General features: G+C 35.4%; 2 protein-coding genes, 5 long non-coding RNA genes and 1 pseudogene across 8 annotated transcripts; 5 read left to right on the top strand and 3 right to left on the bottom strand.

Annotated features, from left to right (window-relative positions):
- Positions 1 to 361, bottom strand: part of LOC113323179 — a 3,441-nt pseudogene extending 3,080 nt beyond the window's left edge.
- A 21,314-nt stretch (positions 362 to 21,675) lies between these two features.
- Positions 21,676 to 25,486, bottom strand: LOC113323033 (mitochondrial phosphate carrier protein 3, mitochondrial-like). Of its 2 annotated transcripts, XM_026571267.1 has the most exons (7): positions 25,008 to 25,486; positions 23,748 to 24,109; positions 23,627 to 23,670; positions 22,515 to 22,729; positions 22,281 to 22,405; positions 22,028 to 22,121; positions 21,676 to 21,840 (listed from the first exon to the last, which is right to left on the bottom strand). In XM_026571267.1, the coding sequence occupies exons 1-6, from the start codon at positions 25,305 to 25,307 to the stop codon at positions 22,061 to 22,063; spliced, it is 1,107 nt and encodes a 368-aa protein (XP_026427052.1). In that variant the 5' UTR covers positions 25,308 to 25,486; the 3' UTR covers positions 21,676 to 21,840; positions 22,028 to 22,060. The 2 variants fall into 2 exon arrangements, with proteins under 2 accessions (XP_026427052.1, XP_026427051.1); XM_026571266.1 differs by having other exon boundaries at positions 21,709 to 22,121.
- Positions 25,487 to 37,942: 12,456 nt separating this feature from the next.
- Positions 37,943 to 39,021, top strand: LOC113320474. The gene is made up of 4 exons (XR_003346121.1): positions 37,943 to 38,049; positions 38,450 to 38,605; positions 38,754 to 38,831; positions 38,996 to 39,021. It is a non-coding gene; the product is annotated as an uncharacterized LOC113320474 (long non-coding RNA).
- Positions 39,022 to 39,040: 19 nt separating this feature from the next.
- On the top strand, positions 39,041 to 39,448 carry LOC113320473. The gene is made up of 3 exons (XR_003346120.1): positions 39,041 to 39,061; positions 39,166 to 39,298; positions 39,396 to 39,448. It is a non-coding gene; the product is annotated as an uncharacterized LOC113320473 (long non-coding RNA).
- A 3,949-nt stretch (positions 39,449 to 43,397) lies between these two features.
- Positions 43,398 to 44,205, bottom strand: LOC113323987. Its single transcript, XM_026572333.1, has 2 exons — positions 43,835 to 44,205; positions 43,398 to 43,782 (listed from the first exon to the last, which is right to left on the bottom strand). The coding sequence occupies exons 1-2, from the start codon at positions 44,203 to 44,205 to the stop codon at positions 43,398 to 43,400; spliced, it is 756 nt and encodes a 251-aa protein (XP_026428118.1).
- Positions 44,206 to 47,452: 3,247 nt separating this feature from the next.
- On the top strand, positions 47,453 to 48,961 carry LOC113320874. The gene is made up of 6 exons (XR_003346331.1): positions 47,453 to 47,559; positions 47,963 to 48,118; positions 48,266 to 48,343; positions 48,508 to 48,575; positions 48,680 to 48,812; positions 48,909 to 48,961. It is a non-coding gene; the product is annotated as an uncharacterized LOC113320874 (long non-coding RNA).
- A 154-nt stretch (positions 48,962 to 49,115) lies between these two features.
- Positions 49,116 to 50,292, top strand: LOC113320873. Its single transcript, XR_003346330.1, has 3 exons — positions 49,116 to 49,221; positions 49,493 to 49,557; positions 50,235 to 50,292. It is a non-coding gene; the product is annotated as an uncharacterized LOC113320873 (long non-coding RNA).
- Positions 50,293 to 56,972: 6,680 nt separating this feature from the next.
- LOC113320478 lies at positions 56,973 to 60,532 on the top strand. Its single transcript, XR_003346122.1, has 9 exons — positions 56,973 to 57,079; positions 57,481 to 57,636; positions 57,783 to 57,860; positions 58,025 to 58,092; positions 58,197 to 58,329; positions 58,427 to 58,526; positions 58,628 to 58,740; positions 59,012 to 59,076; positions 59,750 to 60,532. It is a non-coding gene; the product is annotated as an uncharacterized LOC113320478 (long non-coding RNA).
- Positions 60,533 to 72,089: the final 11,557 nt, after the last annotated feature.

The following is a 72,089-nucleotide window of genomic DNA, read 5'->3' as shown; positions in this document are numbered from 1 at the left end:
ACTTCCACCAACAGTACATGCAGCATAGTAAGATGGTGAATACATCTCTATCTTTCTTCCAGGTTCATTTGGTGAAGCAGCAACAACAGAATGCGGCACTGTTGCTGCTGCTGTTGATGAAGAAGGGAAAGTTCGATTTCCATTCGAATACTTTTCCAAATCAAACGAATTCTTTGTAGATGTTGCGTATAGATAATTTGGAATCAGAGCTTGACGTGATGAGTTTTCTGTCATCTTTTTGATTTCTAGGGTTTTCAGGGGGTTTGGATTTGAATGGAGGTTTGAAGATTGCTGAAGAGGATTTAAATAGTCTAATCATCATGTGATTACTTGATTGAAATTTTGAGTTTGAAATTGGATGAATCAGTCAAGATTCAAACAGTACTAAAGAAGATGTAGTGTTCTTTAAACTTTGGCCGTGCTGGATTTATCGTGCTTTGTCGCGCAATTACGTATGGTCATTATTTTTTTATCATTTAAGTAAGTATGATCAGTTGGTCACTCTTTTACCATTTACGTACTTCGTCATAACAAGCATATTCTAATTGTGTTTTCAATATAGTGAGGTCGGTACGAGTTTATATATAAACCAAAAAGAAAATTAACACGGAGAAAAATTGCTTTTGGTGTGGTTTTGTTATATTGGAGTATTCAGTTGGAAGATAATATGGTGTATGAGAAGTTGGAGAAAATTGTAAACCATTGGTACATAGTAGGTATTTGTCTGTTCGAGTTGGTTTGATCGCAAAGGGGATATAAATATTATGTTCCTTTGTTCACCATTTTATAGGAAAATGTATTTAGCTTCTCTTATTATTGTGAACCCATGTTGTTTTAGTCACTAAAAATTCTAGCTAATCATTGATAATTCACGTCCTCATATCTAACGGACAGTCAGAATTTAATCTCCATTGAAAACCTTAATTATCATTATTTTGATGCAAATAAAAACCTTAATTATCTTAGCTTAGTTAATCATCCCCATAGTTTTCTTCTTTTGGTCTTTTAAACTTTTTTTTTCCGAATTATTTTTGTCACCAATATAATGATACGTAAATTAGACTTAGGATAATTACCTCACCAAATCTAAATATGATACGTAAATTCCACTTTGGGTAATTTCCTCACCAAATCTAAATACCAAAAATGTACCAAAATTTTCCAAAGCTTAAACTTTTGAAGTTGCAACAGCTTGAAGCTGTTGCGACCGAAACTTTGCACCGATAATGTAACCGTTACGAAAAAATGCACATCGACTTTAGTAACACGGCAGAACTGTTACGATCTCACTTTGCAACTGTCATCTACCGTTGATAATCACTAAATTTGGGGTAGTGATTAATCAACCTATTTGGAAGACTGAATTCCTCACATGTTTACATATATTGTTATCCTCCACGACTCTTGATAAATTCTTAAATACTCCTTACAGAAACCAAAGGATTTAAGAAATAGACGACATAACTAAACAAGAACAAACAAAAAACAGAGTCTCATTCCCCAACTTGTAACTAATATTCATCTACAAAGATTTTTAAATCAGTATGTAGCTTAATAAACTAAGTATCAGAGATGATAAAAAAATAAAGACATACATGTTACTCGATTACTTGATCCTCAATTACAGTAATTCATAGCCACCGCATTTCCTCACTTTCACCACCACCACTAACTAGCAAACACCGTTATCAATTTCTCTATTAATTGGTATTAATTAAAATTGGAATTGGAAAATTTGTTGTTAATATCAATTCATACGTTTCTATTTCAATTCATACCAATTTAGTTTTTGTATTCGATTCCAACAGTAGAGACATCATTGATCTAGTGTAGACCTAGAAAAAACTCTAACTTTACCCAATTAGCATCATAACAAAAAAAAAAATCAAACAAATCAAACCCATACATCACCTTTTTGGGTTTGTTCTTGAGAGTGAGAGAAAATAACAATGTCTCTCTCGCATTATAAGATAATAAACAATATTTTTGTCAACTCTCCTGATAATAAAAAAAATAAAATATCGGATGGATATTATAAAAAAAATATCTTGGAGATACTTGGATGTTGGAACCAGTGCCATATTTTGCTTGTCTTCTGTACCCAGGAATTCAAATCCAAGGGTTAAATACATATATGTGATGTTCTTTTCCCACAAGACAATTTTCATCTTTGACATAAACATGAAGCACAATTATTCGATTATAGGGTGTTTCCACTCAGAAACAGAAAATGCGGATGCTTCTTAACAAGTAAAATTTAACTTTTAAAATTCAAAAGTTAAAATGAAAAAAAAGACTTAATTGCTTCCTACAAGTTTATTTTTTGTTTTTGAAAGTCAAAGTTGCGTTGCTAAACTAACTTCCGCATGTTTAACCTAATTAAGTCGAAAATTTACTTCTTCGATATTGAGTTATCAAGAAATTATGAATATGTTGTTCCGTCATTTTGGGAACTCACTGCTTTTGGTTAGTATTCGTGATTTTACTCAGAGCGTGTTCGAATAAATGAGAGCCATATAAAGTTCTGGTTTCGTTTTTTCATGCACTTGCAATTTTGTATGATCACTCTTCTACCATTTCTGAATTCTTATTATTGTATAATATTTTTCTATTATATTGCTCGATTGTGTATATATCAGGTACCTATAAACCATCACCACATGAAACTAGGCTTGTTTATCCACTCTTCAAGAATATATTTGTTAGTATAATGTTTGTTTATGGATATTTTCGAGAAGTTAGAGAAAACCATAATCCATGTGTTATATATCAGTAACAAGAAAAAAGAAATATATAAGAATATACAATAACAATTCTAACTAGTTGTAACTTTTATTTCTTATGTCCAATTTGAATAAATTGGATTGCCATCAGCTTAGGAGGGTTTATGTGGAATGAAATTAACCGAGGAGTATCCTAGTTTAAAAAGTGTATGTGATGGATATAATACCTTATACAACCAAAATTTTATTCATTAACGAGGTGTTATTATAACTTATATTATTATGAGCCGAAAACGAAAATTTAATAAAAGAAAACAAGATCATGTTTACCGAAGTGAATAACCTTTGAAAGAATACATCATGATAAATACAAGTCAAATATTTACATTTATCACACAATAACATTCCAAATCGCTTAAGACCACACTTAAAGCAACTCCCTCAGGAGCGAAGGGAACCCCATGCAAGGATTTTACACCCCTTCGATTTTCAAAATCTATGTTAGGGACTTTTAAGAGCCATGACACGGTAAATGGCACCATATTGCAACTAATGGTGTACAATTGAAGGGGTGAACGTTTCTGATACCATGTCAAAATCTTGGTTTTTAAATCTTCCAAACGCAAAATCTGATTTACCCGTGACACCACAAAAAAAAATCCATCATTGCGAAATATGAACTCTGAAGAAGTTAACATCCGTATAAGTGAATCATTTGGTTCTTTAATATGTTCTTTGATATCTTGGGATGGGTGGGTGGAGGGGGGTGGGGTGGAGCTAATAAAGGTGTTCTTGAAAAGTGCTATTTTTGGAGCTTATATGAAATTTGGTACACTTCAAAGTAAATTTGTAAGCCTATTAGCAATCTTACATTCTTGTGATTCTTGTTCTTTTGATAATAAAGTTTCCGTGTTTTTATGGTGCAAATTTGTATGATCACTTCTATTAAATTTTGTCACGCAAGTTTTATGAGTGTTATTACCTGTATTAACTCTACTCCAGAAGATAAAAATTCTCCTTAAAATAATTACCCACCCGGACATTCCTCTTGTGTACGAACCAGTCAGAAAAACATAAAGAAGAATTTGATTCCTTCAACTAATTAATGGGGTGTTTTTACCTTAACATTTTGTCTGTGAGATGTTGAAGAAAACTATAGAATTTGATACACAAAAATGGCACAACAAATATATGTATGAAAACTGAATAAACATATATTCACCAGTTGAAAACGAAGACAGTCTTTCGGCTGGGTTTCATAATGGAAAACACGATTTGTGGTATGGAGACTCCAATACTGCACAGTGTACATATTTTAGTCCCCTAGCGTTTCTAAAATATGAAATGTATTCACACTCAGATTAAAATGGTTACATAAGCATTCATTGAATATCAAATAGTTTATATTCGAAAAGAAAATTAGGAATCACGAAAACTAGATAAGATTATTGTCAGTTTGATGTTTATTTTTCCTACTTTACTTTTCTTTCCTTATACGATTTGGACACACTTTGAAAAGTTACATTTTGACTTAAGTCGAAAAGGCAGAAAGTTGGTTATGCAATTTCAAATTTGACTTGTGAAAGAAAAATTGAAGTTAAATCTTTTTGTTTCAGACCTCTGGGGATAGGCTTCTACTTTAGTATTCACACATACCACAACGGATTGAAGAAAACAATAAATTACATGACATGCAACTCAAAAAATAATATTTTGATTCGGAACATATCTGAATTTCTTCTTTAAGAGGTATGAGAAAATTGTAAACATGATCGATACAACAACGTATAAAAAAGCCTTAGTCTATTATCGAGGATCTGTCAAAAGCTAGAAGACAATTTTTATTTGAAAGATGATTTATCATTTTAGTTTTGAGAGCACCTTAGTAATGAATTATTTTTACTATATAAATAACATTTGGGCTCTACTTGTTTGATAAAATCAAATCCATGGAGGTTGTTGCATTTTGGTATTACAAATGCAAAAATATTTTACAAATGGATAATAAGTGGGGGTAAAGGAGATTAGACTTTCTTCGTCACCTTGGGTCCTAGATTCACGTCATCGTTTAAATGAGATCTTGGGATTGAAGATGAACTTTAGGTAAAATGTATTATCTTTATTTATTTGCTCTAAGTACGAGTATATCTCTTCGAAAATTCTAAACATACCATCCTCTAGGACAATCTAAAGATCGGCCACTCATAGGGTTGGACACCACAAAACCAGCGCCCCTTATAATTCCTTTATGAAGGGGCCCACTCACACCCGTTCCTGTAAGTAGGTATATCGTCCAAAAATATGGTCTAGTTGGAAGCACTCATATTTATTTTCTCGTGGTTATGGATAGATATATCATATATGTTGTTTTGTATTCCCTTGGGAATCACGTTGGGAAGTTCCACTCGGAGGACAAGAAATAGATTATGTGTTTTGAAATTAACATAGAAGACTTATGAGTCACGACTTACTGTTAGAAGTTGTCGATGTTTTAGGAAGGTTCTAGAATTTTCTATAACCATCTAGGTGTTTCCTTATTTTGGTATAGTTAGAGGCTTCTTGTTTTAGTTAAACTCAAGGATTCCTTTCTTAATTAGCTATGTTTAGGTTTCCTAGTATAACTCATATACTTGGAAGACAATTTTATAACCTATATAAATAGGTGTACAAGTCCTAAGAAAATACACACGGCACAATTTAGAGAAGAGTTCTCATAACTAGAGAATTTTAGGGTTTTAGAACGTTTGTTAGAGAATTAGTTTGTTGTTTGTGAATAGGAATCTGCTGCTCATAGTTGTGGTTTAATTCTCTGTAATTTTTTATAATAAGAGTTGATCGTAGCCGTTTGTGGACGTAGACATATTGCCGAACCACGGTAAAAATTGTTTTTTTTTTTTTGTTTCTGTTTAGTGCATCTAGTTTTTGTTTTTTTTAGTTCTACATTGATCCAAAGAACTAGTGTCTTGTGAAGAGGTTAATTCTAAGGTATTAATCCTAACAAGTGGTGCAGCGAGCGTGGATAGGATCATAGTTAGAAGTGAAAATGTCTAGTTCTACATAAAGTGGAGTTTCAAAGGTGCATGGATTTGATTTTATCAAGTACAATGGGAAGAATAATTTCACATCATGACAAACTGATGAAAAAGATATTCTTGTTAGTATGAAACAAATCAAAGCAATCAAGCGAAGCCAGCAACGTTTCCAAAGGATTGTGCTGATGAGAAATGGGTTGATCTTGATTTGATGGCGTGTTCAACTATTCGTTTATGTTTGTCAAGGGATATCTAACTTTTCGAGTGAAATCTCTGCAAATGTGTTGTGGGAGAAGTTAGAGAAGCTCTACTTACAAAAGGATTTGACTTCGGAACTTTACTTAAGACTCCATGCCTTTAGGATGTCTCCAGGTAAGTCTATGATGGATCATATTAATGAGTCTAATAAGATATGTTCTGATTTTTCTAATATCAGTGTCATTATCTCTGATACGGATAAATCCATGATATTATTATGTTCTTTTCCTCCATCGTATGATTCTTTCGTTGACTATTTGCTGAGTGGCAAAACCGATGAAGACGACGAAGATGATGATAAGTTGGTTTTCGATGATGTGGTCTCTTCTTTACAAGCTAAGGCATTAAGGAAGCAAGAGTTCAGCGATGAAGCACAAGTCGAGGGCTTGTTAGTTTATAGGGGAAAGAATGGTAATAAGAAGTCTAAATCAAGGAATCATTCCAAAAAGAGCGATACTTAGTGTTATTATTATCGAAAAACTGGTCATATTTGGGTTGATTGTCTCAAGATTAAGGAAAGAGATGAGAAACGTGAGAAATCAGATTTGAAGAATATTGTTGATTCGGTTGCTGAAGATAGTGAAGTTTTATAAGACCCAATGTGTGGTTTTGATGAGGAAGTGTTAACCGTTACATCAAAGAGTTATCTCAATGGTAGTTGGATGTTTGATTCAGGTGCTTCGTATCATATGTGTTCTTCAAAGTATTGTTTCACTACTTACAGAAAAGTGAATGGTGGTACTGTTATGATGGGAAATTCTAATGCCTGCAAAACAGTTGGAGTTGGTACGGTACAGGTTCGTTTGCGTGGTGTTATCACAACACTTTCAGAGGTTAGACATGTTCCAGAATTGAGAAAGATTTTGATTTCGTTAGGAGTACTTGAATCACTTGGATAAAAGTATGTTGTTGAATATGGATTCTTGAAGGTATTCTACAATGGTAGTTTGAAGATGACCGGTGAAAGACATGGAAATCTATATTTTTTACATGGAGATATAGTTTGTGGTGGAGCTATGGTTTCTCAATCAATTGATGAGAACCAGGTGGAGTCAACACGTTTATGGCATATGCGTCTTGGGCATATGAGTGAAAAAAGGTGTATCTGTGTTGAGTAGTAAAGGATTACTTGGTGGTGAGAAAACTTGCAATCTTGATTTCTGTGAGCATTGTATCTTTGGAAGAAATGTAGGAGCATTTTTGGTACCGTTGCACACCACACGCAGGGTATGTTAGATTACATCCATTCGGATGTTTGGGGTCCCTCTGTACAGTTTCTAAGGGAGGCGCTAGGTGGTTTGTGACCTTTATCAATGACTTTACGAGGAAAGTTTGGCTTTACACCATGAAGCATAAGAATGAAGTCACCGAGGTGTTTAAGAAGTGAAAGACCATGGTAGACAAACAACTTGGTCGTGTGATTAAGAAGATACATTATGATAATGGCAGTGAATAAATCGAAGACCCACTAAAGGAGTTTTGTGAGGAACAAGGTATCGTTAGGCACTTCACAGTCAAGGGTACACCAAAATAAAATGGAGTAGCGGAAAGAATGAATCGAATGTTACTTGAGAGAGCACGGTGCATGTTGTCAAACACAATTTTAGACAAGATTTGGTGGGCTGAAGCAGTGAATACGGCGTGCTATTTAGTGAATCGATCACCATCAACAACTATTAAGTGTAAGTCACCTATGGAGGTATGGAATGGTAATCCCGTAAACTATTATAATTTAAAGGTGTTTGGTTGTCCAGCCTATTTTCATGTGAAAGAAGATAAGTTGGGTGTTAGGGCTAAGAAAGTAATTTTCTTAGGTTATCCATTAGGTGTGAAAGGATATCGTCTATGGTATCCAGAATTGAATAAGTTCATCATTAGTTGTGATGTGACCTTTAATGAGAAAGTTATGCTTGATTCAAAGAAGTTCACAGGTTGGGACTCTCAAATTGAAAGTGAGAGTAGTAGCAGTGTTGAAGATGACTCGACGCAGGTGGAGCAAAGAGTTCCTAGTTCATCTATTATAGAAGAAGAAGAATAAGAATAAGTAACTCTTGTAGAAGATGAAGCTGAGTTTGAGGTTCCTAGTGAGGAATCTACACAGCAACAAGTTGAGAATATTCTTTCCTTGACTTCTCAACGTGAGAGACGTGCACCAGTCCGTTATGGTTTTGATGAGTATGCGTCTTATGCATTATATATTTTTTAGGATGAGCCGTTTACCTTTGAGGAGGCAATAAGTAATACTCATGCCATTGAGTGGAAAACATCCATGGATGAGGAGATGAAGTCTTTTCACAATAATTGCACTTGGGAACTTGTTAAATTTTCTAAGGGTCGAAAGAAGATTGGGTGCAAATGGGTCTATACGGTAAAGGATGGAATTCCAGATTCTAAGGGTATCGTTAGTGGTGTACGATATTAAGCAAGGTTAGTGGCTAAGGGATATGCACAAATGGAAGGTGTGGATTATAATGAAGTTTTCTCTCCGGTAGTTAAACACACTTCTATCTGAGTCCTTTTAGCATTTGTATCGCATTTTAACTTAGAGCTCGAGCAATTAGAGGTCAAGACAGCGTTCTTGCATGAAAATTTGGAGGAAGACATTTATATGTCACATCCCATTGGTTATGAAGTTGTTGGTAAGGAAGATTATGTGTGTCGACTTGAGAAATCATTGTATGGTTTGAAGCAATCGCCAAGACAATGGTACAAGAGGTTTGATACATTTATGTTGCAGCAAAAGTATACTCGTAGTAAATACGATCAGTGTGTGTACTTTAAGAAGTTTCCAGATGGAAGTTTTGTTTATCTTTTACTCTATGTGGATGACATGCTCATATATGCAAAGAGCAAGTCAGAAATTGATGTTTTAAAGAAGCAATTAAGTTTAGAGTTTGAGATGAAGGATTTGGGTCCAGCTAAGAACATTTTGGGTATGGAGATTACTCGAGATAGATATAAGGTGAAGTTATGTCTTACTCAGAAATCCTTTCTTGAGAAGGTTCTTCATCGTTTTGGAATGCATAATTCCAAAGCTATTAGTGTTCCAATACCGCCTACAGTTAAGTTATCGAAACAGTTGTGTCCTACTACAACTGAGGAGAAGGAGTTTATGTCAAAGGTTCTCTATAATAATGCGGTAGGTTCTTTGATGTATGCTATGGTTTGTACTCGTTCGGATATTCACAAGCAGTTGGTTTAGTTAGTCGTTATATGGATAACCCTGGGAGAGCACATTGGTACGCGGTGAAGAGAATATTGAGATATCTTAATGGGACCTTGAATATTGGTTTAGTGTTTGAGAAGGAGCAGTATTTGAAGGTCTGTGTATTTGTTGATTCTGATTATGCGGATGATAGGGATAAGTGTCGTTCTACTTTGGGGTATTGTTTTACATTGAGTAGAGGACCTATCAGTTGGAGGTCTATGTTACAACCAATCGTAGCTTTGTCTACTACGGAGGCAGAGTATATTGATGTGACGGAGGCTGTTAAGGAAGTGTTATGGCTTCGTGGTTTAGTCAAAGACTTGGGGATTATACAACGGAGTGTTCTTGTAAACTATGATAGTCAAAGTGTTATTCATTTAGCTAAGAACCAAGTTTATCATGCACGCACCAAGCATATTGATGTTCGTTATCATAAGGTTCGGGAAGTGGTTGATAACGGATTAATAAAACTATTGAAGGTTGATGATGAAGATAATCCAGCAGACATATTGACAAAATTCGTTCCGAATGTCAAGTTTGAGAGGTGTCTCAGCTTGATCAATACTGCTCGTTGTTGAGGCCCTAGGGGCATTAGAGGATACGGTTAACTTGTGAAGATCAAAATCAGTTTGGTGGAAACATCGGCAAGGTGGATAATTGTTAGAAGTTGCCTATGTTTTAGGAAGGTTCCATAATTTTGTAGAACCATCTAGGTGTTTCCTTATTTTGGTATAGCTAGAGGTTTCCTGTTTTAGTTAAACTCAAGGATTCCTTTCTTAGCTATGTTAGGTTTCCTAGTATAACTCATATACTTGGAAGACAAGTTTGTAGCCTATATAAATAGGTGTACAAGTCCTAAGGAAATACACACAACACAATTTAGAGAAGAGTTCTCATAACTAGAGAATTTTAGGGTTTTAGAACGTTTGTGCATAAAGAATTAGTTTGATGTTTGTGAACAACAACCTGCTGCTCATAGTTGTGGTTTAATTCTCTGTAATTTGTTCTAATAAGAGTTGATCGTTTGTGGACGTAGGCATATTTCCGAACCACGTTAAATCTCGTGTCTTTCTTTGTTTCTGTTTAGTGCATCTAGTTTCTGTTTTCTTTAGTTCTACATTGATCCAAAGAACTAGTGTCTTGTGAAGAGGTTAATCCTAAGGTATTAATCCTAACAGTTACATCATTTCTGCTATGAAATAAAAAAAAATTGTGTCAATAAGTCTTTCCTAGGCTTTCTCTAATTTGTTAATCTTCTTTAAAGAAAACATAAAATCTTAGGCGCAGTTTTGATTTCAAAAATAAATTAAAAAAAAAGGAAAGAGATGTTCTCTGCAATTGACAAATATGTTTTTGTTTTGAATAGAAATGAAAGAGATTAGAGAATTAGGTTTAGTATTTAACAAACCATGATTCAGACAAAGTACAGCAAATTAAATTGACGGGATATCGAGCTTATGCTAGATGCCAATTTACACCCCACATATTCCCAATTTCCCGTGGTAAACTGGGTCGTGCTAGCACGCATAAAGTCCATACAAGCATATTAGAATTCGAGCCTAGTTCAGCCCGGCACAACATGTGACTTATTCCAGAGCGACATATCGCGGTAGCTTCGTATGATGTGCTGAGCCAGCTTAATCGTCACAATAACATAGTACAACATGCAGAATGGACAAACACGTGACGCAATACCACATAACACTTTAAGAAAGCATGTCATAATATGCCTAAAACATTACATCACATTTTATGTATATTTTATCCAGAATGACATTTTTTCTTGTCGTTATAGGATGATTTATTTCTATAATTTTTTCTTAATACATAAAATATCTAAATATTTTGAAAACTACTATCTATCGGAAACATGAATGACACAAGGCTATCATATCATGTTTGTTGAGTCCAATTTTGTGCACTCTGTTTTAAAGAGTGTGCACGAAACAAATAAATACCATTGGTTCTTTTAAACAAGCCGTTATCTCATGCAGTTAAATTAGTTTTATCTTAATTTAATTTAAATCTAAAAATGGAAATCGTACTAATCCTATCCCAATTTATAGCATTTTTAACAATTATGGAATGTTCAGGTTCCGATTCCGATTTTAATGATTGTGTAACTAGTTTATTTGAACAACGATGTTTTGATGCTGGTTCTTTCTTTTGTCTCGTCATGTGTTTAGAGATTTAAACGGTTCGAGCAAAATCGCGTTCTCTGTTGTTACACCAGATGACCCAGTGGAATGAATGGTCATCGGCATAAGCAACAGTAACGAAATGCCGAAAAAGATCAAAAAAAATATTATTGGTACTCGAAATCAAAAGATGTTGCATTTACTGGTGATGAGTTTATTCCTCCCCTACAATACGATTAAATTTCCCTGAATTTTGATTAATTACTCCTGCTTTAGTTTGGGATGATGAATTCAATGGATCTGTACTTGTGCTCACAATCCATTGATCAATTCCTCTTGATGTATAATGATCATCCATGAATTATAGATGTGTTGTTTAGCTTATAGCTCATAAGCACTCAAGAAATCAATTTCATATACATTTTGATTCAGAAATGCACGTATGATTAGGTAAAGTAAGAACCCTCGAACAAGGATGCATGAGAACGATTTCATTGTAATGGCACTGTCAATACAGTGCATGGCCGGCTAAAATTGATTACCTATTTTTTCTATGGAAGGAAGACACTGCAAATTAGGATAGGATCAGATATTATGAATATATGATTACCTTTTCTAGATTTAAATTAAATTAAAATTAGATAAATCTAATTTCATAACTTAAAGATAACCATTCATTTTAGCGAACCAATCACATTGATTTGTCTCGTGCACACTCTTTAAAGGAATGTGCACAAAATTGGACTCATGTTTGTTTTTCTAGCACAATATAACAAAACATACCCTCTAACACGTCCCAGCACGGCAAGCCTTAATCTATGGCACGACGCAACACAACACGACATATAGCACTTTAGACACGTGATATCGTAGGTTGTGCAGGTCTGGATCGGCACGTTATCCACCTTTTGGTTGTGGAGATAGCTTTAAATGTAGGTTGAAAATACTATTCACCAGTTGACTAATACTCCAAATTCAATGAGACAGAGACACACATAATCCAAACTTTTCTACTCACTTTCCTTTCTTTCTTCGCTTCACTTAACTCTTTCAAGTGAAGTCACTCAGATCTCAGAAATCACTCACTAATCGGTGCTGTTTCTATCTAATTAAGGTACTTTCTTCTACATCTCCATGACCCGGATCTTTATTCCCATGTTTTGATTGTTTCATTTCCATCCATTTTTGAATTTTTCCATCTTATCTTATCTTATCTTACTAATATAAAGAAAAGACCCAATTGTTTGGTGAAGCTTGATTTTGGTGAAGCTTTTTTATGTGACAAAAATAGCCTTCTGTATCTTTATTATTTTCTGCCCGCGACTGTGTAAACATGGAATGGTACGAAGGATAAAATTATATTTTTTTAGGAGAAATTAGGCAAAGTCTAAGGAAGTGATACATAGAAGAGCTAGTGGTATCATTGTTTAGACGAACATCTGACCCACTGCTAAGGTTCTTACAGACAATAGCCATATTTAAGGCTTGCAATTTTGGAGTCTATGTAGAATTTTAAGACCCGTTAAAACAAAAGTTACAGCTTTAATTTTTAATGTGGTATCTTCATTCAAAAGCTGCTTTTCCCTGTGATAGTTCCTGCTGAATCTTCCTTTGATGGCTTTGATGTAAAGAGCATGAAATGTTCCAAAATTTCATTGGTTTCAGCATGTATCTCGATATTCATGTGTTGTTTTTCCTCAGCCCAGCCAAATGCTAGTTCTGCTCCTCTTGTGGCTCATCTTGCTCCCAATTGGCCTGTGTGTCCTCTACTATCAACATATTTGCCTGCTAAATCAGTAACAGTCAGAGCTGAGAAAAGCTGATAACTGTTAGGATCCTATATAGTACAGATTTTGATTATGTAACCATAATCCTGCTTTTGCTGAGGGATCCCAACATGGAATCCTGTTTCTTCTCTTTGAAGACCAGTTCAAGAGATATGCCCTGAGTATTCAAGGCATGATGAGCCAAATTCTGGATTTTGTTATAGTCACATAAGTGTTGTTGAATACTAACAGTGGTTTTCTTAGAATTGGGTGTGATGTTTTGGAAAACTAGATCACATCTAGCCTTCCAAATAAACCAGCAAGTAGTAGCATAAGTGCTGATATTTTCACTATTGCTTGTATGTTGAAACCAAGCATTGAACCAATCCATGAAAGGTGTTTGATGGTCAAACAGACCATGAATTTCACCAAACATATGATTCCAAACATCAGTAGCAGCTGGGCAATTGAGGAACATGTGTGTCATTGTCTGCTCCCCACTTTAGCATATTTTGCATATATGATCAATATAGTGAAGAATGCTTGCGGTTTTAGCATTAGTTGGGAGGATTTCATGAGCACATTTCCAGAGAAAGATTTTGATAGCAGGTGCAACTTCCAAACTCCATAAAGCTCCCCAGTCTCTTGTTGCATGGTCATTTCTGTAAAGATTCTCTATTTTGGCTTTGTACAAAGCTTTAACAGAGAATTTTCCTGTATTGTTGAGGTTCCATTATGTTGTCCTCTTCCCTGGAGTGGATAACAAGATCAGTGATAGCTTGAGAAATATCAGGACTGAAGATCTGTTGAATAAGCTGAATGTTCCATTCCTTTTGATCTGTCATTAAGTGAGCTAGAAGCTGAATATCATTGGGGCATTTTGCAGGTTTTGTGAGTTTGTCAGTTGAATTAGGTATCCACATATCCTCTCAGACTCTTATTTTGTTGCCATTGCCTATTCTCCAGAAGCAGTATTGTTGGATGTTCTGAATACATTCAAGAACCCCAAACCATTTCCAAGAATCTCCATCTTTAGTTTTGGTGTTCATATTTAGCACATTTCTTCCTATTAAGTATTTGGCATCCATCAATTGGAACCATAGAGAATCTTTATCCTGTTTCAATCTCCACCCTATCTTTGTTATCATGGAGCTATTGAAAAGTTCCATATTCATAAATCCTAATCCACCAAGTTCCTTAGGTTTGCATATAGCTGTCCAAGCCTTAGGGTAGTATCTAGTGGGATTTTCCAGGTTCTTCCCCCAGAAGAAATCCTTTTGTTACTTGTTCATGTCTTGAAAGGTTTTCTTTGGTATTCTGAAACAGTTCATTTGGTAGATACTGGCTTTTGAAGTGATAGATTTTATTAAAACTTCTCTTCCAGCAGGGTTTAAAGGAGTATTCTTCCAACTTGAGAGCCTCATCTTCCTCTTATCCACTCCTGGTCTGAAAGATTTTATCTTGCTTCTATGAGTAAATAGTGGAGAGACTAAGTACTTGTCATTTAATAATAGAACCTGAACTCCTAACAAATTGCATATTGTAGGAATTAGAGATGGATCAGTGTCCTTGCTGAAAAAAGCACCAGATTTATTGAAGTTGATAAATTGACCAGAAGTGTCCCCAAAAATATTGAGGATGTCCTTGAGGTTTTGGGCTTCAGTTGTATTTGCTTTGCAGAAGACCATACAATCATCAACAAAAAGAAGGTGGTTTATTGATGGAGCATTCTTGCAGATTTTTACTCCAGAAATAATGCCCAAGTCTTCAGCATGAGATAGAGTTCTAGATAGGGCTTCCATACAGAAAAGGAGTAGGTATGGGGATAGGGGATCCCCTTGTCTGATCCCTCTTGAGGGGTTGAAGAAGATATCTGGAGAACCATTTATAAGGACAACTGCAGATGTAGAAGAGATGCATTGCATGATCTTCTTGCACCAATCAGAGTTGAAGCCAATTTTATTTATAATGGTATGAAGAAATTTCCAGTAAACTCTATCAAAGGCTTTTGCCATATCAATCTTGATCCCCATGCTTCCTTTATTACCCTTTATACCTTTTCTGGTTCTCATGGAGTGAATAATTTCATGAGCAATGGCTATGTTGTTAGAAATTTATCTTCCAGGTACGAAAGCAGAGTGGTAAGGAGAAATGAATTTTTTTAGGTATGGTTTCATTCTTTGAGATAAAAGTTTGGATATGATTTTGTAGGTGGTGTTGCAGAGACTAATGGGTCTGAAGTGACTAGGACAAGATGGGTTATCTATTTTGGGTATCAGGGATATGAAAGTTGAATTCATTTATCTGAGAAGATCCCCAGACATGAAGAAATGCTGGACCATTTTTACCAAGTCTTCTCCCACAATATCCCAATTGGCTTGAAAGAAGCTTGGTGGGAATCCATCTGGGCCTGGAGCTTTATCTTTGGCCATATTGAAAAGGATTGCCTTGACTTCATGTTTGTCAGAGATTCTGTTGAGATTGTTGTTGTCATAGTTGGTTATAGAAGTAGGTATGAGGTTGATAATATCATGATTCATAACAGGTGTTTCAGCAGTGGCCATCTTAGTGAAGTGGTTGGTGAAGCATTGATTTATTTCTTGATAGTCCTCAGTCCAGTTTCCAGCACTATCCTTTATAGAGTCTATCATATTTCTTCTTATTCTGCATTTGGTGGCTCTGTGGAAGTAACTAGTATTCTTGTCCGCCAATTTGATGAATTGGTCTCTGCTTTTGGTTTTCCATAATTTTTCTTCAACGTCTTGCCAATCTTTAAGAACTTGCATTGCAGCTTTTATAGCTTCACTTCTATCATGTCTGAAGTAGTTTCCTTGTAACCAGTTTAGGTGTTGTTTACTTTCTTCAATATTAGTTTTGATTTTGCCATACACTTCTTTGTTCCAGACTTTTAGTTTCATCTTAATGTTTTTGAGCTTTCTGGAAATGAGGAAAGCACTAGAACCAGACAAGTTTCTCTGCCAGCATTCAACAATAACATCCTTACATTCCTTATAGTCCAACCAAGGACCAAAGAATTTGAAAGGAATTTTACCAGTGCACCAAGAAGGATTAGTGTTAAGAAGAATAGGGTGATGATCAGAACCAATAGCTAGAAGATTAGAGATAGTAGAGTTTGGATACATGAGAATCCAGGATTCAGTGGCAAGTCCTCTATCCAATCTCTGCTCAGTGAGAGCAGGGCCACTTCTCTTATTAGACCAAGTGAAAGGACATCCTATACTGCATAGATCATTTAAATCCAAATCAATGATTTTGTTACTAAAGCGATTAGCTTCAACACTGTCAAGTGGTTGAGTACTGTACTTTTCATTATCATGCAAAATGAAATTGAAATCTCCAATGACCAACCAAGGAAGGAGTGTTTGGAAGCTGTGTACTCCAAATTTTTTCAAGATTTAATTTTACTCTTAGTGTCATAAGGGTTGTCATAGTAACCAGTAAAGAGCCAAGAAGGTCCACTAGTAGGCTTGATTATAGCATTGATATGGTTAATGGAGTAATCAAGAATATCAACATCTAGATTGTTCTTCCATATCATTACTTGTCCTCCAGCAGTACCACTAGCCCCTCTAGGATTAACATGCCAATAATTCTGAATATGAAGCCGTTGCATAGTTTTTATAAGTTTTTCATGCTTCTGTTTGGTTTCAGAGATGAAACATATGTCAGGGTTGAATTTAGTCAACATGTCATTAAGGTATTTCTTGGTGTGTTTTTTCCCTAGCCCTTGGCAGTTCCAAGCTATTGAAGTGAATAACTGCCAGAAATAGGATACAGAGGGATATTTTGAGGTAGGCCTTCTAACTATGGGATCATAGTAAGTTAAGATGCAACAAAACAAAGAATTGTGGAAGTGGTGCTTATAATTATGATTAAATGGAGAGATGGTAGTGAGATGTACCTCAAAATTTGATGTAGAGGTGCCAGAATCACCATTAGCCATTTGGGGAGTGCTTGAGTCCAGTGGTTCAGCATAGTTGTCAGGATAATCCTTGAATCTATTGGTGTTGTCAGCTTCATTAGTTTCCATAGGTACTTCAGCAGGTGTTGATTGCCTCTTAGGTATAATTTTGAGCTTGCCGGTTTCAGAAGGAGTATCTGGGTCAGTGGGAGTGGTTAATTCAGCAAAGACATGAATTGTCTTCCTAGCCTTCCAAGCCTTCTTTTTGATCTTAGCAGTTTCAGAATCCATCCTTTCTTTGATTTGAGACAATGTTGGTAATGTTTGAGAGGGAACAGCTGGGAAAATACTAGGTGGATCTAGAGCTTGAGAAGTATTGGTGTTAGGTGGATGAGAGAATTTGGATTTAGCTGCTTCCTTGAGCTTTATCTTTGATTGATGATTCTTATAAAAGAACAAGATGATGGTACCGGGTTCGAATCCCACCAACGTTAATCTAAAAGTAATTCTAAATCAAATCACTACTACTTCGTATTTATTTTTTGATCGTTCTCTTGATTTTACACTTTCTAGGCTTCTAGCTGTTTCGGAACTCAATATTACATTAGAGATTTTAAATTTAAACGGGGTTGTAAGGTGAATTTCTATCTTTTGAGGTTAGTATTTCAACCATCTTAGCCTATTTGATTACCATTGATAGTATACCTGATGGATGCATTCAACATGTTTGACGAAATAACAAACTAAACTTTGATATATAGAGTTATTACAGCTCATATTAGCAGATGATAAAATGAATAATATCATGGTGTTTTCACATTTGGGTAGTGCATGCCGTGACTGTGTTCCTTAGTTCTGTTTTAAAGGTGTTATCATAATTTTTAAGGTTTTAGTCATTGTACTCTATATTATCTTAGCTATCTGTCATTATGTAATATTCAATGAGGATTCCAACAACCCTCTTGCTCAGATAGTGTTAAAATCCTAAGTAAATAAGCAAAACGGTACAGAATATACAAATGTGACCTGTGGATATAATTGAACGCAGTAATCATGAATATTATCAGTTCTACGTAGGATGGTCATCCTGTCATAACTGTACTAAAATGCATTAGATTGGGAAGTATACATGATTTCCCTATCAGTCAATCAAGAAGTATACCAAGGTGAAGTCTCTCAATTAAAATCCGATGCCAACAGTAATAGCAATCAGTGTGATCCGGGATTGACTATTTGTCGACATGTTGATTTACGACAGGCGATGTCTTCATTGAGACGCAAGTCATAACAGTAGACTTTGGCTTACTCATCCTGGGGTCCTTTTAAAAGACCGATATCTTTTCATAAGTTTCAATGTTAAATTTGGTTTTTACTCCAGCAACGAATCCACTGACAAATATTTTGTGTTAAATGTCATGAAGTCATTCCAAATTGAACAATTAATGGGAAGAAGATGTGAATCTCTCGGGTCGAGAGCTGGAAAGAGTCGTATTATGTCTTTGCTTTGGGAAGGTTTGAATTATTCCGTTCATTGTACTTTGATGTTCAATCATAGTTCATTGTTGTAGTCTTGATAAATTTCTTATCTTACGGCAGTTGTATAATATCCTATAAGCAAAATTTAATTTGATTATGGTTTGACCAAAAACAATTCATTACATTTTTACAATGTTTTTTATATCCCTCGCAGCCCACGGATGATAGTTAAGCCAAGTGATTATCTTGATTCAGAGCAATGTATTGTTGCCTCAAAAGCCATTAACAAGTTCTGCCTCCACGCTAAGAAGACTGTTTTTATTGTTGAGCATGATTTTATAAAGGCGACTTCTTGCTGACAGAGCAACCTTCTTCTATTCATTGTACTGCCAATCTGCTCGCTCTCTGTTGACAGGGAGGGATTTCCTATAACATATTTCATACATTTTGTTTCTGAGTTGCAGAATATTTTTTTTCAGTTTCTCAAACTTAATATAATGGTCACCAGTAAGAGAACTTGAATGAATCAACCATTTTGTGCAAGTGCATATTTATGATTGAATGAAAAGATCGTCGTTTTGAAACATAGTGGGCACTCGCGTCGTGCGTGCATCTTTGCTGGAAGAATGTATAATTTTGATGTAAAAGGGTATTTATGATTGAAAAATTATTGAATGAAAAATTCGAGTTTAGTCGTAATTATTTTTTATAAATTAGCTTGAAATTAGTTTTCACCGCTTGGCGTTCATCGTTAACTTTGATCATTGACCCGTTGTTGACTTTAACGACTAATACTAAAAAAAAAAAAAAAATTACGGAATGAAGGGAAGGGCAGGCGCATCGCGTGTGCGTGCTATACTAGTTAACATAAACCCTAGGTTGGTTTCCGAACATATATGAATTTGTGTCCCTAGAAACAAAAACCTTCCACTTTTGTTACTATACTAGTATTAAAATTTCAAAATGAAATTTCATGATTAGAGAACTTTTATTTAATTTAATTTAGAAAAATGTATTCTAATTTATTTATTCATGTTGTTCTGTGTATGATCATTTCAAAACTTGTGAAGAGGAATCACAACATATCAGTATGAGTGAGGCAGAAGCAATGGATAGGATTAGTAGTTTACCAGAAGACATTCTTCATCATATCCTTTCTTTTCTTTACATCAAGGATGTTGCTCGTACTGGCGTATTTTCGAAAAGATGGAACTACATTTGGACCACCGTTCCCATCCTTGAATTTGCAAATTACACCTCTGAGACCGAGAAATTCATGGATTTTGTCGATGGCACATTACGTCGTTATAGCTCGTCTAATGTAGACAGGTTCTTTCTCTGGTGCAATCTATCGGTTGGATGAGAATCGGCTTCGTTCTTGGATATCTACTGTAATAGAGGGTAACGTTAAGGAGCTCAGACTATTCCTGAGCCACAGACAATGCTTCTCAGTTCCCCGATCTCTCTTTAGTTGTGAATCACTGATACTTACGTCTGGATGCCGTAATAACACCTTTCCGAAATATATCACTCAAGCGGCTTGAACTAAGTCAATTTAAATTCAGCGATGAGTGTTGGAATGAGGAACTCTTTTCAAGATCCCCTGTTCTTGAAGAATTGGTTCTGGAAGGCTGCATTTATTGTATGGGGAATCTCTGTATTTCAGTTCCTACACTGAAGAAATTGAAAATGTATGATATCGGTCTTATGAGTAGTGGTGGTATAAAAGACTGTGCTCTCAAAATTGATTCTCCAGATCTTGTGACGTTCACCTACTATATGAATGTTGCAAAAGAATATGTCTTGTCTAGCTTTACAACACTGGTCGAAGCAGACGTTAACATATTCTTTACAAGCAGACGTTCAGACCTAATGATTCTCCATGCTGTCATTAGATAATTTATAAAATTTAAGTTTTGAGCTTACGTTTGTTAACTTGTTATGTCTGTAGTGACTAATAATCTGATATCTTTCTATTGTTTCAATTTCAATTCCAGTATATGAAGGATGAAATGGAAGACAGTGATGAGGACATTGAGAACGACAGTGACGGTGTTGAGGGTGATGGGGATGATGACAACGGAGTCGCTGATGCTGGTTCTGTTGAGGGCGAAAACAACATTGACAATGAAGATGACGCTGCTGAGCGTGGAATCAATGATGTTTGTTTCCACAACTTAAATCGGTTAGCTTCGAGGAATTTGTTGGGAACCCAAGGGAGATGAGGTGGGTAAAACTGATTTTAAGGAACGCAAAAGGTTTGCAAATGATGACTGTTTGTCACTTTGATCCTGACAGTGAGTTTGATGCACCCATTGTTAATGCGAGAAGTGAAAAAGAAGTTAAGGCAGAGATGGCCAGTTTTCCAAGAGCCTCGCCAGATTGTATGATTAAGTTCTGTTCTTACTGTTCTTAGGATTAGAACTTGTTGTTTTTTCATTGAAAATTAAGGTTAGTTTGGTTCGGCTTTATTTCTTTATTTTCCAGGCACTCTTTTGCATCAAGCACATTCCCAAGTAATGGCTGTTTGAACCTAGCTAGCCTTCCATTTCTTGATAACACTAATTTACATGAAGCACTAATTTGCAGTAAGCTTTATTTTATGACACAAAACAAGGTTCCATTTCTGGCAATTCTGTGCATCTTTTTAGAATCATCATATTGCTTCTTCGGCTGCAGTTTGATTCTTCAATACTTGGGCATTTAGTCATCCAGCCTTTTGCCTTGCGAGTTAGGCGTTGAAGAATTGGGGCAAAGATATGGCTGGAAGATCTCCCCATGTTTAAATTGCAGTCCTAGACGGGGGTGTTTGATGTTGTTTGCGCTAAGTGAAGCAAATTCCGCAAGGGTTATCAGGTTTCCTGGTAATCATAAAACAGATTTTCTAGCTGAAGGTTTACCAGAGGGATTTATGGAGAGGATTGGAGAGAAAGGAGGAATGGTTGTGGAGAATTGGGCTCTGCAAGCAAGAATATTACTGAATGATAAAATTGGTGGATTGTTAGAATTCTTGGAATTCAGTGCTGGAGAGTATGAAATATGGTGTTCATACTGCAGACTTGATCAACGAGTAAATGCAAGTGATTAGAAGTAAAAAGGAAAGCTATAGAAATGAGTGAAACATAAGGGAAATCAAGATATTGAGCTAGTAGTGCCGAAATTTGAAAGTCTTTGGAAACAAAAAATGAACAATGAGAAAAAAAATACATACCCCAAAAAAAATGTTCCATGAGTGGGATGCTCTGAAACATCATCATGACCGTAATGTAATCATCTTCGAACTTCTATGAGTACTTTCAAAGGTTCAATGAACAATTCTGAACAAAAGTACAGAATGGAGTTTGTTACAGATAGCAATATAGAACTTGGGGAGAAATCTGATTATAAATGGTTTTATTCTACCTCAAATTGCAGGGTACACAGTGCCCCCTAAAAAGATCTTGTGTATTTATCAGACTATGCTAAACTCATCAGTACAAAATTTACGCAATCTATATAACCTACAGTTGACCATTGCAGTGAGTTTCATCCCACATCTTAAGCCTCCGCGAGTTCAGGCATAGCAGAAGGAAGGGGAGGAGCTCCTCCAGTTGTTGGCCTGAACAATGAAAAGAAAGACCAACATTTCTGAGATTAGTCAAAATGAAGTCAAACACAAAACCAAAAATGTGGAGTTCCAGAAATTACAAATCTAAGAAAGAAAAGTTCAGTGGAAAAAAAGCTGATCAGAAAATAGGTGGAAGAAAGACGAACTTACAGGCCCACAAACACCTTAAAAGCATCATAGATTCCCCACTGTGCTCCAGTAAGGGTTCCAATCATAACAATGCGCAATGGAAGACCCCGAGTAAATAGACCCACCACACCTATCTTCTTCACAGCCTAGAACAAACAAGAGATATGCTTAGCGAAGAAACAAGATAAAAGAAACCTGAAAGACAACAGAACGACACAACAAAACTAGAAGGAAAAGAGAGAGATAGCTACTCACATCCGCAACAGTGGCATCCTTAGCATTGTTGAGGAACGAAACAAGATTATCAGCAGGGTGAGAAACAATAGCACACAAGACACCAGCAATATATCCACCAGCAAAGCTGACACCCAGTTGCATGGATTTACTGCATTCATCCTTGGGCTTGGGGGTAACGTGCTTGTAAATGTTCTCTACTATGGTCTCGAACGATGTGAACTTCATCATAGTGTCTGCAAAAATATTAGTTGTGAGGAATGAACTGTTATGCAAGAGTTAGCAGAAAATGGAAATACTGTCAAGAAGCAAGGATATGCTGAGAAAGGAACTGGGTTGAAGAAAACATTTACTAACTCGAGTCTTCTATTAATAAATTTAAACTCCAGCTTTCCAGTACAATGTTCTTAGTGTCAACCGAAAACATGTTTTCATTGACCACACAAGCATATACAAGACATGCAGCTGAAGAAATAGAAGTGACTCCCAGATATATTCGCATTAAGATATTCATTTACTTTATCAGTTAATCAACTGGACACAAGTCGCATGAAAGACCATGGCAAATAAATAATTACTGTGAAGGAAAACATACTATCCACAAAAACAGGTTTCGAAAATGGATAATTTGAAGGCTAATGATGTGATAACTGATAAGCACACTTCACTTTTTATTTTGTCAGGAACTAATGATCCTTTATAAGGCCACATAATGTCCATATGTTGTGTACAATATGAACGGTAGGCTCATGCCTGAACACATATGAGGCATGAAATAAGGATAATATTTTGCTTAGCTCTAAGAAATCAATCGGCGGACAGTAAAATCCATGAATATTAGAAAACAGTACACTAATATAGTATGTGTCCGAATATATCTATCTAAATCAAATGGCAGAATCGTAAGCATGAAACAAGAAGAAAATAAAAAGGCATCTGAACCATGACGGACAGCTGTACGTAAATTGAACGGAGTTCCGTCCGATGACAACCAAAACAAAAGGTTAAAAGATTATCGACTCAAAGCCATGTATTTTCAACTCATACATCTAGCAATTTTCATTTGAAAACAACCAACAAATTCAGTGACATGAGAAGAATGAATGGCGGAAACATGAAATGCGATATCTTACATGGAATCTGTCGACCCCAGAGAGGAACAAGACCCTTGTATAACCTGCAAACGAATGTCAGCACATTAGGAAAGAGTGACGGATGGAACCATAACATTCAACATAAAAGGTGAATACATACCCGCCGTAACCTTCAGCCCTGATGATCTTCGGAAGTCCATCTGACAATCCCCTTGCAAACCCAGGCAGAGTTTGGACTCGTACTTTCACAGCTTCCATGGGACACAAAGCAACATCAGCAATAACCTCGGCGGATGCAGAACCAGCTAGGTAGATGAGAGTCTTGTATTTGACTGCGTTCTCTGGCCCAGCAAGGTCAGAGTAGTACTTCTTGAAGAATTCATAAAACCCAAGCTTGCAGGCACCCTGTGCACTGTAACCAAGCAGGGTAGGCGCCCAACCCCTGAAGAAACCTCTAACCCCTTTTTCTTTATATAGAACCCCAAAACCGGACGAGATGCTCTTGTATTTTGCAGGATCAATCTGGGTAGGAGCAGTGATTAGAAGAGTTACTTCACAGTTTGAGAACGACCTATTAACTTAAAAAGATAAATGGTGAGCTCAGGGTAACCTAAAACAGTTTGAGAACGACCCTAAGGAACGAATAACCAGGTCTCATGACTTTGAAAGGAAAAAACCTGAAAGCAATCGGTATGGAAATCCGCGGAGTCTCGTCAGGGCATCCATTTCATTAACTGCTAATGACAAAATAAAAATGGAAATCCTAGTTTCAGAACTATTCTCAGCGAACACAGCCTATCGAAAACTATGAGACGAGAGTCGAACAAGCAACACTGGGAGACCATATTTAGACCTCTTACAACTCTTTGAAACTTAGATATATACATACACCAAATTCAAAAGAGAAACATGAAGTGATCGCATGGCAATATCAGTATATTCAGCTTGTTTTTAATTGAAGCACAGAATCTTAGCCATATATGATTCATAACTGAAACAAAGGGAATGGTACAATATTCTGTGTTCATAGCTAGTCATGATTGCAACAAGCTGACTAGAGGGATAAGAATTACAAGATCATCACCAAGTTCAATCATAAGAAAACAACCAAGCCAAACCTTTCCCTCCTTTACTTTTCCCAAAACGCTAAGCGAATTAACCATTCTTATGGACAGACTACCCAACTTCTAAGGCTCTAAAAGTTAAAATCCAAATCTAATCTAACTTTCTCTTAAGTTTCTATACATCTGTTTCTCCAAATCATTAGATACTACAAGTTCAATCTAAATCCTCAATCGTAAAATCAAAATTCAACATCTCTATAATTATCACAACAATTGATGCAAATGCAAAACATAAGAACTAATGCTAATTTTTATTTTCAGAATCAACTAACAATAAAATATATGGAAATCAAAACCTGCATATTACACTTGACAAGATCTAAAGGAGTAACAGCCGTATGAGTAATTCCACAACTAAGGATTCCACCCATAGTACATGCTGCATAGTAAGATGGTGAATACATCTCTATCTTCCTTCCAGGTTCATTTGGTGAAGCTGCAACAACAGAATATGGTACTGTTGCTGCTGCTGTTGATGAAGAAGTGAAAGTTCGATTCCCATTAAAATACTTTTCCAAATGAAACGATTTGTTTGTAGATGTTGAGTACAGATAGTTTGGAATCAGAGATTGACGTGCTGATGATGAAATCGACATTTTTTTGATTTCTAGGGTTTTTAGGGGTTTTGGATTTGAATGGAGGTTTGAAGATTGTTGGGGAGGATTTAAGTAGTTTCACCATCATGTGATTAATTGATTGAAAATTTGAGTTGAAATTGAATTAATCAGTCAAGATTCAAAAAGAAGACGAAGAAAAATCTTTGTGTGAAGAAGATGAATGGAAGCCAGGTCCGTCTTCCTGGGGGCCTGAAAATGACTGGTGACTTGTTGAATTCTAGGTGGTAAATTACCAAGATAGCCCAATTTATCGGGCCGAATGCTGATAACCGTACGATTAAAAAGGTCCGAGATCACCCGTGATCAAGTGACATGTTTATTAGCATTCCTTTGGTAAGCAAATCATTGTGTCGTGTCATCATATCATGCAATTACGTATGGCCACTATGTATTTCGGTAGCATAACAAAGGACATTCAGTTTGTATTTTCGATCGAAAGAGATATGTGCGAGTTTGTATATAAACCCAAAAGAGAATTAAGTATGAAGAAAAACTTGCATTTGGTGTTGTTTTGTTATCGTTGGAGTATTTCGTTGGAAGATAATATGGTAGACGAGAGAGGTTGGAGAAAACTGCAAACCATGTTACATAACCCAGACAGGTTTAATTTTACCGTGGGAGGGATAAACAACGATGTTCATTCTCACATTCATAGGTGACTTAAGGAGTTCAAATTTAATTGTTTTTGCGGGAAGTTATAATTAATCACTTTTTCATATATTTCCCACCAATATTCTTTTACCTATGTCTTATTAGATCGATGCTTTCAAGATGTTTGAGATGTCGAAGAAAGCTGTAAACTATGATTCATTATCTGGATCATGAAGGCATAATAGATTAGTGTAAATCCAATACGCATCTATTAAAGAAGAGGACACATTTATTAGTTGAATTTCCGGTGGTTAATTAATTAATAAGATACCCCATGCTTGAGAAATAGTGAGTTCAAGCCATTGTGCTAACATCACCCTTTGAACAAAAAAATTGTCGAGTTGAATGAGGCCATAACTAAAAACTTGATAAAGTTGAAAATATGACCACACCGCCGAGAGTGACCAAGTGCCCGAAAATCAAATGTCATATTTTCTTTCATTATTGTTTGTGTAAATAAATGTGACCGGCTGGAGTAACAAAATCTAATTCACAATAAACCAAAAGTGTGGTTTCAGAAATGAGAAGTATGGTTTTCATTTATTTGGTAACGGTGTTTTTGTCATGCAATAATGTATTTCGGGTGCGTAACAAGTACATTCGTAATATTTTAAATATGACGAGAGGTTGCGAGATTACATATAAACCAAACATAGAATTAAGCCAAGACTTGCTTTTGGTTTCGTTTTCTTTTAGAATGTGAGTGCGTCATTATCATTGTGTTTGAAGAAAAGATTGGCATACCAGAAGTTGGAGAAAACTGTAAACCATGGTGCATAACCCAAATCTGTTTTAATCTTTAGGTTTGATCGCTAAGAGCGTCCACAATGGTACGATCATAACCAAAGATCAAAGACCAAAATAAACGATCAAATTTGAGAGTAGTCTGGAGTGTGACGTTAAGGCAGTGGAGTATTTTTAGTCGAGCGGAAGTATAATGAACGCTTGCATGTGGAGCGTTCATATAATCTTCGTCCCGAAGAGGCGTTGATATAGTTTACGCTCGTTGTGGGGCGTTGTTAAAGAATACGCTCGTTGTGGGGCGTTCATATAGTTAACGCTCGGAGAAGGGACGAACATATAATCTACGCCTGGTGTGGCGGACACGTGAATCAACGCCTCATTCAGGCGTTAAGAATATCAACGCCTCATTCAGGCGTTAAGAATATCAACGCCTCGATAATATCATGTCAGATCATTCAGGCGTTAAGAATACGGACATATAATTCAACGCTTCATACGGGCGAACTTATAATCAACGCCCGGTTCTGGCGAATGTATAATGAACGCCCCCTTGTCAGGCGTACGTATAGTGTTGTACCCAAATTAACACACGTATCGAGCACGTGTGGACAAAGAGAAACCACCACGTATATCACACGTGTTCACTTGGTGTTTACCCTAATCTTCTCCGTCTTCTTCTTTTCTTTTCTTTTCTTCTTTTCTTTTCTTTTCTACCTCATGTTTACCTCCTGTTTGTTTCTACCGCCCACAAACACAACACATCACAGTAACTAGCAGGAAAAGAGAATAGAAAAAAAAACCAGATACTTGATGAATCCCGGTTAGAAAAGAGGTATGTTTCTTTTTTCTTAATCACCTTTTTTTATCCGTATTGGTGTATAAATTATTTAGGGTTTTATTTGTTAAAATTAGTTTATATTAAGATGGGTTTTAAAGAACAAATATGAATATGAAATTGATTAAATATAATTGGGTATGTGTGTTTTATGATTTTAGAGAATAATATGTATGTGAAGAAAACCAGTTTTGATGCTTATGTAAATTTGGTTAAAAGAAGTTTTAAAATAATTATAGAAAATGTAATTTGTGGGTGGAATAGATTTAAACAATTTGGCTACTGTAAAAATTGGTAGTTATGTAGATTATGTGTGTTATATATGTAGAAGAGATGATTTGTACATATGTGAATATGGTTAAAAATAATTGAATTTGTATTGTTTTTTATTGAATTTGGAGGTGATTAATTTTAATTGTTTTTATGAAATTTTATGAAATTTTGTCTACTGTAATTCACGTAAAATAATTTGGAGGTGATAAAAATAATTTGGAGGTGATAAAAATAATTCACGTAAAAGATTTTGTCTACTGTGAATATGGTTAAAAAGATTTTATGAATTTGGAGGTGATAAAAATAATTTGGCTACTGTAAAAGATTTTATGAAATTTTGTCAAATATGTACAACACTTAATTTGTGGGTTATATAGATTAATATGTGTTTTTACAATTCACGTGGTTATGCCAAAAATTGTAGTTATGTACATTTTGTGTGTTACATATGTAGAAGAGCTAATTTATATGTATGGAATTGATTTTTTAGTGATTTTTATGGAATCTTGAAGTGATTAAATTGGGTTGTGGAATGTTGAAAGGATTTTCAAAATGCATCGGTGACGATTTAATTTGTATTCGTAGAATTATAGATTTTGGAATTGATATAGTTTGTGGTAAGGATTTTTATAGTATTTGGAATATAAATGGTGGTGGACTAATAAAAATAAGAAATGGCGCGGGTTGGTCTAATTGCATCTATCTTGTGTGTGCATAGATGTTGAACAAATTCACATCGCGGTTCAATGGTCGCATGAAGACGAACAAGAAACAAAAATCTGTAGCCGAAGAGGATTATAACTTAATCGCTACTGGTACAATTAAGGAGGTTGATATTCCCCGGTTAGGGAGGTTTCCTATACTGCAAGATGATAAACCGCACGCTACTACGGACATTACATTTACAGGGGAGCACAAATTGAAGTATCAACATCGTGGATCTTTGGCATCGGTAATTCATCACTATCAAACTATTTCCCCCATCTGTGTCGTTACCGGTCTCTCCTTGAGTTGTTGTTTGCGGTCCTTCATCATCTTCCTCGTTATTCTCATAAGTGTCCAAATCATGCGTCGTATCGAATACAAAAATCGATCGTCGATTATATTTTATATTTTCTAACACAACTTGGTAGCACTCTTCGTGCTTAAATTTTTTCCCATCGTTGCATTCCTTGAACCTCTTGTTAACTTCTTCAAGCTGTTAATGTTTTTAAAAACACTTAAGTACATGGGCGCTTATTAAATATTAGAAAACAATGGTTGGAAAAATCAAGAATGCTTACCTTCTTTTCAGGACCCCATCCAGTATGATATTCACCTTCAACTTCTGCCTCTTTTGCCGAAAATAACGCCACATCTTTACTTATTCCCTGATATCGTTTTTGCCAAGAACTCCAAGACCGCTCTGGATTATTAGGTAAATGAAGTTCAATATCATCCTTGATACGAGTCCACAACGTCGCCTCTGATTGATCAGCTCCAACACTAGAATCTTGAGATATAGATAAATGAATTTTACACATTGTTACATCTTTGATTGTCGTAAAATTTGGACCTCGTGCTACTCTTGGTGCCATTGTAAGCGAATCCGTGAAAATTTTCCAACTGATTTGAAAGCAGAAACAATATTTCTTCTTATTGGTTTGGATAGTTTGAAGTATTGAACCCTGAAAATGTCACAGGATCTCATGTGTATATATAGGTGTATATATGGGAAAAAACCGTCTTCCTAACTTTCCAACGTTCCAAATTATCCAACGTTCCATTTTCTTCAACGTTCCATTTTCTTCAACGGTCGAATTACCAACGGTATAAAAAAATTTCAAAATCAATTTTGTCTAAGTATTTTTTTTTTTTTAAACTCAAGCTTGGGGCGTTAACTATATAAACGCCTGGCGTGGGGCGTTAACTATATCAACGCCGGGATGGGGCGTTAATTATATCACCGCTCGTTGTGGGGCGTTAATTATATCACCGCCTGGCTTGAGGCGTTAACTATATCAACGCCTAGTTGGGACGTACACTTTATCAACGCCTGGCGTGGGGCGTTAAGAATATCAACGCCTGGGTGGGGCGTTTGTATAATCTTCGTCTGAATGGGGCGTTCATTTTATTAACGCCTGACGTGGGGCGTAAACTTTATCAACATCTCAACGGGCAAACATTTTATCAACGCCTGAACCGGGCGTAACTTATATAAACGCCTCTTTATGGGGCGGTGACTTTACGTACGTTTCACAACAGGCGTAGATTATATATACGCCCGATGCCAAACATTGATTATACCTCCGCTCCACTATATATAGTTTTGGTCTTGGTCCCAGACCAAATATGGTCTGGAATTTGGTTTTGGTCCAGATTTTAGTCTTTACTCCGTCCCGTTGCGTCTCCTCCCTGGATCATAATTATAGGTTTACTCGTCCATTGCAGTTGCTCTAAAGGGATAAATAATAAGCCTCAGTTTTTGTGTGGAAACTCAAATGTTGGAAGTTCATTTTATTCTTTTCATTTTTATTTTTTTTCGAAGGATTATGTTGGTCTCGTTATTAGCAATCACTTTTTTGACCCATGAGGATTGTATGAGATAATATTAGTAGTCACAATTTCATAATAATTTAATTATTATAGATTATTTTTGGGGTGTATCTCTCCCTTCTCTCTACTTCCTCCCAAAATCTTACGCACACAAAAGAAAGAAAGGAAAAAAAAAAAAAACCTTCATCTTTTTCCTTATTTGTTCAAATCTGGTCCTTTAGGGGTCGGACCTGAGCAAAGATTACTTGTTTTGATTAACTTTGTTGATTATAATAAAATTTTTCGTTATTAGAACGATTTTTTTTGCGCTATTATGGCGTATTTATCTGCACTTTCATAGGGTTTTTTTTCTTTAGATTTGTTCGTGATTCGTTATCTCGGATACAAGTACATCGGCGATTCAATGCGGCCAAGATCAAGTTCTTCATCAGAAATATAGATCGCGGGTTTCCGAGTTATTCGCTATACATGAAGAATTTTTTGAGAAAATTACTCCTCTCTCATAGGACACCTCTTAGTAAAGAAGAAAATAAATTAAAATGGTTGAATTATAATTTCGGGTATCATTCCTTCTCCAATCTCTATGTACAAGAATTGGGTGTTGTCGTTATAGATCGCTCTTTCTCTTCGCGATTTATTTGCGTGTCGCATCTCACTTGTATTTGTTTCATGTGTTTTGATGTACTTGTCTTTCTTGAAAACCATCATGTATACGTTTCTTATATGGAATGACATACTTATGGTTTGTGTTTGTATGGTAATAATTCTACCGGCTAGGACCGGAGTTATACCACCGGTACAGGTACAAGTACATGTCCTCAAAATGAGGTACCGGTCAACCGGCTTCACAAGAAACACGGACTGTAACGGCCCATGTGCAGCTCTAGTCACATCAGCTGCAAGACGAATGGAAAGCTTTTGTATAACATAATGATCTTAACCAGTGGCAACTTTTATTCTCCCTTTTATTGTTGCGTCGGATTCCAAATTTGAAAATTATCAGTGTTTAGGGTCTAGTGTGTGGTGAAATTAACCGAGCAGTAACCTAGTTTAAAAAATATAATGTCGAATGATTTGTTATTATAATTTATACAATTATGTCTCGAAAAAAAAACAAATTTGTTAAAAGAGAACAGGATCACCGGCAACGGAAGTGGATCACCTGTGAAAGAACACTAGTTACACCAGATAGAGAGAAAACAATTCATCTCATACTAATGTGAAAAAAGAGGTAATTGTTTGGTGAAGCTTTTTCACTTGACAGAAATACCCCCCTCCAATCTTAGTTATCCCTCATATCCCCTTCAAATCCCCGATCTAAATTACGATTCAGTTTTCACACCTACGCTACCACTACCATCCATCAGGGAAACCGCCACTGTAACAACACCACCTTCGTCACCAACAATTCCGTCATCACCACTACTAACACCACCTTAGTTATTAACATAGTCTGTTAAAATTAATAATACAAGTTAAAAAAAAAAAAAAAAGCGTTTAAACCGATTGGATTCTAGAGATAAAATTGAAAGTGAGATCGAAGTAAAATTTCATAGATCATCCGGGATTTTGTGATTATATCAAAACAAAAATAAAAATCAAGAAAAGAAAAGACTCTTTAGAGAGAGCCGGTGAAAACCCAAATTCCAATTCTTTATAGAGAGAATTATAGTAAAGAAATCAAATTTGATTTGGCTCGACGAATTTCAGCCAAGTTACAGTAACATTTTCATGAATTCTGATTACAAGTGAGAATTTCTTGAATTCTGATTACAAATGATTTATCAAGAAAGTAGTTGCTAGATAGACAGGGAAATGAAAAAGAGAGGTGATGGTGGTGCCTGCCATTTTGAGTTGGAAATGGTGGTGGTGGGATGTAGATGGGTTTTCTGGTTTAGTTGTGTGGCTGATGGTGGTGATTTAGAGATAAGTCATACAGGAAGAGATCTTGAATAAGTGACACGTGTAGGCAGCACATATAATCAGGCGTAACGTGAAGAGTTCAGTGTAGCTTTATGCATCATACTACATACTTAGACGATTAAAATTCGACACGTGTGTAAATTTTGAATTAAAAAAAGATGACCACATCCCTCTGATTTCTCTTCTTCTTTTTTGCTTGGCAAGAAGGAAAATAAATTGAACAAAGGGAAAGAATACATAACCCAAACTGGAACCTGACTACATTCCTCTGAATTGTATGGTGACAAATAATGGGCACAAGCAGTACCGAATAAATAAATGCATAGTTGGAACAGAATGTCAGTGAGGGCACTCGCTATCTTTGCTAGAAACACATTGTGTGTAGACCTTATGTCATATCAACTCCCAGCACAATCGGTATCAGAATAGCCTTGTAATGCAATGAAACCCTTTGTGAAAAATAGACCATGATATAGTGTACCTTTCCTATATCTCAATTGTAAGTACCTGCAAGCACGTCAACATTATTTGACTGGTCTAGAGATAACCAAGAGACGACTAAGCCGACGACTAAGCCGCTAATGACTCGATTAATTAGAGACGAACGTTAATTAATAGAAATTAATTTAAAAATAATTTAGATTTGAAACTAGTATCACTAGTTAGATCTCAAAAAGTTACGTGAAATAGATTATTCGAACGTGTCATTCGGATACCGGTCGAAGAAGAAATCATCGGAATTGTGAGAAGGACAAAATATTATTTTGTAGAAGTACCGACTTGGATGCCCTTATTCGTTCGTGGGCGCCTTGATAATTTCTTTGGTTTTATCCAAAACCAAGCGTACATCTCTCTTTCCTTCTTCTTTCTTCTTCTCTGTTCTTCCTCTCCTTCTCTCTATCGTTTTCAGTTTCAAAGATTTGAGGTGAATTTGTATGAACAATTCATAGGATCTTAGTATCATGTTGATCATAGGAAGAAGGTGATGCTTCTGCCGTTGGTCGAGTTCCAGGAGAAGAAGAAATTGAAGTTAGAGTTTTTCTGAAGTAGAATTTGTGTAGAACCGGTTAGGATATAGTGTTGTTAATGGATAAAGGGAAGAAGGGTTGCTGTTGATTTAATGAGATGAAGCTATTCTGATGATGAATCAAAATCAGGTAACTTAGGGTTTTATTAATTCGGGTGTTTATTATTGATTTGATTGATTTGGTTGAATTATTATGATGGGTTTGTGTTCGATTGAGGTCTAGATGGTTCTATAGGATTTAATTTTAGTTTCTTTAAGATAATTGAGTTTCAAGTTAGGGTTTTGATAAATTTAAGTTGAGGATTAGGTTTTCTGAGATGAGAATTACTGATGAAGAAGAATTGGAAATTGGGTCGTGATGAATAAATTGGAATCCAGGTGAAGGGTTTATGTGAATTAGGAGAACAAGTGACAGATATTCTGTAGAGGAATGTTTTGTGATGGTTTTGGTACTGTTAATGAAGGGTATGTCTGTGAGTGAAGATGAATCAATACTACAAGTGTTGATGTTGTACAGATTGTATTGATACGGCTATAAGGATTCAGGGCTTGCCTCAGTTGAGGTGATTTGTCTTGAGCTGTTATGGAGTGAACTTATCTTGAGGTATGTTAATGGAGATGAAATAGCTCATGAATTGATCAGCTGATGGTGAACAAAAGAAGATGAAGGTCAGGGCTGCTGATTATAAGGAGAATGAAGTTTGTTTGGTTGTTGTGAAATGGAGAAGTTATACTTGTAGGCTGAATTATAAGTAATGAAAAGGAGTTGATCTGAGTTGAGTATGGAGCTGAACTTTAGTTCCAGGGATGGTGATGCAGATTATTTGAATGGAGCTGTAATATCTTAGAGCTGTAGTGAGGTCCAGATTAATGGAATGAACTAGTGTTGAGAGGTGTTGATGAAATGCAACTGAAGTAAAAAGTATTATAATGCTGCGAAAACATGGATGAGGTGAAATTGAAATCTCAGGGCAAAGAAATACTGAGAGTATGTATATGTAAGGCGGTGTTGGATTGAGTTTCAAGAGGCAGAATTGAAGGATATGGTTCTACAGTTGGGGTTCTTGGTATTTGTGACGAAATGGAATTGATTATATTGTTGTGGTTGACATGAGAACTGAAATGGAGTTAGCTGAAGGTACTTATGAGCTATGCCCTGAGTGTTGGAGTTGCAAAAAAGGGTATATAAATGAAACAGATTATTGTGGTGCTGATCAATTAGTAGTGTAGAATTTAGTTACAGTTGTAACTAGTTAGGTTGGTAATGACCTGTAATAGTTGCTGGTGAAGTTGTTTATGATTTGCAAATGAAGAGTATGTTGAAGTTAAACTGAGATGCATGTTGGAAATTAGATCAGTGGAATTGTGTTGTGTATTGCATCATTTTAGTCTTGGCAGGTTAGGTGTTGCACCTTGTTTGTGCATTGCTCAGGCCCGTGCAAAGGCTTTGGCCTTGAGCTTCTCAGCTCAGTCAGAACCTGACTGACCTATACCCTGACTCAGATATCTGAATGAGTTGAATCGTTTTGACTCACCGAGTTCCCTATCTTGACCCGAGTTGACTCAGTTGACCGATTTGTACTTGACCATCTGACCTGGATGTTCACTGTTAGTTGACCCTTTAACTGTTAGAGACCGTTAGTTGAACCGAGTGGACCGGGGTTTGTGTATTGGACTGAGTTTAGTGGACTTGGGCTTAGTGCCATGTATTCTTAGTTTGATGTTTTGGACCCTTTATGGTCCGAATTGGCCTTTGGTTCCTTCTACAAAATTGTAGATATTCATAAGCCTTATCAATTGGACTATAGAACCAACCTAATTTTATAAATAAACCTTAGTTGTACTAAAGTTAGATATTTAAAAGATGTAGGGTCATAAATGGACTTAGAACCATTAGATAGTTCACTTATCCTATAACTTGATACTTGTATGAGATTTTGTTATGAGCCTTGTGTGGGCCTTTTGGTTAATCTTTAGAGTGTTGTGTGATTAAAAGTTAGTCTGTATTAACAACGATCGATTCCAATGATGAACCAGTGGATTATGGATCTCGAGGTATGCGAGGCTTGTCATCAAAAGAGGTGGGAATTCTGTAACCTTCTTGTAATCATTAAGCTTTATTTATCAGCGGGCATGATGAGACTTTACTATCTATGTGCATGATTGCGTGTAGTTTAATGTGCTACTCATGTATCTTTGAGTATGATGTATATGTTGCATCTGTATGTACGATGTTTTGCTACGATGTTTTGTGTGTGTTATGCATTGTGAGATTTCCCTACGAGGAGTGTCTGTGTTTCCCCACGGCTCTTAGCTAAGTTAAGTAAGGCGGTAATTCATCCGTAGACAATATTACCTAGTAGGGCAGTAATTCATCCATGTGCTATATTATTATAACTATTTCATTAGTAGGGCGGTAATTCATCCGTTATAGTATTATTGCTTATTAAGATAGTAGGGCGGTAACTCATCCGTTTGAATATTACCTAGTAGGGTGGTAATTCATCCGTTATGATATTATATATATTATTCTATTTGAGGGAAATCACTCGTGTGCATATTATACTTGTTTGTCTAACTTTCTGATCTTCATGGTAATATTCTGAATCATAGATTGTATGGGCACTCTGTGTGGATGATGTTATTATTTATTGATTAGGGTTGTTCTCGCGTCGTCTTCTCCAATAAGTTTGGAGAGGATAGGATAACACTTGCTTCTTGTTGCATGAATTGCTGAATGTTTAGATTCATTACTCTTCTTTTCAATTTCTGTTCTTAGAACTGTGAATCATGTTAGTGATTACTTGGAAGTTATATATTTTCTTTGGGAACCCTTTGGGACGATGTGCTCACTTGTTCCCACTTCAGTTTCAGTAATCAGAAGGAATGATGCGTGCGGAGATATCAATTTTCGTAGATTAGTGCTCTATCGAATATAGTGTTGTCGTGTATCTGTATTATATGTATTCTTCCTTTATTCTGTAAAACAACACAATTATATATTTATATAATATGAGAGACTTTCAAACATACTGTATCAGAGAGTTTGGGTTTATTTGTAAGCACTTTATGTGAATATGGTTCTTAAGATTGATAATCTGGATTTGATGCTTCAATTAGGTTATAATCCCATAGCTAAGCAGGCTATAGAGTTGGGGCATCACATCAGCACTCTCTTAGCAGCACTCAAATGAGATGTTGTGGGAGAGTCCATAAATTGACAAATTTGGTTTACTGCAAAACATAATTCAGGTCTGGTCCAATTTAAATACTGAATAGATCCCACAATAGACATATATTTTATAAGGTTAATCAAGAGATCTTCATCATTTACACTGAGTTTAAATGAAGAAGGACAAGGAGTTGAACAAGGCTTCATTCCAACAAGATTAATCTTGTTCAATAAATCCAGGGCATACTTTGTCTAAGAAATAAAAAGACCATTCTTGTTATTTTTAACTTCTAATCCCAGTAAGTAATATAGTTGGCCTAAATCCTTAACTAGAAATTGAGTCCATAAATGTTTGATAACAGAATCACAATGAAATGAACCGTTGCCAGTGATGATAATATCATCAACATAAACTAAGTTGATGTTAATTGAGAACTTAATTTTTTAATAAATAAAGAAGAATCAGCAAGAGATGGGACAAAATCAATAGCTATAAGAGCATCCATGAGTTTGTTATACCATGCTCTTGGTGCCTGCTTCAGGCCATATAAATATTTGCTCATCTTACACACATGCGTTGGATGGTTCTTGTCTTGAAATCCAGGAGGTTGTGACATGTAGACATCCTCCTTTAAATCCCCATGAAGAAAGGAATTATTATGTATAATTGTCTGAGTTGCCATTCAAATTTAACTGCAAGAGATAATACTACTTTTATAGTAGAAGGTTTAACAACTGGACTATATGTGCCAGTATAATCAAGACACTCAGGTTTGTGCCTCTCTATAGAACCATCTGCATTGTATTTAATTTTGAAAACCCACTTATATCCAATTAAGTTCTGAGAAGGATAAGGTGGTACATATGTCCAAGAGTTTGCATCCTTGAGAGCCGTGTACTTATTTTTCATTATTTTTTGCCAAACTGGAACTTTGGAAGCTTGAGAATAACAAGTTGGAGTAGAAACTGCAAGATGAGAAAGATGAGTAGATGAAAGAGCATACTTAGTAGCAAAAAATACATTAGGTTTGAAAACACCATTCTTGGATTTTGTTTGCATAAAATTAGTAATAGCAGTTGTAGAAGCATCAGATGGTATAGTTGAAACTGTGGAGTTGAAAACACTACACTATTTTAAGGCATTTGTAACCCAGGTTTGCAACGACACAAGAACCGTTGCGAAATCTCCGTTGCTAAGTTTTCGCAACGGCGTATATCTGTTACGAATTCAGCAACCGCGCCAGCAAGGTTGCGAATAGCAACTACCCTGGGTTCAAGCGTGTGAAACACGTGTGTGGTCGGGAACACTAGGACTGATAACTACGCCCAAGTCAAACTTCGGTCAAGTATGCTTCTCTTTGTTTCCACCCTTTAGCCAAAGTTGACCTATATCCTGCCCCTTACTCGATTTTATCTTCTTTTTTTCTCCGCCACAGACATAGACTCACTCTTTCCTCTCCTCTCCATCTTCATCTTCATCTCCATCTCGATCTGCTCAGCTGAGCTCTTCATTCTCTTCTCAATCTCTGAACTCTATCATCGTGTAGAAGTGTATCATCAGGTATAATCTTTAACAAGTTTCTTAGGGTTTACAGATTTTGATATTTAGGGTTTCAGTTACGATTTTTAGGGTTCGAGACTTTGATTTCTAGGATTTAAAATTTTGATTTAAGTTTATCGAATCCTAGGGTTTCGTTTAAGTTTTTCGGTTTTAGGGTTTGATCTTTGATTTGAGTTTTTCGATTTCACTTGTGAATCTGATTCTTTTGATTTCAGTTTTTCTATTTATTTTTCTCTTTCCATTTTATGGTTTGTTTATCTGAATCAAATACCTTTTTTTTTTCATGTTAGGGTTTGTCAAGATTGAAGAACTGAAGTTCAGTTCATTAGAGTTTTTGTGTAGAGTCTGTAGTCATCTGATGTAGTTGATTGGAAATATTGGTTGCTGTTGTTTTTTGTAGGTAATGACAGTGTTGTATTGTGGTTCCGCACTAGGGTAAAATTTAGGCGGAAAAGTTGGTTATTTTGAATTGCGGGTATGAAGGAACGGCAAACTCTTCGAGATGGGTTCTCGACGTACTTGTCAGATGTTGATGATGATAAATTAGATACTTCAGGTGAATCAATTCTTAAAATTTCATATAGAGTAAAGCTTAATTTCAATTTTTGTGTTGATTTGAAACCTGAATGTATTTGTAGATTATAATGATGTAATTTGAACGTGACAAGAGTTCTGATTCGTGTATGGGTTTCGTGCATGTGCAGGAGACTCTATTAAAGGAATCGGTGAATCCTTCATGGATATTATGTCATTTCTTCCTTTTTATTTGGTTACCATCTTGGGTAAAAACTCTATCTTTTCATCTTTGTTGTCGGGTAAAAACTCTATCTTTTCATATGTGTTGTCTGAAAAAGTATCTAAAAGGGTGCAAATAAGTATTACTTATTTGTTGTAAAAGTGTGTGGTTAAGGATGGTTGTATGTGTATTTGAATTTGTTGGGTACAGGGTAGTGAGAGAACCACTTGAAAGTATTTCACTGGATCTTTTTTAGCAGGAATTCCCTTGCTGAAGGTATATATGTCCCTTGATAGATTTATACTTTACTTCATATATAGCCTGGTTTGCATCTGTAGGTTTTTAAGTGTTTTGTTTTTCTTGATAATGATGACTTAAAGGTCTGGTGGTGAGTACATGTCTTGGTGGTGCATTTCTTGGGTCCATTTTAAGTGGTTCAACAGAAGATGATGTATGGCGTCGTAGGGGTTTTCAGTTGAGTGATTTACCAATGATTATTGGGTCTTTTCTTAGGTAAAATCCTTGTGTTGTTTTGAACAATTTCGTTTCTTTGTTTATTAAGTTCAAATGTAGCTTATTAGAAAAGATTTCTTTGACCATATGCTTGCAGCGCGATAACAGAAATCCTGGAAGGTATGCTTCTTGGGAGGTTTCTTGTTGGAACAGCATGGGTGTAGGTCCATATGTTGCTTCTCTCTATGTAACTGAGGTATGTGATTCATTTGTTCGGTACTCTTGAAATTGTTTATTGAGTCTTTGCTTACTGTTAACATTTTCTGATATGAAGTGGCTCTTATTATATGTAAGCAGGTTTCACCTTCTTTTGTAAGAGGTACTTATGGGAGCTTTATCCAGATAGCAGCATGTCTTGGACTTATGTCATCCCTGTTAATTGGAATCCCAGCCAAGGAAATTGCTGGATGGTAAGAAACTTCATGTCGTATTGGTGCTGATGGCATTTCTCAAGTCGTTAATATCTCTATAGATTATGCTCATCTTGTTATTCATACACTTGCTTTTGTGCTCCCTTCATCTGATTTTGGTCCCATCCCTACTCAATCAAATGCTCTTACTGTTGATATTTATCATCTCATTTTATTTCTCTACATTCAATCTTACAAAAAGCTTCTTCCTGGAACTCATAAAGACTCCGCTTCCATATCTGATGTTTGGTCTTGAACATCGTATTTATAGAAGCACCTGGCTAACATACTTTCTCTATTGGTGGACTCAGTGGATGGGGAAGATGAGGAATTCTGGTTAGTATATCTGTATCATCAATTTTATGTTTCTTCACTCGATTTTAACTTGACGAATTCTATCATTCACGTCTTTAGAGCAGGGTTTCGTTAGTGGTCATATTTTATTATATATTTTCCTGTATAAAATGGAAAGTTGTGACGCATTAATAGTTTATCAGAATCATATGATATCGGTGTTAGAAAGTTGAGATATAGATTAAGGGGGTGGAAGTATTTTGAGATGGATGGATAGTACAATTGGTTTTGACTAGGACTCTTTTCTGTATAGTTCATCTCATTATCTCATTATACAGATAGGGATGCAGGTCATTATGTCCTTGAGGTGCATATATGACATAAGCTAACTGTTCAAAAGTGCAACTCTATCATTCAGACTTGCCTTCTCTGGTCAGTTCTGACAAATCTTTTTCTTTTAAGCTTACTGTGCTCACAAAAGAAACTTTTTCTTTGCTTTTATGCTATAACAAAGAATATTCTATTGTCAGACCTGGAACCATCTCTCAAAGCTCTTAAAGATAAGCTCTTGACTAAAAATGTGCATCGACTTTGTAATGAACATTGATTGTTAATTGGTAAAGATAGTTTCAGGGCATTGACTGTGTTACATTCTAACTTTTTGCCCAATATTATGAATGTGTGAATTACTTTGATAGCAAATTGCTTGGATTTTTTCAGTGGATTGTGAACTCTCTACAGTTGAGCATATTCATTCATGGAAGCTTCGCTATGGTTATGACCGTGTGAATGATGATAAATATGTTTCCAACATCGAGGCCAAGATGACTGATGGTATGTCATATATCTTAAATTACATAGTAGTTTACCAGTTCTTAGTTTCGTTTTTAGTATAGTCAAGACTCAAGATTTTGGTGAATGTTTTGTACTAAATAAAACAAGAACAGTTTTAGGGGATAGTTTTGTGTATTATGCTTGCAAGATGCTACTTCAGCTGGATTACAAGATGATCCCCAAATTCTGGTGCAGATTCAATGTGTTTACAGAACACCAATTATATGCGCAAGCTTTTGTTGTATCATTGTTTTAACCTAGGTCATTGGAAGGAGGATTAGAGACAATGGTAACTTATACAGTTCCCCATATTCATCATTTCCACAGATTTTGCCTGCTTGTACTTATACATCGTATTATTTCTTTATTAGTTTTTGACTCAATCTTTATAAGCATAATGGTTATCTGATTGGAAGAATTTGTGATGCTTTGTTCGCTGGTTGATGAATGATGTTGTGTTATGAGATCAGAAATTAAGGTTGGAGAACAAAGCAGCATCCATTAGGTCCCTTAGCAGCTGCAAGATTTGTAAGTTTATGTAGTATCTCCTTATAGTGATTTAAGTTAGAAGAACTTAGGAATTTAGGAACCAAGTATGTTTCTAATGTGTACACTAGTTTGTTGTGATACTTAGAATACATTTGTATCAAATACTCATACTTTTTGTTAACATCAATTGAAGAATCCATTTTTCATAATATGATACAGTTTTGTATGTTGAATGAATGAATAACATAGTTTTTGTATCTGTGGAAATGATGAATACGGGGAACTGGGTGACTGCAGGGGGGAAATGGATTTTGACCAGGTCAATGAAGACTTGACCTTTTATGTTATGTTGCAAAATATTAACAACACCCTCGATCTGATGCTAAATTAGAACCAGAACCAATAACATTTAGTTCCGGGTAGGGGTATTCCGGTAATTAGAAACAGCTTAGCAACGATAACTATCGGTTGCGAATAAACAAAGTCGTAACGGCACGTGCCGTCGCGAAAAAATGCAACAGCGTGTTTTGCAACAGGTCCTGCCTTTGCAACCCCATTCAGCAACGTCTATATTCCGTTGCTAATCTCTAAAAAATGGTGTAGTGAAATGTCAGATGATGTAGTAGAAGTTTGTGAAGCATAAGAAGTATTAATAATTTCTGGATGACAATCTGATTGAGAAGTATCTAACTAAAAAGTATATGATTGAGAAACCAAGAAAAATGCACTTCACACTTATCTAACAAAAACTTATCCTGGAATGTAGGGTAAAAAACCACTTCATGAAAAACAACATGTCTAAAAACAAAAACTCTTTTAATGGATGGATCTAAACTTCTATATACCTTGTTGTGAGAACTATAGCCAAGAAAAATGCACTTCACACTTCTTGGCTGAAGTTAATTTGAAGTGTATGGCGTGGACCAAGGAAAACATAAGCATCTAAAAGTCTTCAAACACAAATTGTCAGGTCGTTTATTAAACACATTTATATGGAGGGTCAAAAGACGCTAACCTTGAAGTCTGTTTTGATTACACAATTTGCAGTTGAGAGTGCATCAAACCAATACTCAAAAGATAAACCAGATTATATCAAAAAGGTTCTTCTTGTAGCAAGGAGGTGTTTATGCTTAGATTCTGACACCCCATTCTGCTCAGGAGAATGTTGACAAGTAACTTCATGTTGAATACCAATGTCTAGAAGAATTTCTTTTAAGGTCTTGTTAACAATCTCCCCTCCACCATCAGTTCTTATAGTCTTAATTTCAAGATTTAACAGATTCTCAATATAAGCTTTGAAATGCATAAACGGGTTTCGAAAATCAGACTTAAGAGTGAGAGATATACCTAACAAAACTTGGAAGAATCATCAATTAAGACATAATAGTGAAATATAACTACAAAAGTAACAGGTGCAGGACCCCATACATTCATATGATGTTGTAGTGGAAATGTAGAAACAGAAATAGATACATTAAAGGGTTACTTATATGATTTTATTAGCTGGCATTCAGAAAATTAAGAGGTTTGATACTGATGTCAGAGACATTTATTAACTTAGCAAGTATTGAAAAGGTTTGAAAAGAAGGATGTGCTTGCCTTCTATGCCAAAACAGTTGATGAAGCTTTGGCACATGAAAAAGCAGTAGAAGTATTTGTGGTTGAAGCTAAAGAAGGTAATGTGTCAGAGATCATTCGATACAATCAATTCTTAATGGTCCCTTGAATAAGAATCCTCGTGGTGTGTATGTCCTTAGCAGTAAAACCAGAGGAAGTAAATGTAAGAGAACAATTACTATATCTTGTGAATTTATGAACAAAATCAAGTTTTGTTTAGCTAACGGAACATGAAGTATATGTTATAGATGAAACTGTTGATGTGGTACTAAGATGACTGAAGAACCAGATCGTAAAATAGACATACCTGCACCATTAGAAGTAGTGTCAAATTCACCACCAAAATAAGCTGAAGTAGAAGCAATTTGAAAAGAATCAGCTGTCAGGTGATTTGTTGATCCAGAATCCATATATCATGGATTTTCACCTAAGATATTTGCAACAGTAAGCATATCCTAGAGATGTTTAAGAGGATCACGACCTTGATATGCAAAATTCATGCTACTCCAACATTCATCAGCAGGATGTCCATATTTGCGACAGAGATGACATGTAGGCTTGTCTCCAGATGCAAGATCAGCTGGTCTTGTAACATTAGTTGGAAAAGGTGTTGATGGAGTTAGTAAAGTTCCCGATTGTCTACCAAAACCTCTACCAAATCCACGACCTCCTATACTAGGATTAAATCCTCTAGTACCTCTACTATATCCTCTTGCATTGGAAAAGAATGCTCTATAAGTGGATTCTTCATTATTGACAGTAAGATGACTTTGACAAACAATATCCTCACTAAGTAAAAGAGTATGTAACTCAATGCTTGAAATAGTAGGATTGCGAAGCCTTATAGAAGTAGCAAAAGAATTAAATGACCAAGACCAGTTAGTGTGAATACCACAATTTCATATCAGAAATAATATATCCACAAGCAGCTAATTCATTTGTGATCATCTTAATCTCAATAGTGTTAGCAACAATAAAAGAATTACCTTTCTTGATAGTCAATAATTTTGTTCTCAACTGAATTGAATGAGTTGAAGAAATACAAGCAAATTTATCTGAAATACCCTTCCACAATTCATAAGGTGTAGAAGCATTAGCAAAGTAATAAATTAGCATATCAGAAATTTTGGAATTTATCCACATGATAATTGCAGAGTCTTCATCTACCCAATATGTATAAAGAGGATTCTCTACACCGTTGTTAGCGTTGGTACGATTTGTGAATTGAACAGGACATTCATGAGATCTATCAAGAAATTTCATAATCTTGAATTTTCTAATCACAAGTAACATCAGAGATTTCCAGGTGATAAAATAAGAATCGGTGAGCTTCAAAGTAAGCATACTCATCAATTGATTTGTTGGAATTTTAGGAATCGAAAATGAGGTTGGATTTTCCATTAAAGCAGATCTGTAACTTATAAGATTTGAAAAACCAAGAAACAAAATGAAAGATCGATGAAGAAGAAGATGATTATTCAAAATAGCAGAGAAGAGCAGAAGCAACGATGATCGTAGCCATGAGAATTCATCAAGAATTCTCGTCCAATACCAATTGCATGAAAAATACAAGCCAAACATTTACATGTTGCCCGAAGTAGCATTTAATTTGCTTAAGACCGCGCTTAACTCAACTCCCTCAAAAGTATATGAACCTAAAGACCAATTGAAAAAAGTAAACTCGTTACTCCATCAGTGACAGAAATTGGCAACTTATATCTCACTGCAAAGAATCTTCCATTGAGCAAAATCTATTTTGTGCAAGAGATTTGTTTACCTTATAATTGGTAGATTGGAAGCGGCACATTAATTCTTCGTGAAGCCAATGACAAAAATAGTGAATGGTAAATACTTGATAAGTGCTCCAACCACCCTAAACGAAAGAGTCTAACCAAAAAAGACCTTATTTGGTGTTACTATGGGTAGACCAAACTCAATCATGCAGTATCTGATAGTCTCCACTTCACGGCTGACCAAATGCCGGTTGAAAAAACGAGAAAAAAAAACGGCAAATTAAGAGCCGTTTGAGTCTAAAATCGTCAAAACATAATATAAAAATATAAACTAAATATATTTTAGGTATTATTAGATATTTAGATAAATAAGAATCTTATAAAATCTTTCAAAATATTAAAAAAAATAAAAAAAAACTTTGGTGTGGACGGCTAATCAAATGCCGTCAACAATTTTTTGTGTTTCAAAACCGCAAAAAGTGACTCTATCCATAGCCCTTGCTCTAAGGAGTAAACAGCTGTACGAGTAAGTCACTGGGTCCTCAACTATGCTCTCTGATTTTTTGGGGAGAACTAATAAATGTGTTTTTGAAAAGTACAATTCTCGAGGGTTGTTAATAGGTGCTAATTTACTAACGAGTGTACTATTCCGAAGATATATTATGTTAGGAATCGATCAAAAAACGCAACGGAATTGAGTTTTTAAATTTTTTCTAAACAAAACCCAACTTTGTTCATAGATGTTAATAATAGCAAATTGCATTTAAGAGATTTGTGTACCAATTATAAGGTAAACAAATTATTTATTGATTAGGGTTGTTCTCGCGTCGTCTTCTCCAATAAGTTTGGAGAGGATAGGATAACACTTGCTTCTTGTTGCATGAATTGCTGAATGTTTAGATTCATTACTCTTCTTTTCAATTTCTGTTCTTAGAATTGTGAATCATGTTAGTGATTACTTGGAAGTTATATATTTTCTTTGGGAACCCTTTGGGACGACGTGCTCACTTGTTCCCACTTCAGTTTCAGTAATCAGAAGGAATGATGCGTGCGGAGATATCAATTTTCGTAGATTAGTGCTCTATCGAATATAGTGTTGTCGTGTATCTGTATTATATGTATTCTTCCTTTATTCTGTAAAACAACACAATTATATATTTATATAATATGAGAGACTTTCAAACATACTGTATCAGAGAGTTTGGGTTTATTTGTAAGCACTTTATGTGAATATGGTTCTTAAGATTGATAATCTGGATTTGATGCTTCAATTAGGTTATAATCCCATAGCTAAGCAGGCTATAGAGTTGGGGCATCACATCAGCACTCTCTTAGCAGCACTCAAATGAGATGTTGTGGGAGAGTGCATAAATTGACAAATTTGGTTTACTGCAAAACATAATTCAGGTCTGGTCCAATTTAAATACTGAATAGATCCCACAATAGACATATTTTATAAGGTTAATCAAGAGATCTTCATCATTTACACTGAGTTTAAATGAAGAAGGACAAGGAGTTGAACAAGGCTTCATTCCAACAAGATTAATCTTGTTCAATAAATCCAGGGCATACTTTGTCTAAGAAATAAAAAGACCATTCTTGTTATTTTTAACTTCTAATCCCAGTAAGTAATATAGTTGGCCTAAATCCTTAACTAGAAATTGAGTCCATAAATGTTTGATAACAGAATCACAATGAAATGAACCGTTGCCAGTGATGATAATATCATCAACATAAACTAAGTTGATGTTAATTGAGAACTTAATTTTTTAATAAATAAAGAAGAATCAGCAAGAGATGGGACAAAATCAATAGCTATAAGAGCATCCATGAGTTTGTTATACCATGCTCTTGGTGCCTGCTTCAGGCCATATAAATATTTGCTCATCTTACACACATGAGTTGGATGGTTCTTGTCTTGAAATCCAGGAGGTTGTGACATGTAGACATCCTCCTTTAAATCCCCATGAAGAAAGGAATTATTATGTATAATTGTCTGAGTTGCCATTCAAATTTAACTGCAAGAGATAATACTACTTTTATAGTAGAAGGTTTAACAACTGGACTATATGTGCCAGTATAATCAAGACACTCAGGTTTGTGCCTCTCTATAGAACCATCTGCATTGTATTTAATTTTGAAAACCCACTTATATCCAATTAAGTTCTGAGAAGGATAAGGTGGTACATATGTCCAAGAGTTTGCATCCTTGAGAGCCGTGTACTTATTTTTCATTATTTTTTGCCAAACTGGAACTTTGGAAGCTTGAGAATAACAAGTTGGAGTAGAAACTGCAAGATGAGAAAGATGAGTAGATGAAAGAGCATACTTAGTAGCAAAAAATACATTAGGTTTGAAAACACCATTCTTGGATTTTGTTTGCATAAAATTAGTAATAGCAGTTGTAGAAGCATCAGATGGTATAGTTGAAACTGTGGAGTTGAAAACACTACACTATTTTAAGGCATTTGTAACCCAGGTTTGCAACGACACAAGAACCGTTGCGAAATCTCCGTTGCTAAGTTTTCGCAACGGCGTATATCTGTTACGAATTCAGCAACCGCGCCAGCAAGGTTGCGAATAGCAACTACCCTGGGTTCAAGCGTGTGAAACACGTGTGTGGTCGGGAACACTAGGACTGATAACTACGCCCAAGTCAAACTTCGGTCAAGTATGCTTCTCTTTGTTTCCACCCTTTAGCCAAAGTTGACCTATATCCTGCCCCTTACTCGATTTTATCTTCTTTTTTTCTCCGCCAGACATAGACTCACTCTTTCCTCTCCTCTCCATCTTCATCTTCATCTCCATCTCGATCTGCTCAGCTGAGCTCTTCATTCTCTTCTCAATCTCTGAACTCTATCATCGTGTAGAAGTGTATCATCAGGTATAATCTTTAACAAGTTTCTTAGGGTTTACAGATTTTGATATTTAGGGTTTCAGTTACGATTTTTAGGGTTCGAGACTTTGATTTCTAGGATTTAAAATTTTGATTTAAGTTTATCGAATCCTAGGGTTTCGTTTAAGTTTTTCGGTTTTAGGGTTTGATCTTTGATTTGAGTTTTTCGATTTCACTTGTGAATCTGATTCTTTTGATTTCAGTTTTTCTATTTATTTTTCTCTTTCCATTTTATGGTTTGTTGTTTATCTGAATCAAATACCTTTTTTTTTTCATGTTAGGGTTTGTCAAGATTGAAGAACTGAAGTTCAGTTCATTAGAGTTTTTGTGTAGAGTCTGTAGTCATCTGATGTAGTTGATTGGAAATATTGGTTGCTGTTGTTTTTTGTAGGTAATGACAGTGTTGTATTGTGGTTCCGCACTAGGGTAAAATTTAGGCGGAAAAGTTGGTTATTTTGAATTGCGGGTATGAAGGAACGGCAAACTCTTCGAGATGGGTTCTCGACGTACTTGTCAGATGTTGATGATGATAAATTAGATACTTCAGGTGAATCAATTCTTAAAATTCATATAGAGTAAAGCTTAATTTCAATTTTTGTGTTGATTTGAAACCTGAATGTATTTGTAGATTATAATGATGTAATTTGAACGTGACAAGAGTTCTGATTCGTGTATGGGTTTCGTGCATGTGCAGGAGACTCTATTAAAGGAATCGGTGAATCCTTCATGGATATTATGTCATTTCTTCCTTTTTATTTGGTTACCATCTTGGGTAAAAACTATATCTTTTCATCTTTGTTGTCGGGTAAAAACTCTATCTTTTCATATGTGTTGTCTGAAAAAGTATCTAAAAGGGTGCAAATAAGTATTACTTATTTGTTGTAAAAGTGTGTGGTTAAGGATGGTTGTATGTGTATTTGAATTTGTTGGGTACAGGGTAGTGAGAGAACCACTTGAAAGTATTTCACTGGATCTTGGTTTTAGCAGGAATTCCCTTGCTGAAGGTATATATGTCCCTTGATAGATTTATACTTTACTTCATATATAGCCTGGTTTGCATCTGTAGGTTTTTAAGTGTTTTGTTTTTCTTGATAATGATGACTTAAAGGTCTGGTGGTGAGTACATGTCTTGGTGGTGCATTTCTTGGGTCCATTTTAAGTGGTTCAACAGAAGATGATGTATGGCGTCGTAGGGGTTTTCAGTTGAGTGATTTACCAATGATTATTGGGTCTTTTCTTAGGTAAAATCCTTGTGTTGTTTGAACAATTTCGTTTCTTTGTTTATTAAGTTCAAATGTAGCTTATTAGAAAAGATTTCTTTGACCATATGCTTGCAGCGCGATAACAGAAATCCTGGAAGGTATGCTTCTTGGGAGGTTTCTTGTTGGAACAGCATGGGTGTAGGTCCATATGTTGCTTCTCTCTATGTAACTGAGGTATGTGATTCATTTGTTCGGTACTCTTGAAATTGTTTATTGAGTCTTTGCTTACTGTTAACATTTTCTGATATGAAGTGGCTCTTATTATATGTAAGCAGGTTTCACCTTCTTTTGTAAGAGGTACTTATGGGAGCTTTATCCAGATAGCAGCATGTCTTGGACTTATGTCATCCCTGTTAATTGGAATCCCAGCCAAGGAAATTGCTGGATGGTAAGAAACTTCATGTCGTATTGGTGCTGATGGCATTTCTCAAGTCGTTAATATCTCTATAGATTATGCTCATCTTGTTATTCATACACTTGCTTTTGTGCTCCCTTCATCTGATTTTGGTCCCATCCCTACTCAATCAAATGCTCTTACTGTTGATATTTATCATCTCATTTTATTTCTCTACATTCAATCTTACAAAAAGCTTCTTCCTGGAACTCATAAAGACTCCGCTTCCATATCTGATGTTTGGTCTTGAACATCGTATTTATAGAAGCACCTGGCTAACATACTTTCTCTATTGGTGGACTCAGTGGATGGGGAAGATGAGGAATTCTGGTTAGTATATCTGTATCATCAATTTTATGTTTCTTCACTCGATTTTAACTTGACGAATTCTATCATTCACGTCTTTAGAGCAGGGTTTCGTTAGTGGTCATATTTTATTATATATTTTCCTGTATAAAATGGAAAGTTGTGACGCATTAATAGTTTATCAGAATCATATGATATCGGTGTTAGAAAGTTGAGATATAGATTAAGGGGGTGGAAGTATTTTGAGATGGATGGATAGTACAATTGGTTTTGACTAGGACTCTTTTCTGTATAGTTCATCTCATTATCTCATTATACAGATAGGGATGCAGGTCATTATGTCCTTGAGGTGCATATATGACATAAGCTAACTGTTCAAAAGTGCAACTCTATCATTCAGACTTGCCTTCTCTGGTCAGTTCTGACAAATCTTTTTCTTTTAAGCTTACTGTGCTCACAAAAGAAACTTTTTCTTTGCTTTTATGCTATAACAAAGAATATTCTATTGTCAACCTGGAACCATCTCTCAAAGCTCTTAAAGATAAGCTCTTGACTAAAAAAATGCATCGACTTTGTAATGAACATTGATTGTTAATTGGTAAAGATAGTTTCAGGGCATTGACTGTGTTACATTCTAACTTTTTGCCCAATATTATGAATGTGTGAATTACTTTGATAGCAAATTGCTTGGATTTTTTCAGTGGATTGTGAACTCTCTACAGTTGAGCATATTCATTCATGGAAGCTTCGCTATGGTTATGACCGTGTGAATGATGATAATATGTTTCCAACATCGAGGCCAAGATGACTGATGGTATGTCATATATCTTAAATTACATAGTAGTTTACCAGTTCTTAGTTTCGTTTTTAGTATAGTCAAGACTCAAGATTTTGGTGAATGTTTTGTACTAAATAAAACAAGAACAGTTTTAGGGGATAGTTTTGTGTATTATGCTTGCAAGATGCTACTTCAGCTGGATTACAAGATGATCCCCAAATTCTGGTGCAGATTCAATGTGTTTACAGAACACCAATTATATGCGCAAGCTTTTGTTGTATCATTGTTTTAACCTAGGTCATTGGAAGGAGGATTAGAGACAATGGTAACTTATACAGTTCCCCATATTCATCATTTCCACAGATTTTGCCTGCTTGTACTTATACATCGTATTATTTCTTTATTAGTTTTTGACTCAATCTTTATAAGCATAATGGTTATCTGATTGGAAGAATTTGTGATGCTTTGTTCGCTGGTTGATGAATGATGTTGTGTTATGAGATCAGAAATTAAGGTTGGAGAACAAAGCAGCATCCATTAGGTCCCTTAGCAGCTGCAAGATTTGTAAGTTTATGTAGTATCTCCTTATAGTGATTTAAGTTAGAAGAACTTAGGAATTTAGGAACCAAGTATGTTTCTAATGTGTACACTAGTTTGTTGTGATACTTAGAATACATTTGTATCAAATACTCATACTTTTTGTTAACATCAATTGAAGAATCCATTTTTCATAATATGATACAGTTTTGTATGTTGAATGAATGAATAACATAGTTTTTGTATCTGTGGAAATGATGAATACGGGGAACTGGGTGACTGCAGGGGGGAAATGGATTTTGACCAGGTCAATGAAGACTTGACCTTTTATGTTATGTTGCAAAATATTAACAACACCCTCGATCTGATGCTAAATTAGAACCAGAACCAATAACATTTAGTTCCGGGTAGGGGTATTCCGGTAATTAGAAACAGCTTAGCAACGATAACTATCGGTTGCGAATAAACAAAGTCGTAACGGCACGTGCCGTCGCGAAAAAATGCAACAGCGTGTTTTGCAACAGGTCCTGCCTTTGCAACCCCATTCAGCAACGTCTATATTCCGTTGCTAATCTCTAAAAAATGGTGTAGTGAAATGTCAGATGATGTAGTAGAAGTTTGTGAAGCATAAGAAGTATTAATAATTTCTGGATGACAATCTGATTGAGAAGTATCTAACTAAAAAGTATATGATTGAGAAACCAAGAAAAATGCACTTCACACTTATCTAACAAAAAACTTATCCTGGAATGTAGGGTAAAAAACCACTTCATGAAAAACAACATGTCTAAAAACAAAAACTCTTTTAATGGATGGATCTAAACTTCTATATACCTTGTTGTGAGAACTATAGCCAAGAAAAATGCACTTCACACTTCTTGGCTGAAGTTAATTTGAAGTGTATGGCGTGGACCAAGGAAAACATAAGCATCTAAAAGTCTTCAAACACAAATTGTCAGGTCGTTTATTAAACACATTTATATGGAGGGTCAAAAGACGCTAACCTTGAAGTCTGTTTTGATTACACAATTTGCAGTTGAGAGTGCATCAAACCAATACTCAAAAGATAAACCAGATTATATCAAAAAGGTTCTTCTTGTAGCAAGGAGGTGTTTATGCTTAGATTGACACCCCATTCTGCTCAGGAGAATGTTGACAAGTAACTTCATGTTGAATACCAATGTCTAGAAGAATTTCTTTTAAGGTCTTGTTAACAATCTCCCCTCCACCATCAGTTCTTATAGTCTTAATTTCAAGATTTAACAGATTCTCAATATAAGCTTTGAAATGCATAAACGGGTTTCGAAAATCAGACTTAAGAGTGAGAGATATACCTAACAAAACTTGGAAGAATCATCAATTAAGACATAATAGTGAAATATAACTACAAAAGTAACAGGTGCAGGACCCCATACATTCATATGATGTTGTAGTGGAAATGTAGAAACAGAATAGATACATTAAAGGGTTACTTATATGATTTTATTAGCTGGCATTCAGAAAATTAAGAGGTTTGATACTGATGTCAGAGACATTTATTAACTTAGCAAGTATTGAAAAGGTTTGAAAAGAAGGATGTGCTTGCCTTCTATGCCAAAACAGTTGATGAAGCTTTGGCACATGAAAAAGCAGTAGAAGTATTTGTGGTTGAAGCTAAAGAAGGTAATGTGTCAGAGATCATTCGATACAATCAATTCTTAATGGTCCCTTGAATAAGAATCCTCGTGGTGTGTATGTCCTTAGCAGTAAAACCAGAGGAAGTAAATGTAAGAGAACAATTACTATATCTTGTGAATTTATGAACAAAATCAAGTTTTGTTTAGCTAACGGAACATGAAGTATATGTTATAGATGAAACTGTTGATGTGGTACTAAGATGACTGAAGAACCAGATCGTAAAATAGACATACCTGCACCATTAGAAGTAGTGTCAAATTCACCACCAAAATAAGCTGAAGTAGAAGCAATTTGAAAAGATCAGCTGTCAGGTGATTTGTTGATCCAGAATCCATATATCATGGATTTTCACCTAAGATATTTGCAACAGTAAGCATATCCTAGAGATGTTTAAGAGGATCACGACCTTGATATGCAAAATTCATGCTACTCCAACATTCATCAGCAGGATGTCCATATTTGCGACAGAGATGACATGTAGGCTTGTCTCCAGATGCAAGATCAGCTGGTCTTGTAACATTAGTTGGAAAAGGTGTTGATGGAGTTAGTAAAGTTCCCGATTGTCTACCAAAACCTCTACCAAATCCACGACCTCCTATACTAGGATTAAATCCTCTAGTACCTCTACTATATCCTCTTGCATTGGAAAAGAATGCTCTATAAGTGGATTCTTCATTATTGACAGTAAGATGACTTTGACAAACAATATCCTCACTAAGTAAAAGAGTATGTAACTCAATGCTTGAAATAGTAGGATTGCGAAGCCTTATAGAAGTAGCAAAAGAATTAAATGACCAAGACCAGTTAGTGTGAATACCACAATTTCATATCAGAAATAATATATCCACAAGCAGCTAATTCATTTGTGATCATCTTAATCTCAATAGTGTTAGCAACAATAAAAGAATTACCTTTCTTGATAGTCAATAATTTTGTTCTCAACTGAATTGAATGAGTTGAAGAAATACAAGCAAATTTATCTGAAATACCCTTCCACAATTCATAAGGTGTAGAAGCATTAGCAAAGTAATAAATTAGCATATCAGAAATTTTGGAATTTATCCACATGATAATTGCAGAGTCTTCATCTACCCAATATGTATAAAGAGGATTCTCTACACCGTTGTTAGCGTTGGTACGATTTGTGAATTGAACAGGACATTCATGAGATCTATCAAGAAATTTCATAATCTTGAATTTTCTAATCACAAGTAACATCAGAGATTTCCAGGTGATAAAATAAGAATCGGTGAGCTTCAAAGTAAGCATACTCATCAATTGATTTGTTGGAATTTTAGGAATCGAAAATGAGGTTGGATTTTCCATTAAAGCAGATCTGTAACTTATAAGATTTGAAAAACCAAGAAACAAAATGAAAGATCGATGAAGAAGAAGATGATTATTCAAAATAGCAGAGAAGAGCAGAAGCAACGATGATCGTAGCCATGAGAATTCATCAAGAATTCTCGTCCAATACCAATTGCATGAAAAATACAAGCCAAACATTTACATGTTGCCCGAAGTAGCATTTAATTTGCTTAAGACCGCGCTTAACTCAACTCCCTCAAAAGTATGAACCTAAAGACCAATTGAAAAAAGTAAACTCGTTACTCCATCAGTGACAGAAATTGGCAACTTATATCTCACTGCAAAGAATCTTCCATTGAGCAAAATCTATTTTGTGCAAGAGATTTGTTTACCTTATAATTGGTAGATTGGAAGCGGCACATTAATTCTTCGTGAAGCCAATGACAAAAATAGTGAATGGTAAATACTTGATAAGTGCTCCAACCACCCTAAACGAAAGAGTCTAACCAAAAAAGACCTTATTTGGTGTTACTATGGGTAGACCAAACTCAATCATGCAGTATCTGATAGTCTCCACTTCACGGCTGACCAAATGCCGGTTGAAAAAACGAGAAAAAAAAAACGGCAAATTAAGAGCCGTTTGAGTCTAAAATCGTCAAAACATAATATAAAAATATAAACTAAATATATTTTAGGTATTATTAGATATTTAGATAAATAAGAATCTTATAAAATCTTTCAAAATATTAAAAAAAATAAAAAAAAACTTTGGTGTGGACGGCTAATCAAATGCCGTCAACAATTTTTTGTGTTTCAAAACCGCAAAAAGTGACTCTATCCATAGCCCTTGCTCTAAGGAGTAAACAGCCGTACGAGTAAGTCACTGGGTCCTCAACTATGCTCTCTGATTTCTTGGGGAGAACTAATAAATGTGTTTTTGAAAAGTACAATTCTCGAGGGTTGTTAATAGGTGCTAATTTACTAACGAGTGTACTATTCCGAAGATATATTAGATATATTATGTTAGGAATCGATCAAAAAACGCAACGGAATTGAGTTTTTAAATTTTTTCTAAACAAAACCCAACTTTGTTCATAGATGTTAATAATAGCAAATTGCATTTAAGAGATTTGTGTACCAATTATAAGGTAAACAAATTATTTATTGATTAGGGTTGTTCTCGCGTCGTCTTCTCCAATAAGTTTGGAGAGGATAGGATAACACTTGCTTCTTGTTGCATGAATTGCTGAATGTTTAGATTCATTACTCTTCTTTTCAATTTCTGTTCTTAGAATTGTGAATCATGTTAGTGATTACTTGGAAGTTATATATTTTCTTTGGGAACCCTTTGGGACGACGTGCTCACTTGTTCCCACTTCAGTTTCAGTAATCAGAAGGAATGATGCGTGCGGAGATATCAATTTTCGTAGATTAGTGCTCTATCGAATATAGTGTTGTCGTGTATCTGTATTATATGTATTCTTCCTTTATTCTGTAAAACAACACAATTATATATTTATATAATATGAGAGACTTTCAAACATACTGTATCAGAGAGTTTGGGTTTATTTGTAAGCACTTTATGTGAATATGGTTCTTAAGATTGATAATCTGGATTTGATGCTTCAATTAGGTTATAATCCCATAGCTAAGCAGGCTATAGAGTTGGGGCATCACATCAGCACTCTCTTAGCAGCACTCAAATGAGATGTTGTGGGAGAGTGCATAAATTGACAAATTTGGTTTACTGCAAAACATAATTCAGGTCTGGTCCAATTTAAATACTGAATAGATCCCACAATAGACATATATTTTATAAGGTTAATCAAGAGATCTTCATCATTTACACTGAGTTTAAATGAAGAAGGACAAGGAGTTGAACAAGGCTTCATTCCAACAAGATTAATCTTGTTCAATAAATCCAGGGCATACTTTGTCTAAGAAATAAAAAGACCATTCTTGTTATTTTTAACTTCTAATCCCAGTAAGTAATATAGTTGGCCTAAATCCTTAACTAGAAATTGAGTCCATAAATGTTTGATAACAGAATCACAATGAAATGAACCGTTGCCAGTGATGATAATATCATCAACATAAACTAAGTTGATGTTAATTGAGAACTTAATTTTTTAATAAATAAAGAAGAATCAGCAAGAGATGGGACAAAATCAATAGCTATAAGAGCATCCATGAGTTTGTTATACCATGCTCTTGGTGCCTGCTTCAGGCCATATAAATATTTGCTCATCTTACACACATGAGTTGGATGGTTCTTGTCTTGAAATCCAGGAGGTTGTGACATGTAGACATCCTCCTTTAAATCCCCATGAAGAAAGGAATTATTATGTATAATTGTCTGAGTTGCCATTCAAATTTAACTGCAAGAGATAATACTACTTTTATAGTAGAAGGTTTAACAACTGGACTATATGTGCCAGTATAATCAAGACACTCAGGTTTGTGCCTCTCTATAGAACCATCTGCATTGTATTTAATTTTGAAAACCCACTTATATCCAATTAAGTTCTGAGAAGGATAAGGTGGTACATATGTCCAAGAGTTTGCATCCTTGAGAGCCGTGTACTTATTTTTCATTATTTTTTGCCAAACTGGAACTTTGGAAGCTTGAGAATAACAAGTTGGAGTAGAAACTGCAAGATGAGAAAGATGAGTAGATGAAAGAGCATACTTAGTAGCAAAAAATACATTAGGTTTGAAAACACCATTCTTGGATTTTGTTTGCATAAAATTAGTAATAGCAGTTGTAGAAGCATCAGATGGTATAGTTGAAACTGTGGAGTTGAAAACACTACACTATTTTAAGGCATTTGTAACCCAGGTTTGCAACGACACAAGAACCGTTGCGAAATCTCCGTTGCTAAGTTTTCGCAACGGCGTATATCTGTTACGAATTCAGCAACCGCGCCAGCAAGGTTGCGAATAGCAACTACCCTGGGTTCAAGCGTGTGAAACACGTGTGTGGTCGGGAACACTAGGACTGATAACTACGCCCAAGTCAAACTTCGGTCAAGTATGCTTCTCTTTGTTTCCACCCTTTAGCCAAAGTTGACCTATATCCTGCCCCTTACTCGATTTTATCTTCTTTTTTTCTCCGCCACAGACATAGACTCACTCTTTCCTCTCCTCTCCATCTTCATCTTCATCTCCATCTCGATCTGCTCAGCTGAGCTCTTCATTCTCTTCTCAATCTCTGAACTCTATCATCGTGTAGAAGTGTATCATCAGGTATAATCTTTAACAAGTTTCTTAGGGTTTACAGATTTTGATATTTAGGGTTTCAGTTACGATTTTTAGGGTTCGAGACTTTGATTTCTAGGATTTAAAATTTTGATTTAAGTTTATCGAATCCTAGGGTTTCGTTTAAGTTTTTCGGTTTTAGGGTTTGATCTTTGATTTGAGTTTTTCGATTTCACTTGTGAATCTGATTCTTTTGATTTCAGTTTTTCTATTTATTTTTCTTTCCATTTTATGGTTTGTTGTTTATCTGAATCAAATACCTTTTTTTTTTCATGTTAGGGTTTGTCAAGATTGAAGAACTGAAGTTCAGTTCATTAGAGTTTTTGTGTAGAGTCTGTAGTCATCTGATGTAGTTGATTGGAAATATTGGTTGCTGTTGTTTTTTGTAGGTAATGACAGTGTTGTATTGTGGTTCCGCACTAGGGTAAAATTTAGGCGGAAAAGTTGGTTATTTTGAATTGCGGGTATGAAGGAACGGCAAACTCTTCGAGATGGGTTCTCGACGTACTTGTCAGATGTTGATGATGATAAATTAGATACTTCAGGTGAATCAATTCTTAAAATTCATATAAGTAAAGCTTAATTTCAATTTTTGTGTTGATTTGAAACCTGAATGTATTTGTAGATTATAATGATGTAATTTGAACGTGACAAGAGTTCTGATTCGTGTATGGGTTTCGTGCATGTGCAGGAGACTCTATTAAAGGAATCGGTGAATCCTTCATGGATATTATGTCATTTCTTCCTTTTTATTTGGTTACCATCTTGGGTAAAAACTCTATCTTTTCATCTTTGTTGTCGGGTAAAAACTCTATTTTCATATGTGTTGTCTGAAAAAGTATCTAAAAGGGTGCAAATAAGTATTACTATTATGTTGTGTAAAAGTGTGTGGTTAAGGATGGTTGTATGTGTATTTGAATTTGTTGGGTACAGGGTAGTGAGAGAACCACTTGAAAGTATTTCACTGGATCTTGGTTTTAGCAGGAATTCCCTTGCTGAAGGTATATATGTCCCTTGATAGATTTATACTTTACTTCATATATAGCCTGGTTTGCATCTGTAGGTTTTTAAGTGTTTTGTTTTTCTTGATAATGATGACTTAAAGGTCTGGTGGTGAGTACATGTCTTGGTGGTGCATTTCTTGGGTCCATTTTAAGTGGTTCAACAGAAGATGATGTATGGCGTCGTAGGGGTTTTCAGTTGAGTGATTTACCAATGATTATTGGGTCTTTTCTTAGGTAAAATCCTTGTGTTGTTTTGAACAATTTCGTTTCTTTGTTTATTAAGTTCAAATGTAGCTTATTAGAAAAGATTTCTTTGACCATATGCTTGCAGCGCGATAACAGAAATCCTGGAAGGTATGCTTCTTGGGAGGTTTCTTGTTGGAACAGGCATGGGTGTAGGTCCATATGTTGCTTCTCTCTATGTAACTGAGGTATGTGATTCATTTGTTCGGTACTCTTGAAATTGTTTATTGAGTCTTTGCTTACTGTTAACATTTTCTGATATGAAGTGGCTCTTATTATATGTAAGCAGGTTTCACCTTCTTTTGTAAGAGGTACTTATGGGAGCTTTATCCAGATAGCAGCATGTCTTGGACTTATGTCATCCCTGTTAATTGGAATCCCAGCCAAGGAAATTGCTGGATGGTAAGAAACTTCATGTCGTATTGGTGCTGATGGCATTTCTCAAGTCGTTAATATCTCTATAGATTATGCTCATCTTGTTATTCATACACTTGCTTTTGTGCTCCCTTCATCTGATTTTGGTCCCATCCCTACTCAATCAAATGCTCTTACTGTTGATATTTATCATCTCATTTTATTTCTCTACATTCAATCTTACAAAAAGCTTCTTCCTGGAACTCATAAAGACTCCGCTTCCATATCTGATGTTTGGTCTTGAACATCGTATTTATAGAAGCACCTGGCTAACATACTTTCTCTATTGGTGGACTCAGTGGATGGGGAAGATGAGGAATTCTGGTTAGTATATCTGTATCATCAATTTTATGTTTCTTCACTCGATTTTAACTTGACGAATTCTATCATTCACGTCTTTAGAGCAGGGTTTCGTTAGTGGTCATATTTTATATTTTCCTGTATAAAATGGAAAGTTGTGACGCATTAATAGTTTATCAGAATCATATGATATCGGTGTTAGAAAGTTGAGATATAGATTAAGGGGGTGGAAGTATTTTGAGATGGATGGATAGTACAATTGGTTTTGACTAGGACTCTTTTCTGTATAGTTCATCTCATTATCTCATTATACAGATAGGGATGCAGGTCATTATGTCCTTGAGGTGCATATATGACATAAGCTAACTGTTCAAAAGTGCAACTCTATCATTCAGACTTGCCTTCTCTGGTCAGTTCTGACAAATCTTTTTCTTTTAAGCTTACTGTGCTCACAAAAGAAACTTTTTCTTTGCTTTTATGCTATAACAAAGAATATTCTATTGTCAGACCTGGAACCATCTCTCAAAGCTCTTAAAGATAAGCTCTTGACTAAAAATGTGCATCGACTTTGTAATGAACATTGATTGTTAATTGGTAAAGATAGTTTCAGGGCATTGACTGTGTTACATTCTAACTTTTTGCCCAATATTATGAATGTGTGAATTACTTTGATAGCAAATTGCTTGGATTTTTTCAGTGGATTGTGAACTCTCTACAGTTGAGCATATTCATTCATGGAAGCTTCGCTATGGTTATGACCGTGTGAATGATGATAAATATGTTTCCAACATCGAGGCCAAGATGACTGATGGTATGTCATATATCTTAAATTACATAGTAGTTTACCAGTTCTTAGTTTCGTTTTTAGTATAGTCAAGACTCAAGATTTTGGTGAATGTTTTGTACTAAATAAAACAAGAACAGTTTTAGGGGATAGTTTTGTGTATTATGCTTGCAAGATGCTACTTCAGCTGGATTACAAGATGATCCCCAAATTCTGGTGCAGATTCAATGTGTTTACAGAACACCAATTATATGCGCAAGCTTTTGTTGTATCATTGTTTTAACCTAGGTCATTGGAAGGAGGATTAGAGACAATGGTAACTTATACAGTTACCCATATTCATCATTTCCACAGATTTTGCCTGCTTGTACTTATACATCGTATTATTTCTTTATTAGTTTTTGACTCAATCTTTATAAGCATAATGGTTATCTGATTGGAAGAATTTGTGATGCTTTGTTCGCTGGTTGATGAATGATGTTGTGTTATGAGATCAGAAATTAAGGTTGGAGAACAAAGCAGCATCCATTAGGTCCCTTAGCAGCTGCAAGATTTGTAAGTTTATGTAGTATCTCCTTATAGTGATTTAAGTTAGAAGAACTTAGGAATTTAGGAACCAAGTATGTTTCTAATGTGTACACTAGTTTGTTGTGATACTTAGAATACATTTGTATCAAATACTCATACTTTTTGTTAACATCAATTGAAGAATCCATTTTTCATAATATGATACAGTTTTGTATGTTGAATGAATGAATAACATAGTTTTTGTATCTGTGGAAATGATGAATACGGGGAACTGGGTGACTGCAGGGGGGAAATGGATTTTGACCAGGTCAATGAAGACTTGACCTTTTATGTTATGTTGCAAAATGTTAACAACACCCTCAATCTGTTGCTAAATTAGAACCAGAACCAATAACATTTAGTTCCGGGTAGGGGTATTCCGGTAATTAGAAACAGCTTAGCACGATAACTATCGGTTGCGAATAAACAAAGTCGTAACGGCACGTGCCGTCGCGAAAAAATGCAACAGAGTGTTTTGCAACAGGTCCTGCCTTTGCAACCCCATTCAGCAACGTCTATATTCCGTTGCTAATCTCTAAAAAATGGTGTAGTGAAATGTCAGATGATGTAGTAGAAGTTTGTGAAGCATAAGAAGTATTAATAATTTCTGGATGACAATCTGATTGAGAAGTATCTAACTAAAAAGTATATGATTGAGAAACCAGAAATACTGGAATATCACTTATGTCACTTAGCTAACAAAACAGAATGGAGAGGAAAGTCAAGAAATATAGTGTCAGTTGTGAAGTATCCTGGAATGTAGGGTAAAAAACCACTTCATGAAAAACAACATGTCTAAAAACAAAAACTCTTTTAATGGATGGATCTAAACTTCTATATACCTTGTTGTGAGAACTATAGCCAAGAAAAATGCACTTCACACTTCTTGGCTGAAGTTAATTTGAAGTGTATGGCGTGGACCAAGGAAAACATAAGCATCTAAAAGTCTTCAAACACAAATTGTCAGGTCGTTTATTAAACACATTTATATGGAGGGTCAAAAGACGCTAACCTTGAAGTCTGTTTTGATTACACAATTTGCAGTTGAGAGTGCATCAAACCAATACTCAAAAGATAAACCAGATTATATCAAAAAGGTTCTTCTTGTAGCAAGGAGGTGTTTATGCTTAGATTATGACACCCCATTCTGCTCAGGAGAATGTTGACAAGTAACTTCATGTTGAATACCAATGTCTAGAAGAATTTCTTTTAAGGTCTTGTTAACAATCTCCCCTCCACCATCAGTTCTTATAGTCTTAATTTCAAGATTTAACAGATTCTCAATATAAGCTTTGAAATGCATAAACGGGTTTCGAAAATCAGACTTAAGAGTGAGAGATATACCTAACAAAACTTGGAAGAATCATCAATTAAGACATAATAGTGAAATATAACTACAAAAGTAACAGGTGCAGGACCCCATACATTCATATGATGTTGTAGTGGAAATGTAGAAACAGAAATAGATACATTAAAGGGTTACTTATATGATTTTATTAGCTGGCATTCAGAAAATTAAGAGGTTTGATACTGATGTCAGAGACATTTATTAACTTAGCAAGTATTGAAAAGGTTTGAAAAGAAGGATGTGCTTGCCTTCTATGCCAAAACAGTTGATGAAGCTTTGGCACATGAAAAAGCAGTAGAAGTATTTGTGGTTGAAGCTAAAAAAGGTAATGTGTCAGAGATCATTCGATACAATCAATTCTTAATGGTCCCTTGAATAAGAATCCTCGTGGTGTGTATGTCCTTAGCAGTAAAACCAGAGGAAGTAAATGTAAGAGAACAATTACTATATCTTGTGAATTTATGAACAAAATCAAGTTTTGTTTAGCTAACGGAACATGAAGTATATGTTATAGATGAAATGTTGATGTGGTACTAAGATGACTGAAGAACCAGATCGTAAAATAGACATACCTGCACCATTAGAAGTAGTGTCAAATTCACCACCAAAATAAGCTGAAGTAGAAGCAATTTGAAAAGAATCAGCTGTCAGGTGATTTGTTGATCCAGAATCCATATATCATGGATTTTCACCTAAGATATTTGCAATAGTAAGCATATCCTAGAGATGTTTAAGAGGATCACGACCTTGATATGCAAAATTCATGCTACTCCAACATTCATCAGCAGGATGTCCATATTTGCGACAGAGATGACATGTAGGCTTGTCTCCAGATGCAAGATCAGCTGGTCTTGTAACAGTAGTTGGAAAAGGTGTTGATGGAGTTAGTAAAGTTCCCGATTGTCTACCAAAACCTCTACCAAATCCACGACCTCCTATACTAGGATTAAATCCTCTAGTACCTCTACTATATCCTCTTGCATTGGAAAAGAATGCTCTATAAGTGGATTCTTCATTATTGACAGTAAGATGACTTTGACAAACAATATCCTCACTAAGTAAAAGAGTATGTAACTCAATGCTTGAAATAGTAGGATTGCGAAGCCTTATAGAAGTAGCAAAAGAATTAAATGACCAAGACCAGTTAGTGTGAATACCACAATTTCATATCAGAAAAATATATCCACAAGCAGCTAATTCATTTGTGATCATCTTAATCTCAATAGTGTTAGCAACAATAAAAGAATTACCTTTCTTGATAGTCAATAATTTTGTTCTCAACTGAATTGAATGAGTTGAAGAAATACAAGCAAATCTATCTGAAATACCTTCCACAATTCATAAGGTGTAGAAGCATTAGCAAAGTAATAAATTAGCATATCAGAAATTTTGGAATTTATCCACATGATAATTGCAGAGTCTTCATCTACCCAATATGTATAAAGAGGATTCTCTACACCGTTGTTAGCGTTGGTACGATTTGTGAATTGAACAGGACATCATGAGATCTATCAAGAAATTTATAATCTTGAATTTTCTAATCACAGGTAACATCAGAGATTTCCAGGTGATAAAATAAGAATCGGTGAGCTTCAAAGTAAGCATACTCATCAATTGATTTGTTGGAATTTTAGGAATCGAAAATGAGGTTGGATTTTCCATTAAAGCAGATCTGTAACTTATAAGATTTGAAAAACAGAAACAAAATGAAAGATCGATGAAGAAGAAGATGATTATTCAAAATAGCAGAGAAGAGCAGAAGCAACGATGATCGTAACCATGAGAATTCATCAAGAATTCTCGTCCAATACCAATTGCATGAAAAATACAAGCCAAAATTTACATGTTGCCCGAAGTAGCATTTAATTTGCTTAACACCGCGCTTAACTCAACTCCCTCAAAAGTATATGAACCTAAAGACCAATTGAAAAAAGTAAACTCGTTACTCCATCAGTGACAGAAATTGGCAACTTATATCTCACTGCAAAGAATCTTCCATTGAGCAAAATCTATTTTGTGCAAGAGATTTGTTTACCTTATAATTGGTAGATCGGAAGCGGCACATTAATTCTCCGTGAAGCCAATGACAAAAATAGTGAATGGTAAATACTTGATAAGTGCTCCAACCACCCTAAACGAAAGAGTCTAACCAAAGAAGACCTTATTTGGTGTTACTATGGGTTGAGGGAAACCCCTTTGGCCCAAACTCAATCATGCAGTATCTGATAGTCTCCACTTCACGGCTGACCAAATGCCGGTTGAAAAAACGAGAAAAAAAAACGGCAAATTAAGAGCCGTTTGAGTCTAAAATCGTCAAAACATAATATAAAAATATAACTAAATATATTTTAGGTATTATTAGATATTTAGATAAATAAGAATCTTATAAAATCTTTCAAAATATTACAAAAAAATTAAAAAAAAACTTTGGTGTGGACGGCTAATCAAATGCCGTCAACAATTTTTTGTGTTTCAAAACGGCAAAAAGTGACTCTATCCATAGCCCTTGCTCTAAGGAGTAAACAGCCGTACGAGTAAGTCACTGGGTCCTCAACTATGCTCTCTGATTTCTTGGGGAGAACTAATAAATGTGTTTTTGAAAAGTACAATTCTCGAGGGTTGTTAATAGGTGCTAATTTACTAACGAGTGTACTATTCCGAAGATATATTATGTTAGGAATCGATCAAAAAACGCAACGGAATTGAGTTTTTAAAATTTTTCTAAACAAAACCCAACTTTGTTCATAGATGTTAATAATAGCAAATTGCATTTAAGAGATTTGTGTACCTTAGCTCTCGCTAATACAAATCTCCAAGAACAGCAAACACCACAGATGAATCCTCACTTTAAGCTTTATCTCCGAACAACATCCATTTGCGCTGTGACGGGAGGTAGAAGAAAACTTGTTGTAGCTTTGGTCTTCAATTGCAAAACAAAACTCCTTTTGATTTATGAGAATATCAAACTTGTTATAGCCTTTATCTTATACCAATCACCTTTACTGTGTAAACTTAAGAGAAAGAAGAAGAAAGTTTATGTCTGTTGATTTTTCTTATTCCCTTGGCTTTGTTAGAAACGAAAACGTGAGAAAGAGACACGTTTACTAGCTTTTGGGCTTTCACACAAAATTCTTAATTGTACAAGGACGGGAGAAGAAGATGGCATGTGTCTCTGGCTTAGAGAGCTTGTTCCGCTTATATAGTTTTCATATAAGGAGTCATCCTTTTTGTTCTCAAAAAAGTTCTCCAAATACAATTAGGTCTTTTGGGATACAAGAAATTTTAGCTTTCTTTAACAGTATAGAATTCCTTGTGTCTCACACAATTCCAAATACGATTAAGAAATTACAAGTCACTCCACCAATGACTTTTAATTGACAAACTCTAAAATTACCTGTTTTAATAAAAGCAAAACCCTTCCTCTACTTTCTAACATTAAGTTCCTCCGCTAGTACCGGTATTCATAAATTCTCATAGGCGTGTAACACTTACATATCAGCTCCTATGCAGAATTTATATTTTGGTCCTTGATGTGTTTTTCATATTATTATTATAATAATCACTTAAACAATTTAAATGACACTCGCAATTCTAGAATAATAATTCCCGCACAATAATCCAAGGGAATACACCATCCAAGGCAGATACCATATTGAACAAATATATTCTTACTGCGCACTCACAACTATCCATCTTACCCAGATATTGAATCCAAATTAATGACCTCACTGCTTGGTAAGACAAGATACCCGAAAATACACGTAAGGTATATACATATCCTCAGGTTTAAGAACTTACGTAAAGTAGTAGCTTAGATCCATTCAATAGCTGATATACAATTAACAGAACTAACCGACCGGTTCGATATAATCCAATTATATCAACCTGCTAGATTTAGAAGTCTCCACTTCTATGATTGAGATTCATCATAATATATATGTATTTATCATAGCAAGTTATAATCTAAACAATGAATAAAATTCACATAGAAACAAATAAATGTCAACAATATATTATATCTCCCACTAAGTTATAAATAATATATTCAACCATATCTCACGTAGCATGTTTAAAGTAAACTATTAGATAAATTTAAAATGTAATGTCAAACTTATTGTTTTTGGGCATAATCCCAACGTATTATGCTTTGTCTTGTACCATATTAGGAATCTTATGATTCTCTTTCTTTTAATAACAGAGTTTCCGTGATTTCAAGTGCAAATATGTATGATCGCTTTGGATCAATTTGTCTTCCAAGTTTAATGAGCGTGTATTTACCTATATTACCTTTACTTGAAATCATTCCCCGTTCGGCCATTCCATTCCATCCGTGTAATGAGAAAAGCATAAAGAAAAATTTGACTCCTTAACTAAACGAGTGTTTTGACGTTAACAGTTTTGTTCGTGAGATAGTGGAGAAAACTATAGACTTTAATGCATAAAATGGAACAGCACAAATCATGAATAAAAACTGAATTGCCATGCATTCACCCACCGAAGACGAAGTTAGTCAATGAACTGGCTTTCACCGTGCAAAATACGATTGTGGGTTAAAGTACTACTATTACATTACCGTAGAGAGTTCATATTTTTGTACAGTCTTAAAGATAAATATCAAATGTGTATCTACTTAAAGAAAATCAGGAATCACGGATTTGCGCCTGTATTATATGTTCAGATCTAAGGCTAGAGCATAGATATTGCAGATTATAGTGCTTAACTATAGTAGTGATGAGATTCCAAAATGATTAGCTTGAGTTTTTTTTTATTTTTTTTATTTTTTTTTTTTTGATGAAAGAGAGATTGAGTTAATTAGTCTTGAAAAAAAATATAGTTGTTATCTATATGTTGTTCAACAACGAAACTGACACGATTTTTGGGGATTTGTCATTTATGTTTTTAATTTTTCTTATTACTTTTTCTTTTTTACTTTTATTTCTTTTAATTTTGTGTGTGCGGGGCTTCGTCTCGCCCAGTCCCGTGGAGATGCATTTTTGATTTGGTGTGAGCAAGGCTTCGCCCCGCCTCGTGGAGATGCATTTTCAATTTGATATACGCAGGGTTTTGCCCTACCCCGTGGGGATGCATTTTCGATTTGGTGTGCGCGGGGTTTCGCCCGCCCCATGAAGATGCATTTTCGATTTTGTGTGTGCGGGGCTTTGCCCCGCCCCGTGGGGATGCATTTTTGATTTGGTGTGCACGGGACGTGGCAATACATTTTTGATTTGGTGTGCTCGAGGCTTCCCCCGCTCCGTGGCGATGTATTTTTGATTTGGTGTGGCGGGAAAACACATTAAATAGGTGGAGAATATGTTTGTTTTATTTATTTTTTTCATTTTATTTTCGCAGAAAATATGTGGATTTTTTCCCTCTTTATATATTAATTTGGAAAAAAGAGTTCTTATACGGTAGATATTCGATTTCCAAATTGAATTTGGACTTCCAAAAAATTCCAAACATGGTAGGTTAGGTTTTCCTTTTGATTTTGTAATTTTTATACTAATCATACGTTGCCAAGTATCCTCGCGAATTCCAAATTGAATTTGGTTTCCTTTTTTTTTTTAATCTTTTCGTATTCTTTTTAAACCAATCATATGTTGCCAAATGTACTTCCAAATTGAATTTGGTTTCCTTTCTTTTATCTTTTTCTATTCTTTTTAAACCAATCATATGTTGCCAAGTGCCCTCGTCAAAACGCTCGTTTCACAAAACTCAAAAAAGGCATATTTCGGCCAATAGAAAGCAAGGGTTTCCTCACTATTCAACGTGGGAGCTTTATTTATCTAGGTTAAGTTTTTAGATTTGGTTAATTACCAAAATCTTTCGTAATGTTATAAGAGCATCTCCAATAGAAGGTGTAAAAAATCTAACATGGCTTTTTAATTTAGTCCTTTTATTTATGGGGTCTACACATAGAATAAATATAGGACCTTACATATAAATAATCATCCCAACATTTAAGATTTTTTTAAGAAATATAGTGAAAAATATGACATGGAGGTCGAGCCGGAGGTGTAGATAACACTTTCTTGAACACCTTCATATTTAGTAATTGGTCCCTCCTAATTTGTAGGACCCTACTATTGGAGATGGATTCATGCCAAATGGGGGTCTAAAATCCTATGTATCACTTAAAAAAATAAAATTCATCCTCTGTTAGAAATGCTCCAAGGTTAACATATATGTAAACCAGTTCCCCAGGTATGAAAATCATCTAACGGATGTTTATTTTGACTATTTTTCGTGAAAATATGGAGCAACCACAATCGTCCAGGATAGCAATGGAAACCACCTACAAGTAAGAGCCACCCATATAGCTAAACCATCGGTTCTGAAGAAACTGGAGGTATGGTGCTTAGGGGGTGCAATTAGCTGCGCACTGAAGATGAAGGAAACTTCATATGCCCTAGTTTGGTAGAATTTATGATTTCCATCGGCCGTTTTAGTTGGATTTAAGACGTTTAATGATTATTTTTCAGGCACTTTAGTAAGGCCGGTTCCTATGGGGATGGCAAGCGGTGTAGACTATACCGTTACCGGTCTATCTCAACCGTTCGGTGGATTTGAAACCTCCAACGACTCTTTCTCCACCTCTATAAAAGGGAAAAAAATCACACAAAAATTACATCAAATTTTTTACACAAAAAAATTCTATCTTTATATTTCAAAATGGCAAAGTTTGAATCCCAACTTGACTTGGCTACCCAACTTGATTTTTCTGAAGTGGTGCTTGAATCCTTCCTTAGTAAGATATGTGAGGGTTATAAAGAAATAGTTAAAAACAAAAGAAGTCTACAAGTTTTTGATATTAACCAAATCAAACCTCCAACTAAGAAAAGACAAAGAAAAGCTCAATGGAAGGAAAATTTGAAGGCAAAGAAGATAAACAAGGGAAAGTTCGTTCATGAGCGCATTGATTGGAAGTTTGGTGAAATGAAGAAGATAAACAAGATGAAGAACATTGTCCCAAATTTTTACTTTTAAAGTCTTTATTGTAAGTTATATCATTATCTAGACGAATGAAAGAGGCACTAATGTAAATTAAAATTCAAAACTTTTGATGAAAAATGCACTAGTTTTATATTAATAATATCTTAAAATTAAAACTTGATATAAATGATAGTTGCATTCATACAAATGAAAGATGCATCATATTTGGGTAGTTCTAAACTGATCATATTTGGGCAATACCCTCAAGATAAGATAACAACCCCCCAATTGAAAAAAAATTCCAACTCTGTGGCGCCATTCGAGCCGACACATTTTATCCACATCAAATGCGTTTTGGCCATTTTGTCGGTTTCGATAGCCTTCAGCAAGTGCAGCATCCCACAACTTCACATCCTTGCTGATTATTCCGAAGCGATGACACAATCCGTCTGCAGTTCGATTATTAAGGTTCAATGTTTCTTCTTGAAATCTCTGAAATATGCGACTCCATACAACCTCATGATGTTGATGTTGTCCACATCGACCATATCTTGCATAACAAAAGCATAATGCCTGCAAACGAATTCATCTTCAGATATGCTAAATTTGCCAGCTCGAACTCGAACTGACATATTGGATTTGTGGAGTGAAAGAATGGAGATTGAAGAAAGGGTGTGAGTTGAAATGAAATTTGATATTGTATTTATAGGTTGATAAAATGATGACCTTTGGATGAGATGATACGAGCGGTCTAGTCTAGACCGCTGGCAGTGGACACTACACCGAGCGGTCGAGGTTGAAACTTTACCTGGTCTGGCTAAGTGACAAATTTTCCACTTAGCCAGGCGGGTTTGCCTATTTGCCACCTCCTTAGTGGGTGCATAAATGGGAAACATTCATGTTTACCACACCCATAGAAAGAGGCCTAATGAGTTGCTTTTATGGTACTACAAAAATGATTTAGGCTCCAATTGTCTGGTAACATCAAAGACACGGAGGTTGTTGAGTTTGTAGCTACAGATATGGTTGTTCATGGTCGGTTTTGGTACGGTTTCTAGCCAAACCAAAATCGAAACCAATACTGTTGGTTTCTAAAAATCTAAACCAAACCAATCCATTAACCATTGTTTCGGTTTTAAATGGTTTCGGTTTGTCCCAGTGGTTTTTGGTTAACCAATAATTATGTCGAACAAAAAAAAATTACACAAATTTACAGATAAAAAAAATCGTAGTTGTCGATAGTATTGGTTTACACAAATTTACAGACAAATAAATAAATAAAATAAAATATCAAGAATAGTTAAAGCTTACTCTAATTCTAGAGATCAAAAAAAGATATATAATATATCTTAATTTAGTTATTGACAAATAAAAAAGAAGGAAGACAGGAAGAAAAAAGTCGAGTAGCATCGGCTATAGTTGGGGGTGGAGAAGGGAGGCGACTGAGAGAAGGAGAAAGAGAAAGAAGGAGAGTATCATAATGAAATATTAGATTTAGGGTTTCTATTTATCCTCTAAATCAATGGGTAGAATCTAATACTTGTAAATCAACGGTAGAAACTAAGTTTAAAAATTAATCGGTTTTCCAATGGTTTTTGATTCGGTTTTAGAGGTCAAACCAAACCAAAACCAACACTATCAGTTTTCCACTTTCTACACCGTAACCAATCCATTAATAAATGATGCGGTTTGGTTTCTTTCTAATTGGTCTGGTTTGGTCCGATTCCAGCGGAAAACCGAAACCATGTTCAGCCCTAATTACAGATGCAAAAAAGCAACAAAAATGATTAAATTAATTCATATCTAACAGTGTTGTTTATTTTAATACCCCTACATTTTGAAATCTAACCTGGAAGACTATTATTGAGCACATCATAGTCATTCTTAGTAGACCGTGATTTGGGATTACTCCAAAACCGTCAATTCCACCTTCCCGAAATTAGCAGGAATCGAGCCCAAATCCCATCAATGTGAATGGAAGGTTTTGGAGTAGTCCAAAACCCCTACCAAGAATTTTTGAATTCATATTCTCTCCTTCCTGAGAGAGGGCAGAAGTTGAATTCTCCACATAGGAATGATACTGGAAATATCATAGCCCTCCTCCCTTCTCACAGGAGCATGGTGTAGATGCGCAGTTAGGATTATGGACTAGACCCGGTCAAGGGCAGGTCCACTGGCATATGTCTGCTTATTCACAAGAAATTTACCGAACATTGTCAACACATTACAGAAGATTATATTGCAATTTTTTTTGGTTGGTGTTATGTACATGACTGTATACTTGATTTACATTTCAACATTTTACATTCCTTGTTGAGCTTCATGTGCTTTACATTTATACTTGATTCTCTGTTATTTCCTTCGTACGAACATTATTTATGATAATACTCGACTAGACAATGACAAGCTCGAAGACTTTGAGTCGATGAATCGATATAATCATCCCCTTTACGCTTACGATGCACAATTTTAGAATTAGAACGTGTGCGAATATGGTTTGTGAACACGTAGATGGCTTCGTGATTTATGTGTTCACAATCTGGCGCTAGAAACAGGGACTTTGTCCCGGTAAAATATTTATCTTATCCTGTGATTTCACATTAAAACGCGCATTATAGTTATATCCTATTCTGGGTTCAGCGTGCTTTCAAAACCTTTTTTATTCCGAGTTCATGGTCTTCATTTTCACAATCACCATTTCAAAGCAGACAAATCCACGGCTATCTATCACATATTTGCACGTGAGGCGTTTTTCTTTTAAAAACTAAGACTTAATAATCCAGATTCATGAGTTCTCGCTACGGATCTGCCTTTTCAAGAGTTTCCTTTTCAAAAGTAGTCTGAAAACAAGGTCCATGATTGTTTATTAGAGGAATTGTGTTGAGAAAACTAGACCGACAGAGTCTTTATGTTTCTCTTTTATTAAGGCCCTTGGGCAGCTCATTTCCTTTTATTCCACAAATTCTGCGGATACGAATGGCACTAACCCGATCCTTGTGGATATCTTTGGTTCTCTTTATTTATTCCCCTATGCAGAAAAAAAGACTAAAAATGGAAAAGATACTAGGGGAAGGAAAAACCAAAGACTCATCAAAGGAGACACCGAGGATTACCCCGGTCATGACCCGAAGCAAGCAGAAAGGAGACAAAGCTAAAACAGCTACACAGAGGCAGGATGCTGCGAAAATCACCTCACCTATGAACGCTAACTCCATTGCAGTCGCGGCTCTCAAAGCAGCATCCACAAAAAACAACGCAACTGTTGTGGCCCTCCAGGCTACAGAAGCTAACAAGACTTTGGTTTCAAACCAAATCCATCAACAAGGAGAAGGGATGGAAGAATCTATGACACATCAGCCCGCACATCCACCAGTCTTCGGAATGTCGTCAACCAACGTTCAGAATCAA

Source organism: Papaver somniferum, chromosome 11, assembly GCF_003573695.1.
Source record: "Papaver somniferum cultivar HN1 chromosome 11, ASM357369v1, whole genome shotgun sequence".
NCBI lineage: Eukaryota > Viridiplantae > Streptophyta > Magnoliopsida > Ranunculales > Papaveraceae > Papaver > Papaver somniferum.
This window is presented reverse-complemented; position numbering and strand designations above follow the sequence as displayed.

Excerpts from the sequence above, each read along its gene's own strand:
- LOC113323987 (XM_026572333.1), bottom strand. The coding sequence starts at position 44,205 with ATGAAATTTCTTGATAGATCTCATGAATGTCCTGTTCAATTCACAAAT. Across the intron at positions 43,783-43,834 it reads ATTTCTGATATGAAATTGTG|GCTTCGCAATCCTACTATTT; the intron begins GTATTCACACTA and ends TACTTCTATAAG.
- LOC113323033 (XM_026571267.1), bottom strand. The coding sequence starts at position 25,307 with ATGTCGATTTCATCATCAGCACGTCAATCTCTGATTCCAAACTATCTG. Across the intron at positions 23,671-23,747 it reads AGGGCTGAAGGTTACGGCGG|GTTATACAAGGGTCTTGTTC; the intron begins GTATGTATTCAC and ends ATTCGTTTGCAG. Across the intron at positions 22,406-22,514 it reads AGGATGCCACTGTTGCGGAT|GCTGTGAAGAAGATAGGTGT; the intron begins GTGAGTAGCTAT and ends TGTTTGTTCTAG.